Here is a 60,774-nt window from a genome sequence, read left to right as displayed (position 1 = left end):
ATGCTTTATCAATAATTTTTAAAATATTGATTATGTATTAAAGTAATACATAATGTGATGTATTGAGTTAAAGCATATTATTATTACTATTATTATTGTATTTTTAGGGCTGCACCTGTGACATATGGAAATTCCCAGGCTGGGGGTTGAATTGGAGCTGGAGCTGTAGCACCATAGCCACAGCAACGCCAGATCTAAGCTGTGTCTGTGACCTACACCATAGCTCACGGCAACACTGGATCCTTAACCCACTAATTGAGGCTAGGGATTGAACTCACGTCCTTATGGATACTAGTCAAGTTCGTTACCACTGAGGCACAATGGGAACTCCCTAAAGCATATTATTAAAATTACAATGACCATTTAAAAGAAGAAAAAAAAGTAGCAATATAGGAAATATTATCAGCTACCAAAATAAATATTCTATTTCAAAAAAAATTACAATGACCAGTTTCTTTAAAATTACATATGGGAATAAACCCAGGCACCTATGGTCAATTAATCTTCAACAAAGGAGGCAAGAATATACAATGGGAAAAAGACAGTCTTTTCATCAAGTGGTGCTGGGAAAACTGGACAGCTGCATGTAAATCAATGAAACTGGAACACACCCTCACACCACGCATGAAAATAAACTCAAAATGGCTTAAAGATGGAGTTCCCATCGTGGCCCTGTGTAAACGAATCTGAGTAGGAACCATGAGGTTGAGGGTTCAATTCCTGGCCTCACTCAGTGCGTTAAGGATCTGGCATTGCCATGAGCTGTGGTGTAGGCTGCAGACATGGCTCAGATCTGACATTGCTGTGGCTGTGGTGTAGGTCAGCAGTCATAGCTCTGACTGGACCCCTAGCCTGGGAACCTCCATATGCCACTGGTGGCAGCCCTAAAAAACAAAAAAACAAAAACAAAACAAAACAAAACAAAAAGGCTTAAAGACTTAAATGTAAGACAAGACACCATCAAACTCCTAGAAGAGAACATAGGCAAAACATTCTCTGACATCAACCTTACTAACGTTTTCTTAGGTCAATCTCCCAAGGCAATAGAAATAAAAGCAAAAATAAACCAATGAGACCTAATCAAACTGATAAGCTTTTGCACAGCAAAGGAAACCATAAAAAAATTAAAAAAAAAATAAAAAGACAACCTACAGAATGGGAGAAAATAGTTTCAAATGATGCAACTGGCTTAATCTCTAAAATACACAAATTATACAACTCAACAGCAAAAACACCGACAACCCAACTGAAAAATGGGCAAAAGACCTGAATAGACATTCCTCCAAAGAAGAGATACACATGGCCAACAAGCACATGAAAAAATGCTCGATATCCCTGATCGTTAGAGAAATGCAAATCAAAACTACCACAAGATACCACCTTACACCAGTCAGAATGGCCATCATTCATAAGTCCACACATAACAAATGCTGGAGGGGGTGTGGAGGAAAGGGAACCCTCCTGCACTGGTGGTGGGAATGTAAGCTGGTGCAACCACTATGGAGATCAGTGTGGAGATACCTAAGAATGTGTCTAAGAATGAATGTCTGACCCTGGTGTGTTCAGGTCATAGCTGGTGAAGGTTTTTTCATGATGATAAGCTGAGAGGGTACCAGGCTTTACTCTCTCGGGTGGTGGGGAGGGTGCGGGCCCATGTGAGGGCTGTTCCTTCACTGAGTCAATCATGACTTTTTGCTCTAGATCCAGCTATCCCCCCTGCCCACCTCTCTTAGTCAGCATGCCCGGAACAAAACACACAGTCTTCCTCCCCAACATGCTCCTGCCAGCAGAGAGCACCGAATTCCGTTTTGTGGTGTTGTCGTTTGTTTCTTTTTAGGGCTGCACCTGCAGCGTATGGAAATTCCCAGGCCAAGGGTCGAATCGGAGCTGCCTGTGTCGCTACCACAGCAGTGTAGGATCCGAGCCGCACCTGGGACCTACACCACGGGTCATGGCAACACCGGATCCGTAACCCACTGAGTGAGGCCATGCCTGGAACCCGTGTCCTCATGGATACTCGTCGGGTTCATGACCACCTAGCGTGATGGCAACTCTGAGCGCACCAGTCGGAAGCTGCGCTAAGTCCAGGATGCCTCTTTCTCCCCCTCAACCACCCCACCCCCACCCCCAATGCAATCCACCACTAGGTTCTGTTGACGATTTCAGGTCCTAAATAGCCCTCTGTTCTAGCCACTTTGTCCATCCCCACAATTCTGCCCTTTGTGCCTGGCCTATAATAGCCTCTTGACTGGTCTGTCCATGTCTGTACCAGACCCTCCTGCTTCTCTCCACATTGCCCTAGGATTGGAAATCTCAGGAGATTTTCAAAGCTCTCAAGCCTTTTCATGCTATTCTCTTCAAGCTGGAACTCTGCAGCAGCTCCCCACTGCTGTCCAAAGTCAAGATCCTTTAATGTGATCCGTATTTCTGCTCAATCCCCTCTCCAGCTCTTCTGCAGCCCGGTCTGTACCTCATTCTCAGACACCCCGCCGTGGGCACGACCATACCTGCCTTCCTCGTGCTTCCCGTTGTGGCTCAGCAGGCTAAGAATCTGGCTAGTAACTATGAGACTGCAGGTTCGATCCCTGGCCTCGCTCAGTGGGTTCAGGATCCAGCGTTGTCCTGAGCTGTGGTGTAGGTCGAAGATGTAGCTCAGACCTGGTGTTGCTGTGCTGTGGTGTAGGCCGACAGTTGTGCGCAGTTCGACCCCTAGCCTGGGAACCTCCATGCTGCTGCAGGTGCAGCCCTAAAAAGACCAAAAAAAAAAAAAAAAAGAAGAAGGGAGAGGGGTGGCAGGAGCTACTAGAGAAATGTAAGTACTTTTTCATCTCAAGAAACGAGGCTATCTGTCTGTACTTAACCCCCTCCTCCCTGACATGTCTACTTCCTGTGGTGACTTAGTCGGCTATTTTCAGTGACAGACAATCTAGCTTCTAGCCCTGGCTCTTTCCGATTTTGGCTTCGCCAGGGTTCGGGGAGAGGCAAAGCAGCAGATGCTCCACTAGCAGTGGCCTTGGTGCCAGCAACCCGCCTGAGATGCTGTTGGTGCCCTGGGTCTCTTTTCCTGTCTGCCCTTCCCAGCTCCCTTGGCTGCTGACTCTCTGCCATCTGACCATCTGCCTTGCTCTGCCCCCCACAACCACCATGCGCTTCTGCTTTGCTGATGCTTGCAGCGTCTTTGAGCACCCATCTGCCTCAGACCTAGAAATGTCTCGAGGCTTCCATGGCTCCTCTGACCTCTGTTCCCTAAATGCCCTAGGCAGGCTTTGCTCCCCTGCTCCTGGGATCCTCACTGCTGCTTTGGACCTGGTAGGATACTTAAATAACAACGAGGCTTACGGAGTTCCCGTCGTGACTCAGCGGTAACCAGCCTGACTAGGATCCATGAAGTTGCGGGTTTGATCCCTGGCCTCACTCAGTGGGTTAAGGATCTGGCGTTGCTGTGGCTGTGGTGTAGGCTGGCAGCTGTACCTTCGGTTTGACCCCTAGCCTGGGAACTTCCATATGCAGCAAGTGGGGTCCTAAAAAGCAAAAAAAGCAAAAGAAAAAAAATGAGGCTTAAATGATGAGACATCAACCCAGCCGTGCTAATTAGTGTAGCCGTACGAAGGAAGCATTACAGGGTAGGTGATAGCTTTTTTCCTAATCCTAACACTTATTTTATTATACTAAAATATCTACTTAAGTGTTTTTTCTCTAGATGAAGAGTACCTCGGAGGAAAGAACTGGGTTGATTTATCTTTATATCCAGGGTGCCCAGAATACAGAAGTTACTGGTAAATATTGTTGAACTGAAGTTGGGGACTGGGAGAGGAAAGCCACAGAGGATGCTCTTGGTGGCAGAAAGAAAGGAAGAAAAGGGGCATTTGTGGTTTTAGGTCCATTTCTTCCTCTGAAGTGTGGGGGGCGGAGAGGAGGCGGGGGCTGGGCAGAAGAGGAAGCTGCTCTTTCTTTGTTTGCTGCAAAGATCCCTGGGTCTTGCTGGGCATTTCACCCCCACCCCCACCCCCATTATCACCCGATCCTCTATCAAGCCTGCAGTCCCACTGGTGAGAGATTCTTCCATACTGACACGCAAATGCCACTGGGTGTGTATACACATACGCAGATGGACAGATATAGAGACAGACATAATTTGCTAGTGTCTGTCAAAAAGAAAAAAGAAACTGGTGGCCCAAGGACTTAAAGCGGGGGATGGAGCTGGAGGCTGACCTGAAAAGGCTGTCTGTATACCAAGCTGGGGCTTCCCAGGGGAGCAAGCGATGCAGTGCAAGGATGCAAGTGCCGGGCAGGGGTGTCTTCAAATAATAAAAGATTTGCACTGCAAAAAATCTTTTGCAGGAAGTTCCCTCTGCAGCACAGCGGGCTAAAAAGATCCTGCGGCATTGCTGGAGCTGTGGTGTAGGTTGCACCTGTAGCTTGGATTTGATTCCTGGCCAGGGAACTCTATATACCACAGGTGTGGCCAAAACAAAAACGAAAAACTTTTATATCTAGTCACTTGTGATGGAACGTGACGGAGGATAATGTGAGAAGAACAGTGTATGTATATATGCATGACTGGGTCACTTTGCTGGACAGCAGAAATTGACAGAACATTGTAAATCAACTATAGCAGGAAAAACAAAAATCTGAAAAAAAGAACTTTTGGAGTTCCCATTGTGGTCAATGGTAACGAATCCAGCTAGTATCCATGAGGACAACACAGGTTCGATTGCTGGCCTCGCTCAGTGGAGTAAGGATCCAGCGTTGCCTTGAGTTGTGGTGTAGGTCACAGACGCGGCTCAGATGTGGTGTTGCTGTGGCTGTGGTGTAGGCCGGCAGCTGTGGCTCCAATTTGACTCCTAGCCTGGTACCCTCCATATGCTGCAGGTGCGGCCCTAAAAAGCAAAAAATAAAATAAAATAAAATAAAATAAATAAAAGTAAATTAAAAAAAAAAAAGAAAGACAAACACCTAAAAATTATTAGGGCTTCTCCTATTTGTTGTGTGCATTTTAAAGGTATTGACCCCACAATTCCACCTGAGACATTCTGGCCAGAAGAATCTGTTTTTCTGGAATGCTCTGTGTGTTTCTACTTGTGTTTAGGATGGTTGGCTGAAAACTCTTAGCTTTGATATTCTGCAACCCGAATGCTCTTAGTTGTCAGTAAAACTAAGCCTGCCTACGCACTCTTCTATTCTTGATTTATAAATAGGTTCAGCTGCCTAACAATTAAATAGACTATATTTTGCACAGGCACATTCCTTAAGGAGACATTCAGAGGGCAGATGGCTTTTACTCTTACGATGCTATGCGCAAACCATCTTCCTCACTTCCCTAAGTGGGTACATTTTTCAAGGATTGGCCATGAGACTTTTGGTCTCACAGGAAATCTTAGCATCAAATTTCCAGCAGATCTTCACAGGGACTGGCCCGAGACCAGCTTATATGTCAGAGAAGGTCTGCCCTGCAAGCTTGATATGATACATGGCCACCCATGCTTGTGGCTGTGAGAAATACCAGTGGCAAAGACATGAAGACGCCAGAGAAAAGAAAGATCAGTGGTGTCAGAGAAGGCGAAGGAGATAAGGTCTTAGGTATAATTAAATATTTGATAAGGTTGGAGGAGGAGGCATGCATGTATGAAGGCCCATGAGAGGCCTGCCGGGCAACCTGTAAGGGGACATGTGGGGAAAATGGCCCTAGGGGAACCTGTCAGAACAGGAACTTGAATAATAGGGCTGGGCATCATACAGCACTTTCAGATATGGTATTTCATGTATTTATCTATATAACACAATAAGGATTAAATATCATTACCCTTTTATACACGGGGGACATGACACCGAGAGGACAGAGACGTGTAGCTCACTTGGAGCACTCCAGCTGGGTCTCTGCCCCCTGAACCTCACCTGCTCTGCTGGGTCCAGGGTTGCCTCACCTGACATCAGGGTGGGAAGGAATGAGCTCTGCCACTGAGACCCCTCTAATGTACCCAGTTTTAGTCTAGATCCTGCAGCTTACTGGGTATCTCTTAAGCTTCCAGCCTGTTTTCTCCTGGTAAATGCTACAGTGAGTCTGGTCAATCTCTCGAGCCCAGCCCAGACGCTGGTTGGCAGCAGAGTGCAGCCGATTTGGAGGGCCAGGGACTGGACACATTGCATAGAGTGTGCACCAAGGGACTGCCTTACATGGCAGAGAAGGCTGGCAACACAGTGAGAGGCAAGAAAGCGCCCGATTGTGATACATTGGAATTACAAGCCAAAAGGCCCTGTGAAGCCATAGTTTGTAGACAGTGAGTGTGGAAGAATTCAGGAGCCAATCTGGTAAGTTTCCATGCTCAGAAAAAGAATCAGAAAGAAAGAACCTAGGTCGGTCCCTTTCCAGTAGCCTGGGACACAAGAAGGCTGAGGAATCTGATCGGACCCAAGGGGGGCTCCACCGAGCGCAGTCTCGGAACCCCCGGAGGGCAGCCCCGCAGCAGCGCACCAGCTCCTAGAGCGGTGGGTCTGGGCGGGCGCTGCAGAACCGGCGAAGACTGTCGCCAGCCTCCAAGTCCGTTCTCCCCCGCCCCAAGTGCTCTGGCTGCCCTCGCCTCCGTCCCGCCCTCTCACCTCCCTGGCCTGGCCGGGCCCGCCCGGACTCTCCCTCCTGCGGTATTTAACTGATCCGTAGGCGGGGGCGCGGGTGATGCGAATTCTTAGAAACCTTTAGTAGCTGCCCAGGATTTGAAGTTAAGATCCCCCAAAGGACCCTTGAGGTTCATGCTGACACCCCACCCCTACTCCAGGTCACAGAAGGGCCTAGGGGGGCGTGAGAAGGGATAACACCCCACTCACCATCTCCGTCCACCTAGGAGCCCCGTTCCATCCCAGTCCTGCCAGTCCCGGGGCGAGGGGCTGGAGGCTGGGTGCAAAGGCGGAGGAGCGGCCGAAGGTGGCGGGGGCAGGTAGGCCGGGAGAGGAGGGGGCTGGGCTGGGGCGGAGGCGCCCCTGAGCTGCTTGGGCAGCTCTGGGGCGGCCACCCGACCTCCGCAGGGTAGCCCGGAGTAGGAACGGTGAGTCAGATCTCGGGCACCCGCGGGTCGGGCGGGAGGGGGGGCGGGGCAAGTCAGGAAATGACATCAGAGGCCTGTGTTTGGGGAGGGGTGGTTTGGGCCGGGCCGGGGCGGCGGGGGCGGCGGGGGCGGCGGTGCCGGCCGGGAGGGGGGCGGAGGCGGGGGCGGGAGGACCTTGATGAAGCCTCCGGCCCCGGGGCAGGATCGGGGCCCCTTCCTGGGGGAGTTTCCTGACTCGTCGGCCCTCCCCGCCTCTCCCCGCCCCCTCTCCGGGCCGCTCCTTGTATGGTCTCGGCGCCGCTCTCTCCCCGCCCTCTCCCTCCCTCCCTCTTCCCTGCGCCCCTCCCCGCCTGGCTGGAGGCAGCTCGGGACCGGGACGCAGAGTCCGAGGACCCGGCTGCGAGACGGCCACCCGAGACGCTGCGCGCACGCTCCGGCCCGCGGTGAGGCGCGGGGAGCCGCCCGGCGGCCGCTCCCGGGGTGGGGGCGCGGGGGCGCGGAGGGGAGCCGGGCCGGCGAGGGGGTCCTCAGCCGGGCTCGGCGCTGCGTAACCCGGCCCTCCGTCCCCAGCAGCCCGGCCTGGCCATGGCGGCCCCCCGCCCGCCTCGCGCGATCTCCGTCTCGGCTCCGGTTTTTTACGCCCCGCAGAAGAAGTTCGGCCCGGTGGTGGCCCCAAAGCCCAAAGTGAATCCTTTCCGGCCCGGGGACGGTGAGCCTCCCGCGGCGGCCGGGGCCCAACGCGCACAGATGGGCCGAGTGGGCGAGATCCCCCCACCGCCCCCAGAAGGTATGTGGCCGAGCTCGGGGGCTGGACCTCGGCGGGCGCCGGGCCGGGGGGAGTGGTTTCGGGAATTTGGGGATGTCTGGAGAGGTTGCAGCAGAGGGGGCTGGGCGCAGCCACCCAGTCCCGAGCAGATGTTCTTACCTCATCGTGGAGCTCATGGCTGGGAGCCAGGGCTCCTGGGACTGTTCCAAGTCCTCCGCCTGGGGGTGGGAGGCGGGAATGTGGGGCACGAATTTTCCCCTCTGGGTCCGTTTTCCGAAGTGTAATGGGAGATGCATCCACTTCTTGGCCGAGCCCCGGCCTTTCCTGACCCCGTGCTCCCGGGGCGTCCTGCGCCCCTTTTACTTCCCGCGCCCTCCAGGACCCCTGAGAGAAGTTCTTGGGTTGGGGGTTAGAGGTGGAGCAGGAGGGGAACTTGGCGAGGGGTAGAGGAGTCCGCGCTGACTGCCCTCTGTCTCCTTCCAACCTCAGACTTTCCTTTACCGCCGCCTCCCGTGCTGGGGGAGGCCGACGAGGCGGAGGGCGCCCTGGGAGGTGCTTTCCCTCCTCCTCCTCCCCCGATCGAGGAACCGTTTCCCCCTGCGCCTTTGGAGGAGGAGATCTTCCCTTCCCCGCCGCCCCCGCTGGTGGAGGAGGGAGGGCCTGAGGTCCCCATACAGCTCCCACCACAGGTATGGAGGCCTGGGAGGGGCAGCTGCAGTGGACACCCCAAGGGGAGGAGAGGAGGGGTCCTCCCCCCCCGCCCCCCCCCGGCTCTCCGCCTCTCTGTCCACACGAGGGTGGGGCTGCGGTGGAGAATTGGGCATGGGTGCTCTGACTCCTGACCCTCTAGCCCAGGGATAAAGTGAGCAGTATTGATCTGGAGATTGACTCTCTGTCCTCACTGCTGGATGACATGACCAAGAATGATCCCTTCAAAGCCCGGGTAAGGGAACGGAGAGGAGCAAGGGCAGGGCAGGGAGGAAGGGCGTAGGGATCGAATTATGGGGGGGCAGCACCTCCTCTAAGGTGCTTCTCTCCCCTCTGCCTCCCCTTGCAGGTGTCATCTGGATATGTACCCCCACCGGTCTCCACGCCATTCATTTCCAAGTCCAATACCAAGCCTGCACCTGGGGGCACAGCCCCCCTGCCTCCCTGGAAGTCTGCTTCCAGCTCCCAGCCTTTGTCCCAGGCCCAGCCTCAGAGCCAAACGCACTTCCATGTGCAGCCCCAGCCCCAGGCCAAGCCTCAGGTCCAGCTCCATGTCCAGCCCCAGGCCCAGCCCCAGCCTGTGCCTTCGGCTAACACCCAGCCTCGGGGTCCCCCAGCCCCATCTCCTGCCCCTAAGTTTTCTCCAGTGACTCCCAAGTTTACTCCTGTGGCTTCCAAGTTCAGCCCTGGAGCACCAGGTGGACCTGGGTCACAGCCCAGTCGAAAGTCAGGGCCCCCTGAAGCTCCTTCCACTGGCACAGGCTCTGCTCAGCCTCCCAGCTTCACTTATGCTCAGCAGAGGGAGAAGCCCCAAGTGCAAGAGAAGCAGCACCCAGTGCCCCCACCAGCTCCAAACCAAAACCAGGTGAGGGAGGGTGAGAGGACCAGACTGAGACCAGGGGGGGGGGGGGTGGGGGGGGCTGAATCGGGAGCCAGAGGATGAGGGGGAAGGTGGTCCTGGAGCGTGAGGTGGCGGGAGAGTGGTGGGATAAGCGTTTTCAGCCTCTGGGCTTGTTTGGTGGGACCCGCGCTTCTGGAGGAGAGCCTTGGCAGGGTCTGGGCTGGGTGGGGCCTGACGGGGAGAGGGGGGAGCAGCATAGAGTCTGACTTAGGAGGAGGGTTTGGTGGCCCTCCCCTCCTGCCTCAGAAAGTTAAAGGGGCGGGATGAGGTCATCCGCAGTCCACCTTCAGGTCTTCCCCATTCTTGGATGCTTGAGTTAATCGCTGCTCCTCTAAGCACTTTCAACCGCCCAGGGGCCCTTCTGCGCGATAAGAGCCATTGGTAAACACTGGCTGAGCCAGCCAACCTCTGCCCAGTGCCAGGCACTGTGCTCTGTGCTGGGAGGGAAGAGAGCGCGGAGAGGTTGAGCCTGAGGGGGTCAGTGGACCTGGAGTAGAATTCCCGGCTCCCAAGACCCCAGGCAAGTTGGGTGAACTTTGAGCCTCAGTTCACTATCTCGACTTAGAGTGAGACTGAGCAAGCTGGGCTCTGTACCTGGGACGCGAATGCTCAAAGCAGAAAAGTTACCATTCCTGCTTGCCCATTCCTGCCTTCAGTTCAGGAGACAGATCTTCTGGCTTTAAGGGACGCTGCCAGTCATCTAGCCATGGAGTTGACTGACAGCATGGATGTCCTTGTGAGTTCAGGCATGGGGTTGGAAGAGATGCCCAGAGCCAGGGAGGTTTGCGGAGTCCCATCTTGTAGAAACGCTGAACAGCAGCCAGACTGGGACCAGGCATCATGAGGCTGGCGTGCCTCAGCCTTGACGGTGAGACCTAAGAATCCAGAGAGGAGAGGGAAGGGCATTCGGGTGGGAATAACCCGAGCAAAACTCAAGGGCACAGATACCGCTGGCGCTGTCTGGAGGATAAGAAGTGGAAGGTGGTCGTGGGGAAAGTATAGACCTCAGAGAGCAAAAAAGTGAAAGAGCACACGCAGGGAGCCTGTGGGTCCTGCAGAGGTGGTGATGGCTTTTGAGTAGGTGTGTGGCTGGGTTGCGAGGCTCGGGACCGCTGTGCCTTTTGGAAGCTTTGGTGCGGACTAGATTTAGGAGGTCAGTGATGCGCGGGGGAGGGGCGGTTCACTCTGGGCGACAACCCCCCCGGGGCAGTGGTAACTTTAGTGGAAATGAAACCGAGGCTCAGATGGGAGAGCTCTTCCAAAGGAAGAGCCTCCAGGCTCAGTAACTGATAAGCAGTTGGAAGAGGAGGGGGAGGAGTTAAAAAAAAAAGAAATGCTCACTGTGCTGGGGAATGACAGTGTTGCTGACAAAATAGAGAAGTCCAGAAGGGGAAATGGTGTGGACGGGAAGAGGAGGGTCCAGCTGTCGGCATGTTGAGCAACAGGTTCCAGGAGGACCTTCTTTCAGCTGGAACTGTCATTCACTTAGAAGCGGGGGATGGGTGGCAGGAGAGGGCCTGGGCTTGAGGGGTGTGCATGCACTCTGTCGGATGTACCCTGAAACGCAGGCCCAGGGGATGCTGACACGGGAGGGCCTGGGAAGACCCCTGAGGGATGGATGCTCCTGTGGACCAGGAGGGAGGGGGAAGAATGGCAAGGAGGAGAGTCACAGGTCGGGGTGGGAGCTCAGAGAAGAGAGGGATGGCCACGGAGCTCTTTGGTGAGAGTCCAAGGAGGATGAGGACTGAAATACGGCTTGGGATTGGATGATTCGGAAGCCGTGTCCTGTTGTGGGGACGGAGTGAGCAGGGAGTGGGTGTTGCGAAAATGGAGTTGCCAGGGTAGGCTGCTCTCAGAGGTTGGCAGAGAGAAGGACTTGTGTGCGCGCGTGTGTGTGCGTGTGTGTAGGGTTGACATTAGGGGAGGAGGGTCGGGTATAGATGTGAACCAGGAGGAGGAAACCCATGGGAGAAGAATTGGGGTGCCTGAGATGGGGGGGTGCTGCTGGCGACTGCCCTGCCCCCAAGGCATTCCCAGAGAGCCAGGATGGTGTGGCCACAATCTCCCTTGGCCGCCTTCCAGCTCCTCTGTCGTGTAGGGGCTGAGGTCATCTGTGAGAGCCAGGGGGCGAAGCAGTCAGGGGCTTGGGGAGATGGAAAGGTTCGGAACAGCTGCTATGGGGAAGGCGACTGGGCATCCACAGGAGTCAAGTAACTAGACAGCCGAGCTGAGGCTGGAGGGTGCGGAGGGCGCTGCAGTGTTTTGTGAAGTCTGCAGTGTTCAGTCATCTCTCCACCTACTTTCTGCAGCTTGAAGGCAGAAACAGGAAGCGGGCGGTGTCTTTGACCCAGGGTGGCCATTGGACCAGATAAGCAATGCCGGCTGAAGGTGGCAACGGTGGCCATGAGAGCCTCGTAGAAAGCAATGGTCAAGAGGCCAGGAGTTTGGGGGAGGGGGCAAGCCAGAAGGGCTGGATGCAGAAGGCACGTGGAGAGGGTTGTGAGGCAGAGGAACTAAAACTTCTCTGAGCAGGTTCAGGAGAAAGGGGGAAGAGGTGATGGGTGGGGGTGGGGGTGGGGGGCGGTCAAGCCCAGAGTCTCAGAGGCAGAGACCCGTAAATCTCAGGTCCAAGGTGTCCCATGGTGGTGCCCGAGATGTAGGGACGTTTGGATCTGTTGGAGTTGGAGAGATCCAAGTGGCATGTTTGTTGCAGCTGGGACCTCCGTGCCGGTAGGGCAGTGAGGGAAACCAGTGGCCGGATTGAGTGTGTTGTGAGGGGGTATGGAGACCCAAGTCTGAATGGTTCCTATTTCCAAAGAGTGGAAGAGGCATTTAAGTGACACCAGAAAACAAGGACTGGCTGTGTGTATCCTCTTCTTCTGGCCCCACGATGCCAGGAAGGGAAGATTGGGAGAGGAAAAGGGGACACTTACATAGAAGAGGGGGCACACAGGGGACTTGCACAGCTAGTTAAGGGCTGGAGATAGCTAGAGCATCTGGATGTGTACTTCTCTGGGCGGATGCAGCTCTGGATGCAGACAGGGGTGTGAGGGTGGTGAAGCCAGGGCTGGCGGCCATCGGGGGAGGTGGCTGGGAAGCTTTGCGTTTCCAGGTCTTATGGGAGTACAGACATTGGCAGGTAGAGCAGTCAATGACAGGGGCCACCGTCCTGAGGGGACTTGGTCATGGAGACCAACCCCATCCTTCCCGTTGGACTGTCCCGTGGAAATGCTGCTACAGGTCAGACAGCCCCTGCCGCATCTCCTCCCAGGACTTCTCAGGGTTACTGGCACTGGCCCCTCACCTCAGCCCTACCCTCAGTCTCCAGCTGTCTCAGGAGCCCCTGAACAGGAGGGTGGGCTGACCTAGAAAGTTGCTCTTCTCTGAGGCATACCGGGACTGGGGTCGGAAAGTCCAGGAACCCCCTCTACGGAGGGACCCCTGGACCTCTGCCTGGGAGCTGGGGACTGGGCTTCTGCAAACAGCGCCGGGGCTAACCTGACTCCCGCCTGTGTTGTGTTGCATCCTCACGCTGACAGGGGCTGCTCGGCAGCCGGCGGGACGGGTAGGTGTGTGTGCGTGTGGGTGTACCCGCCATCGCGTGCCACCCTCTTTGTGGGGGCCATGTCCCAGCATGCTCTGTGGAATTGACGCGTGGCCTGGTGTGTTCGGTGCTTCAGTGACCTGAGCTGCTGTGTACGTGGCCTCCGTCCGCTCAGTCATTCTGGCCTGTCTGTGACTGCTGGCGGGGTGGGGGGGAGCAGGTGGAAGGATCAACCCTGACCCCTTCCCCTTATGTGTGTGGCGCTGGGGCTCGGGCACTGAGAATGAGGAGCTTTTGGGGTCCAACCAACCTGAGTGGGAAATGGGAGGGGAGTTAGTCCTTTTTGGAAGAAAATGGGGAAGCCAGCTGGAGTGGCTTCTTGCAGGGGGTGGCCCTGGAGAAGGTATGAAAAAGGTGTTGGGGTTTCAGGTGCGCTCCTCTGGGGCCCCAGGACCTCTGACTCTGAAGGAGGTGGAGGAGCTGGAGCAGCTGACCCAGCAGCTGATGCAGGACATGGAGCACCCTCAGAGGCAGAATGTGGCCGTGAATGGTGAGCCCGCCGCCCCCCAGTTGAGACCTCTCTGCTCCTGTGCTGAGTGAGGGGTGTTTATGGCTCTACTCCGAGCCAGCCATTCCCTCGCAAGCCCTTCCTCACTTCTCCCTTGTCCGGCCTCCCCAGAGTTCTGTGGCCGGTGTCGCCAGCCCCTGGCACGGGCGCAGCCGGCTGTTCGCGCTCTCGGGCAGCTGTTTCACATCACCTGCTTTACCTGCCACCAGTGTGAGCAGCAGCTGCAGGGACAGCAGTTCTACAGCCTGGAGGGGGCACCGTACTGTGAGGGCTGCTATACTGTGAGTCAGGGTTGGGGCCGGGGGCACCCAGGGGGCGGACGTGGAGCAGATGCGCCCTGGCAGCTGGCCCTGCGGTACCGGTTCCCTGCCAACCTCCTGCTGCTGCCTCCTCAGGACACCCTGGAGAAGTGCAACACCTGTGGGCAGCCCATCACGGACCGCATGCTAAGGGCCACCGGCAAAGCCTACCACCCGCAGTGCTTCACCTGTGTGGTCTGCGCCTGCCCCCTGGAGGGCACCTCGTTCATCGTGGACCAGGCCAACCGGCCCCACTGCGTCCCCGACTACCACAAGTGAGGACCCAACTATGGTTTGTCCGGGAGCCAGGCTGCCCCCTGACCCCAAGCTAACCCCGAACCCCTGGACTTACTTTCTGTCGCCACATCCCGTCAGAGACCAGTTCATCCGGACTTAGCTGTCCGGGGGCCTTAGGCCCGGGTCACAAGTCTTGCTGCTGGCTCGTCCCTCTCCCCCGGCCCTTGGCACTCCAGGATTCCTTTTGCGTGCAGTCCCGCGTTCAGCAGTGTGTGCTGGAGTGACTTCCTTTCACACACACTGCAGTCTAAAAGTGCCTTTGGAGATGGGCTGTTTGGAAGGGCTTTGCCCTTCGAAACAGTGTTTACAAGGTGGCTGCTTTCTCAGGCCCGTGGTGAAATCCTGTAAAGGGCGGGAGCGGGAAAGCTACAGACTCTTGACTCCCGCCTTTGAGTGTGTGAGGTGTACGTTTTTAGGGTTCCCCCTTGGGCAGCCAGGACATCGCCTCCATGTGGGCACCCCAGCAGTTGGGCAGAGGCACCCGCACGGCGAGGGGTAGGTGAGGGTCAGGGGTCCAGGTGTGGGACCCTCTGGCCGTGCTTTCTGCAGGAGTTGCAGTGTGGGTGGCAGAGGTCCTTGGAGTGGAGGGCTGGTTATGGTGGCCAGTCCTAGGCCCAGCTGTTGGGCTTCCTCTGCCAAGAGATGTGGGGCCAGCTGGGCAGAGCGCTGCTGGCTCATTCCCCTGTGCTCTCAGGGGCAGCGCCTGGTGCCCCCAGCCCCCTTCTGATGCCCGCCTGGCTCCCTGCCCTGCAGGCAGTACGCCCCCCGGTGCTCCGTCTGCGCAGAGCCCATCATGCCAGAGCCTGGCCGCGAGGAGACCGTGCGTGTGGTCGCGCTGGACAAGAACTTCCACATGAAGTGCTACAAGTGTGAGGTTGGCCATCCCTCTGGCCCAGGGATGGGAGCGGGTGGGATGCTGCTTACCGACCAGGTGGTGGCTGTGGCCAGCCTGGAGGACATGACTGCTACGGTTTTGAGGGTGCACAGTGGCAGCACCCATGCCCGCCTAGCCCAGGTGCTTCTGTCACTTGGGGCATGAGGTTTCTGTGGGGTCACTAAGTTTCAGATAAGCCAAGAAAGGGGTCTGACCAATGGGAGGGAAGGGTGTTGCTTTGTTGTGTTGGCAGGGTTGGGGTGGCTCGGTGAAGTTAAAGATCCAGAATAGGAGTTCCTGTCGTGGCTCAGGGGAAATGAATCCGACTAGGAACCATGAGGTTGCGGGTTCCATCCCTGGCCTCGCTCAGTGGGTTAAGGAGCCGGCGTTGCCGTGAGCTATGATGTAGGTCACAGACTCGGCTCGGATCCTGCGATGCTGTGGCGGTGGTGTAGGCTGGCGGCTACAGCTCCGATTCGACCCGAGACAGGTGGGGAGAGTCACACACCCTTTACTGGGGTGGGCGCCCTGGAAGCATCTCTACCCACTGCCCATCCTCACGTGGGAGCGTCCCTGGGGACGAAAGTGAAAGTAGATGATAGAGGTGGGGATAGTGGGGGTGCCTGCGGCTGGGGGGACACACGTGATGACACCAGCTGAGCCGTGAAGCATCCGGCCTTCCTAATTTAAAGGTGGGAGGTGGGGGTGTCCAGGGAGCCTTCCTGCCAGGGCCTCTTTTTGTCCTTCTCGCAGGACTGTGGGAAGCCGCTGTCCATTGAGGCGGATGACAACGGCTGCTTCCCCTTGGATGGCCACGTGCTCTGCCGGAAATGCCACACCACCAGAGCCCAGACCTGAGTGAGGACTGGCCCCGTTCTCCACTGCAGATCCATTCCCCATCAGCAGACCCCCCCCCCCACAATGAGACCATCCTGTCCAACCATCCACCCTCCTTCCCTACCACCCTGTTTTTTGATGTCCCCTTTCCATACCAGACCTCATCCCTGCATCCCTCCTGCCCTGATCCAGGGCCCCAACATGCTTCAGGGCTGCAGAGTCCCAGCCCTGGGGTCCAGTCCTCCCCGATCCTGCAGGGACCACCCACCACAGTCCAGGTACCCCCCCCACCCCCCGAGGGGGCCAGGCTGAGCGCTGCTGCTTTCACTGCTGCACCGATGCCCTCGGCTGGCCCTTGAGCAGCCTAGTACTCTGCTTGCTGAGGGCTCGGGGATGCCCTACCCTTCTGGGAGACTGGGCTGGGCTCACCAGCCTGGACGTTCCCACCTGCTCCCGTGCTGCCCGGTTGTGGCTACAGCTACAAATAAAAGACCTTGTTTTCCAGAATTCTGAGCCGTTGACTCTTTTGTGCAGTCCTCCAGGGTGAGATGGATGGGGGAAACAGAAGAATTAAAAATCTGGGGTAAAGGTGAAAACTTAGTTTCTGTTTATTTATAAAAATATATATGTATATGTACATATATATATTAACCCCCCCATTCCCAAAATTACTTTTTTTTTTTTTTTAAAACCTCTACCGCACCTCCCCCACCCCCCTTCTTTTTCTGGCCACACCTGCTGCACGTGGAGGTTCCCAGGCCTGGGTAGAATTGAAGCTGCAGGTGAGGCCTACACCACAGCCACAGCAACATGGGACCCAAGCCATGTCTGCAACCTACACCGCAGTTCACGGCAACACTGGATCCTTAACCCACTGAGCGAGCCCAGGGATTGAACCTTCATCCTCACAGAGATGATGTCGGGTCCTTAACCCGCTGAGCCACACCTGGAACTCCCCACCTCCCTTTTTAAAACAAAGAGATTCCTGAGAAGGCTCCAGAGGCGCTCCTGGGCGACGGGTGGGCAGGAGCAGCACCGAAGGCCTGCCGCTGGCAGGTCGAGGGAAGGGGCCTGATGCATGACCATCCTTGCTCCCTGAGGACAGGGTGGGTGAGGGCGGGCTCAGTCTTTGAACCCCTGAATACTGCAAAGAATGCGCTTCTGGTGTCCCGGCAGCGTGATTCCCATCTGCGTCAGGTCCCTGTGGGCCAGGAGAGGGGCTGGCTGGTGAGTCTGTGGGCTCCAACCCCTGCAGCCCTCCCCTGCCCAGGTCCCCGGGGCCTCACTCGGCCGTCAGCTCCAGCACACACTCCATGGTGTCCAGCCCGGCCGAGCGGAAGTGCAGGATGTAGCGTTTCATTCGGATGGACTCCAGCCACTCAGCCACGCTTCGGTAGGGGATCCCGTCCGAGCCACTCAAGCTGGGCAGGCGCAGGGTCACCCTGTGGGACACGGGCTGCCTCAGTCACACGGGGGATGCAGGGCTTTCCTGAAACTGGGGCTCAGCCTCTGCATCTGTGGCCGGCATTCAAGTTGGGTGTCTGAGCATGGAGATTATCTAGACTTTCTGGATTAGCCTGGGCCATTGTCTGTGAAGCCATTTCCTGGCCTGTGTCCTGGCAACAGCAACAGGCAGGCTGACAAGTCCTGCTACACTGACAGACAGGGGGCAAGTGACAGCCCGGGAGGGCCAAACAGGGAGGTGCCCCCAGCCCATCTGCACTGCCGGGGCCAGCTTTGGGCAGCGGAAGGGGGCCTGGTGAAGACACAAAGGATCAACCATCCCAACTGAGAGCAGCCAGGAGGAAGAGGAGAGCGGAGGCCCCAGAAGGCCAGTGTGGTCTTTGCCCTTTTTCGGGGTGGCCCCTGGAGTTCTGGGAGCAGCCCCCTGCTTGCCACCTCCAACCTCGGCTGTTATTCTTGCATTGACACCCCCAACACAATGAGTGTTCCTGGACTACAGCCCACCAGAGCCAAAAACCATTAGCAAAGTAAATCTGCTGGGGGAAAAATATCCAACATTCCAGAAAGATTAGCACATGCAGTCTCTAGTGTACAAGGGAGTTGTGCTCCAAAAGATAGTTTCAAAAGTTGGAACGTGGAGCGCATTTTCTCCCAGAAACAAGGTTATATATGGTGGTTTGATACAGAGGCCAGCGCGCCAGGGCTAGTTCCCCCGATAAAGCATCTGAAGCCCAGCCTGGCCCATCTCCCCCACCTGAGCCTCGACACCAGTTGCTCCTCCATATTCCAGCAATGTTTTGGGTAAAATGCAGTTCTAACCATGTCCCTCCCATGGACAGTTTTTAAAAATTGGTCAGTAGTTCTCCATGCTCAGGATAAAGTCCAAACTTCTCGGTACCCTGCACTATTTTTTTTTTTCTTTTTGGTCTTTTTAGGGCCGTAACAGCAGCACATGAAAGTTCCCAGGCTAGGGGTCAAATTGGAGCTACAGCTGCCAGCCTCCACCATGGCCGCAGCAATGCCAGATCTGAGCCACGTCTGTGATCTACACCACAGGTCATGGCAACGCCAGATCTTTAACCCCCTGACTGAGGCCAGGGATGGAACCACAACCTCATGGATCCTAGTTGGGTTTGTCACTGTTGAGCATCAATGGGAAACTCACCCTGCACTATTTGCAACTGGCATGCCCTCAGCTCCCCAACCCTTGCTGGCCATGTGACCTGGGAGCCTTCCCAGACCCTATAAGGTGGCCCCTCTCGGTCACTACAAGCTTCGAACTGTCCGGCTCCTGTCAGTTTCTCTGCCTTCCCCACCCCAGCCTAAGTGACCGAGCTCCGTGGAGCAGGTACCCGGTCATCAGCTGCTTGTGTGTACTTTGCATCTCGGGGTGTTTGCTCCCTGTCCTCCATCGAATCAGGGCTCTTCAGGGAGACACACCGCATCTCTGCCATCAGAGAGGGTGCAGATCGGAATCCTGCCTCTCATGCCAGACTGCCAGGAGCTCACAGGACTGGTGCTCGGTGGATGCAGCCGAATGCCCATTTCCATTCTCCCGCGTCTGCCCTCCCCAGCGGTGCCTACCTGGGATCAAAATTGGCAATGGTCCGCAGGGAGTGCGGGTTGGCATGCAAATGCTCTAGCTGTGCCTTCAGGCGATGGAAGGGGGGCCGCCGGGCTCGCTCATAGGCCCAGCAGTTCTTCATGAGTTCATACAGGGGCGCAGGGCAGTCCACGGGCGGGGGCAGCCGGTACCCATCCTCAATGCTCTTCATTACCTGCAGTGAGGAAGAGGAGAGGGACGCCCAAGGGTAGGAAACGAAACTGGCAGCCAGTAGGAACCTCTTTTCACACAACGTTATCGCCCTGGAGCTTCTAAACCCCCTGTCCAGGGTGGGGGGGTGGTGGTCAAGAGAACGGCGTGTGAGTTGAAGGGGAACAGAGTGGATGGGCATGCACACTAACTGGGTCAAGAAGGATCAGTACGACAACGTGCAGGAAAGGGCCATGGCGGATTTGCGGAGGGGACCAGAGGTACGAGACACCCCCAGGCTCACCTCCTGATTGCTCATCTCCCCGTAGGGCTTGTCCCCAAAGCTGAGCACCTCCCACATCACGATGCCAAAGCTCCACACATCGCTGGCGGTGGTGAAGATCCGGTGGGCAATGGCTTCGGGGGCTGTCCAGCGGATGGGGATCTTGCCTCCCTAGTAGGGCACGTAAGGCAGAAAGCTGGTGTGATTCAGGGCACGGAAGGGGAGAGCACGTTGTGCCCCTATGAGCATGCATCCGAATTCTGGACGTACTGCCTGTACACACAGCCTATAATCGTGTGTGTAAATGCATACGTGGTTAAGTGCAAGGCTCTGACCTGGGTTTCATAGGTGCCATCAAAGTTGTCCAACAGGCGGGTCAGGCCAAAGTCAGACACCTTGCAGCACAGGTTCTGATTCACCAAGATGTTCCTGGCGGCCAGGTCCCGGTGGACATAACTGTGGTCACTGAGGTAGTTCATGCCGGATGCTATGCCCTGCAGCATGGCCACCAGCTGCCCAGGGACTAGCTGGTCCTCTCGTTCCTGCAGCAGGGAGTGGTGGGAACTCAGAGGAGGGGCTGGGTCTCCTCTTGCTGGACCCGGAGCCAATGGCCAGGGCTCTGGGGCGTATCCTATCCCGTCCCAGCTGGTCCTCTGCCCTTCTCACCCTCAGGAAAGCATCCAGAGCTCCGTTCTCCATAAACTCCGTGATGATCATAATGGGCTTTCCTGAGACACAAGCACACATCACCACAGCGGCCTCCACCCCGACTCCACCCAGAACCAGACTTCCTGCCTCTGGCAGCGGACCCTCCCTCCACTTCCGGGGGCCTCACTGGCTCCTCCCCGACCCCCCCATCCCCCACCCCCTGACCCGCGGTCCTGGACACCACCCCTTCCTACGCTTTGTGACAACGCCTTCCAGGTGCAGAATGTGTGGGTGGTTGAACTGGCCCATGATTGTAGCCTCTCGAAGGAAGTTCCACCACTGGCCATCTGGAGAGGTGTCTTTCAAGGTCTTGATGGCCACAGTCTTGGAGTCCTGGCTGGGGTTTCTCAGGGACCCTCGATACACTTCCCCAAACTCTCCTGGGTGCAAAGAAAACAGGGTCACGCCCAGAGGCACAGGCGGGCTCCCCAGGGGGACAGGCGGTGGTATCTCCAGTCCTCCAGGTCCCTTTTCTTCTCTAGACCAGATGATCAGAAACACAGTATACCCTCCTGCCTGGGACAAGGGCTTGGTTGTCCTCCTCGGGGCCAAGGGACGGGAGTTTGGAACAGGCAGTGCTTCAGCACTGCTTCCCCTCTTAGCAGAGGTCTGGGCTAACAGTAGGTGCTCAGGAGGAGCTGGGTGAGTGGGGGTCCTGCAGTGGGACTGGGCTGCACGCACAAAGGGCAGGCTGGTCAGGGCCAGGGCACATGGGACCAGGGAGGCTGACCACTGCCGCCTCTCTTTCACGAGCTCCTCCGGTCACAGCCCAGTCAGCTTGGCCACACACTGCTGAGCTTTGTTCTCTGTTCAGATCCATTTTCCCTGGTGACCCAAGGGAGGAGGGCAGTCCAAGGACACTGGGGCCTGGGCTGGGTGGAATGTGGGACTAGAGAGGCTCTGCATCTCTCCCACGTTTGGGAAGCATCTGAGCATGGCCTGAGTCTGGGCACAGCAACCCCTCTATGGACAAGGACGATGTGTTTAACCCTCTTCATCAAACATCCCACAGGCACAGGAGCAGATGGTGCAGGAGGTGGGGCCTGCTCCAGGACCCCTGGTGAGGGGGTCATAACGGGATCACAGTGGTGCCAGGCCCTCAGGTAGGGCAGGAAGGAAACTCATCTGGGAGCTCTGGGCTGGAGGAGAGACCAGCCGGGCTCTACAAGGATGAGCTGGAAGGAAGCAGCCCGCTGGCAGCTCCAGCGCTGCTGCACGGAGGGGACCCCAGGGCTCACCCTCTCCTATGACGGTGTCCACAACCAGCCAGGCTGGATCCAGCTCCTGGGTGAAGTCCAGGGCTCCCTGGGCAGGGTCCTCATAGGCCTGGAGGTCCACGTAAGGCTTCAGCCACAGCTTATCCTCTGGGGAGAGAGCCGGGAGGGTTGAGCCCGGTTCCAGGGCTCAGGAGTGCGGGGGGGTGGGGGTGGGGGTGGGGGGTGGGGAGCAGCCCCCAGACTGCTCATGCCTCTGTTCCCCGCGGCGTCCTGCTCTGGCTGAAAGTGGGAGATGGTCTCTATTCTCAGCAACGAAGCCCCCACTGCCCAGCTGTTCCTCCTGCTGTCTGCACGCGGAGCCTGGATGTCCTGACCGCCCGAGGCCCAGAGCGGTCGGCCAGCGTCCAGACCCAGAGGCATGTTCATGGCCTCAAGTTACTCAAGCTTCTTGTGACTCATTGACCCTAATTCCTTGTCCTCCCTCCTCATCCCGGCTCCCCATACCCCTCCCGTCACTCACACCTCATCCAAGTTCCCGGATAAGCCTTGCTTCTGCCCTGTTACTTGATGGACCCCAGACAACCCCCCTTCGTGGGACACCTAACTGGCAGGAAGCCCACACGACTGGGAGGACTTCGGGGAGCCTGTGGGCTCTCGCCTTCCTGCCCAGCCTCAGCCCACAGACCTGGCCAGGCAGGACTGGGGAAGGCGGTGTTACCAATAGCTAACAGGTAATTGCACAGAGCCTCTGGGGGCCCATCGGTACAAAGTTAATTAACCAAAGTTAATTAAGTAGCAAAACACAAGCACCCTAGAGGCAAGAGAGCCCACTTGCACCCTCAGAGTTGTCCTGGCAAATGTGGGTCCCTGGGTCCCATCCCAGTGGCACCTCCCAACACGCGCACACACACACGTGGGCACACAGGTGCTCCTGGCTCACCCCTGTCCCCATCAGTGACACGATCACGCTGCCTCTGCTGCCTCTGGTGTTGTCGTTGCTGCTGAGATTTCCTGTGGGGGTTGGGGATCAGCTTCCTCAGGGTCCCAGGACCACCTTGGGGCCCCAGTGGGCTCCAGCTGAGTCTTCCCCAGAAACAACTGGGCGTGGGGGTGCAGGGTGGTGGGAATGGGCACATAGGAGCTTGGGTGGGAGGGGGTGGGAGGGCTGCATTCAGGAGTTTCTTCCCCAGGTAAAGGAACCCGGGGGTGGTGGATGGGGTAGGGGTGGGGCAGGAGCAGCACCTGGAACGGAAGACAAGAACCCCGAGCAGCAGAGCTACGCCCAACAGCAGCCCAAAGACGATGGCCACAATCTCTCCTCCGGTCAGGACCCTGGAAACTGTAGGCACACCCGGTGAGGACGCCTGGGGGTGCTCAGAGCCCGCGACGACGACAGAGACTAAAAGGGAGCAGGGGCTGGGGAGGTCCCCCAGTGGCTTTGGGTGTGCATCCCCCAACCAGGTCGGGTGTGGGTGAGAGAGCCCGTGGAAAGGGCCCCACCCAAGGACGGCCGGCATGGCTGCCTGCCTATGGACACTAAACTAAAGGGTTAGGAGATGTGACAGGATGCCGGCCGGCTGTATTCAGCATCAGAATGTGTGTCTGAAGAGGAGGCGTGGTGTCAGCCTGGATGGGCAGGGCCCATCTGGGAGCTTCTGCGTGCCTGTGGTGGGGGAGTTGGGGGCACGTGCTCTTGTGTACAGAGGAAGAAGGAAGGTCACCGACTGAGATAGGACCTGGGAAGTCTCAGGGGACAACAGGTGCATGCGTATCTGGGACTAAACACAGGACCACCCACCTACCTGGTGGGCTGGTCCGAAACTCATGGTCAGGGGAGAAGGGGCCAGGGCCCAGAGGGGTCAACATCCGGACTCTGACGATGTACGTGGTGTCTGGCTGCAGTTCGGTCAGCAGGACCCTGGGTTCTAGAACCATCTGGTACCGTTCTTCGTTCTGTGAATGGAGACTCATGTTATCCAGGCCGTGCCAAAGCAGATCTGGCGGAGGGGACGGGCAGTCCTAGGAAGATGCCCGAGGGGTAGGTTGGGCGACATTCAGGACAGGGCTCTTTGCAGGGTTTTGCCCTGAGAAAGTCACACAATTCACCGCAGGCTTTACCCTGTCCTGCACCTCAAGCTATAGACGGTCAGCCGCGCCCTCACCTGGTTCAGCACGTGCAGCTCGTAGCTGAGGTTCCCCCCAGGGCTGCGAGGCCAGGACCCTGCCCAGGTCAGCTCCAGCTGCCGCGGCGCCTTCTTCACCAGCCTCAGGGACAGGCCTGACAGGGACTCTGCGTCCAAAGGGTCCCGGTTGGATTTGCAAAGAGAGAGGACATCACCTAAGCAGCTTCTCGCTTCCTGCCCATCAACTGACCCCTGTGGTTCCATGCCCTCTGGTTCCCCTCCAGGTCCTTCTGTGCCCCCGGTCCCCAGGCCCCTCACCTGCATGCCCCATGCTGATGCTCATGGAGACGCTGGTGTGCATGGAGGCGGTCAGCCCTGACACTCCATTCTGGGCTTCGACGTTAAAGGTGTAGTTGGCGTAGGGTTCGAGGCCGTCCACACACACCGCAGGCGTGGTGAGCCCACTGGGCCCCGGGGAGAAGCGCACGCTTCCCCCACAGGGCTGGCAGGGCCCCTCGTCCAGCGCTGCTCCCTGACACTGGGAACACCTCACGTTGTATCTGACATCCTGGCGCCCCCCCATGTCTGCTGGGGGTTCCCAGTGCAGGGAGAGCTGGGTCCCCGAAACAGAGAAGCTCAGGTTTCGGGGGACCGAGGGGGGTCCTGTGGGAGAACGCGGGCCATCAGTAGGAGCCAGCTTTGCTCTTATTCAAGCTGCTGGCCCCCAGTCTCCTCCCAACACCCGGATTCTCAAAGCCCTCCCAAGGCCTAGACAGGAGATTCGATTGCTAGTGAGGAAATGCTTAGTCACATCTCCGCATTCTTTCATGTCGGGATGCGGGTTCAGTGGCCAGCACCCTGGATGGCCTCCAACATCTGATAAGCTCTGGAAAATTCTGAGCCCACCAAGGGCTTAGCCAATGTGCACCTCCTCACAGACAGTCAGCTCTGGCCCTGGACTCACGTGTGCAGGCTGCCTGGGGGCCCTCCCCGGGGGCTCGGTAGTGCCCCCCCTCGCAGGTACAGACAGTGGCTCCTTCAGACGCGGCTGTGCTGTGCTGGGGGCACTTGAGACAGTGGGGTGTGTCCACATCAGGCCGGTAGGAGCCACTTGGGCAGGCTGGAGATAGAAGGCCACAGAACCAAGGTTGTTCAGTGTTTTACGGGCAGAATCACAACCTCACTCCGCAAATCCCTTGCGCTGGAAACACCCCTGCAGGTGTCTCGTCAGGGCCCTTGGACGCTCAGTATAAAAATCGCTGAGACAGGAGTTCCCGTTGTGGCGTGTCGGAAACGAATCCCACTAGTATCCATGAGGATGTGGGTTGGATCCCTGGATTTGATTAGTGGGTCGGAGATCTGGCGTTGCCTTGAGCTGTGGTGTAGGTTGCAGATGTGGCCCAGATCCCGCATTGCTCTGGCTGTGGTGTAGGCTGGCAGCTGTAGCTCTAACTGGACCCCAAGCCTGGGAATTTCCATATGCCACGGGTGTGACCCTAAAAAGCAAAAAAAAAAAAAAAATCCCTGAGATGGAGCAGGAGTCCCCCGACCCGTCACCCAGGAGACCCTCCCCCACATGGGCCCTGTAGTTTCTCACCTCCCCAAGTCTCCTTACCAAGGCATCCCTCAGCGCCGCCGCTGCCTTCCTCATAGCCAGGCTCACAGTGGCACCGCCCCACGGGCACCAACCACTCGCCATCCGGGCTGCAGTGCATGCGGGGCGCACTGGAGGGGCCAGGGATGACCTGGGCATGGGGCAAGCAGGTCCCCGCCACTTCCACCAACCCGCCGGGTCCGGGGAGAGTGTCTGGGAATCGGGCCAAGCCATGCACAGCCTCTGGACAACGCTGGTAGAACACCCGGACAGACACCAGGGCCACACAGGCACCGGGGTTATGGAAGGCAAGGTAGAGGCCTCGGCGGGTCAGGTGGCCCAAGGAGCAGCGCTCCACGTTCAGCTTCACGGCCCCAGATGCGAGGTCTCGAACGGTGAAGCTCTGGTCTGCAGCCACCGTGGTGACCTGGGGGAGACGAGGCAGGGGCAAAGCTGGGCCTCATTCCCACATAACAGAAGCGCCGGCTCGCTTAACGCCGCACAGGTTTGCACAGCCACAAACTGAGGGCCGATTACGTGGGAAAAACTGAGCCCAGCATTTTTATGTGCACACTGCGGAGTCCATACAATAATCCTACAAGGGCTGGGGGGATGGATCACTTTCCCCCTCTGGCAGATGAAGAGACTCAGGCTAAGGGAGGTCGGAGACCTCATCCAAGAGCACACGGTGACCCCACGGCGGGGCCAGGTTTGAAACCCAGGCTGGAGGATGTAACGGCCCAGAGGACTGCCGCTATTTGAAGGTGTTCCCTGCCTTGATGGCTATGAGGTGGTCGGTTATAAAGTGCGTCACCGTGAATTTATTATGAATAACAAACTTTACAACATCTTCTCTTTGGAAAAAAAAAATAAGTCTTCATGCTATTAATTGACTACATTTCTTTTCCTGCATATCCAGATACGCCATTGTATGATTCTTGAAAATATGATTCTTGAAAATGCCTATAAAATACTATTTATATAAGTGGCCAGAAATATTTTGATCCTAGTTTAATAAAAATTAATGTTTGAAATTGTTTATTAAATAACATAACTAAGCAATTTACTCAAAGAGCAATTTCCCAAATGCTATTAAAATGTCAATTTCAGGAGTTCCTGTTGTGGCACAGTGGTTAACGAATCCGACTACGAACCACGAGGTTGTGAGTTCGATCCCTGGCCTTGCTCAGTGGGTTAAGGATCCGGCGTTGCCCTGAGCTGTGGTGCAGGTCGCAGACGCGGCTCGGATCCCACGTTCTGTGGCTGTGGTGTAGGCGGGTGCACACTGCGGAGCTCTGATTAGACCCCTAGCCTGGGAACCTCTATATGCCGCAGGAGCAGTCCAGGAAATAGCAAAAAGACAAAAAACTTTAAAAAATTAAATGTCAATTTCAAATTATGATAGGAAGCAGTGTGTTACATTATTTATTTTTCTATTTTAATAAAATTTTTAGCCATTAAAAAAAAAAGAAAAAAATATAAGCGCACGTCCTATGATCATATGCTCCTTACTCTCCTGCGTTCTGGCCTGTTTTCCTGAGTGGGGAGGGGAGTAAAGACAAGCCTGCCGAGAACTCTGCCTACACAGCTCTGCGTGCACTCCTGGGTGTGTGTTGCACATGGATGTAGTGAGTACTGATGGCAAGAGCCCAAATCCTTCCTCCCTGTCCCCACCAGGCCATGCTGTTAACACAGTGGATGCCTGCAAAGGCCTCTAAAAGAGATGAGGCTGGCACGCATACGATTGATAATAAAATAGTATCACTACTTTTTTTTCTTTTTTGGCCACGCATGGCACGTGGAAGGTCCCAGGCTGGAGATGGAACCCAAGCCACAGCAGTGGTAGTGCCGGATCCTTAACCTGTTGAGCTGCCAGGGAACTCCTAGCATCACTATTTTAGGACAAGGAAACCAGAGCTCAGAGAGGTTCAGTGAGGCGCCCCAAGTCGGGAGACAGCTGAAAAGGTGCTCAAAGCCAGCTCTTCTGATGTCTAGTCCCACATTCTTGGCATCTTTCCAAACCTACACTCTTTTCCTGTGTCTGTCCCCTTCTCTCTTTCTTAGCAGAGCAGGGTCATGAAAGGAGCGGGGGGGGGGCGGGGGGGGGGGACAGCACGCAAGAATCAGCCTCAGGACTGAAACGGCCCTGAGGGGTAGGAGTACCTTCTGGAACAAGGGCCGCCGGAGCTGAACGCCCACGTCCTGGTCACTCTCCATGTACAGGAGGTTGAAGGTCTCCTTGCAGCCCAGAGGCCCGGCTTCCCCGGGGAAACTCTTGCAGTCCCGCACGGTGAACTGCAGCTCCACGTGGACACGCGAGGCTTCTTCCCCCCGGTAGATCCAATTGGAGCGAAGCCAGTGGTCAGTGTCTCTGCCCTCTTGCACTGGGCAGTCCTGGTACATGTAGAGGGGTTTCCCATTCAGTATCTGCTGCACCTCACTCCACTGCAAGAGGAAAATCAGAGTCAGGCTCCGAGTCGTCATCACCTGCTCCCCAGAGGCTCACTTTCTAGAATGGAGGATGAGGAAGCCCAGCTTCACACTCCCGACCCTGCCTTCTTCCTACCCCTCGGCCCTAGGATAGCCGGTTAAATGTTCAGGGTCAGGGATTTATTTGGAATATCAACTGGGCAAGACAACACCCTCGTGACAACCCCGGCCAGCCCTGGTCCCTTGAGATAAGCCCACTCCAACAGCAAGGGTATGAGCCGTGTTTTACCTATTTCATCAGCAGGGAGTTCCCATCGTGGCTCAGTGGTAACAAACCTAACTAGTGTCCATGAGGATGGGGGGTGTTGCTCAGTGGGTTAAGGATCTGGCATTGCCATGAGCTCTGGTGTAGGTCACAGACGCAGCTCGGATCCTGCGTTGCTATGGCTGTGGCACAGGCCGGCAGCTGCAGCTCCGATTCAACCCCTAGCCTGGGAACTTCCATGTGCTGCAAGTGTGGCCCTAAAAAAGCTAAAAATATAAGTGCATAAGTAAATAAATAGATAGACAGAGAAATAGATAGACAGAGAAATAGATAGACAGAAAGACAGGTACCCCAAAAGCGGATTTTTGTAGCAAAAGCTCATTCACAAAAACTTTCTGCCTATTTGTTCAGAGGAGACTACATTTAATACTAAGGCCCCTAACTTCCGGAGGGCCACAAGCAGCATAGAACTCTTCTATATGAAGGACTCTTACTCTCTCTAACATGCCTTCCCGTTACAACCACTATCAAAATCAGCAATGGAAAGATGGGTTGGACTCCTAGACATTATCCACTCCCATCTCCTCTTAACTTCTTTTACATTAGAAGAATTTCTTTGTCTTTTTCTCTTTTCAGGCTGCATCTGCAACATGTGGAAGCTCCCAGGCTAGGGGTCGAATCGGAGCCACAGCTGCCAGCCTACGCCACAGTCACAGCAACTCCAGATCCGAGCTGCATCTGTGACTTATACCATAGCTCATGGCAATGCCGGATCTTTTAACCCACTGAGCGAGGCCAGGGATCGAACCCATGTCCTCATGGATACTAGTCAGGTTTGTTACTGCTGAGCCACAACAGGAACTCCACATTAGAGGGATTTTTTGAACTTAATAACAGCCGGCACTACTATAATGTTTACCAGTCACTGTTTGAAGCACTTTCAATGAGGAAACTGAGTCACACTGAGGTCAAAGGACTTACTTGCCCAAGGCAGCAGCTATTGAGAGGAGGAGCTGGGAGGTGTACCCAGGCACTCTAGGTTCCAGAGTCTATGTTCTTAATCATTAGGCTTCTATGTGCTTATTACAGAAAGCCAAAGAATAAAAATTTACATACAATAAAAAGTGGAAGTCCTCCTTTCTGTCCACCCATTCTTTTTTTTTTTTTTTTTTCTGTCTGCACCCATAGCATCTGGAAGTTCCTGGTCCAGGGACTGAATTGGAGCCACAGATGTGACCTATGCTGCAGCTGCAGCCATACCAGATCCTTTAACCCACTGTGCCAGGCCTGGGATTGAACCAGCTGTGCCACATTGTCAGGCCAGATCATTAACCCACTGCATCACAGAAAGAACTCCTGTCCACCCGTTCTTAACAACTTGGAGTAAGACTTTCCAGATCATTTTTGGTGGCTCTAGAGTAGTATTTGAGTGTTTCTTCACAGGCATGTGTCTGAACACAATTTTTTTTTTGAATGTACAAATGCTACTCTATAACCTACTTTTTGTTTTCAATAAAAAATTTTTGAAAGATATCCACAAGCATGTATAGATCTACCTAATTCTTTTTAAGAATCCTTAAAATAGTATCCCATTGTACGGAGGTACCACAATGCATTTAATCATTCATCTCAGCATTGGACATTTGGGTAACATCCAGTTTTTTAAAAATTTTTTAAGAGTACGGATTTTTATAAGATCTCTGTAGAACTGCTCTATTAAGGGGTAAATATATGATAAATTTTATAAGAAGATACTGCCAAATTGTCCTCCAAAAAGGCTTTATCAATTTCCACTTCCACGAAGCACAAGGCTCATTTTTTCAAAACCTCATCAACACTGGATATTACCAATCTTTTGACTTTGGGTCAATCTTGTGGACCAAACAGCTTCTTGCCATTTTAATTTACATTTCTTTGAGGAGGAGGGGGTGTGTATTTCTTTTTCTTGTTGTTGTTGTTCACAGGCTATTTGTATTTTTATGCAGTTATGTATTTATAACCTTTGCCTGATAGTCTGCTTTTGATTGCTCATTTTTTTAAATATCATAGACAGTAATCATTTCATTGAGATGTATGTTTCAAATATTTTTTCCATCAGGCCACTTCATTTTGCCTATAATGTCTTTGATGCTGGCACTCTAAAAAATTTTACACAATAACATTTATCTGCCTTTTTGTGTTGTGTATTTTGCTTGGGAAGCTCTCCCATCCCAAACTTATAAAGACCTTCAATATTTCTCTTAACATTCTTGTAGGCATGGTTTTTAGGTTTAGATTTTAACCTTCCTAAAATTAATTTTTTTGTGTATAGTGTGAAGATGTAACTTTACCTTCTTCCTTTTTTTTTTTTGTCTTTTTGCTATTTCTTGGGCCGCTCCCGCGGCATATGGAGGTTCCCAGGCTAGGGGTTGAATCGGAGCTGTAGCCACCCGCCTATGCCAGAGCCACAGCAACGCGGGATCCGAGCCGCGTCTGCAACCCACACCACAGCTCACGGCAACGCCGGATCGTTAACCCACTGAGCAAGGGCAGGGACCGAACCCGCAACCTCATGGTTCCTAGTCGGATTCGTTAACCACTGCGCCACGACAGGATCTCCCCTTCTTCCTTTTTAAATTTTTAAAATTACAGACACCTAATCGTCAATTTATTGACCAGTCTGTATTTTCCACATTGATTTGCAATTCCAATGGTATCACATACTAAAATCTCAAATATGTGGTTCTCTTTGGGGACTTTCCATTCTGTTCCATTGGTGCGAGTAGTATTCTGTAACACTAAGGGTTTTAATTCTAATTGATGTGTAGTATGTTCTGATGTCTGATAGAACAAGTCTCCTATTTCATTATTCTTCTTTTTCAAAAAAGTTCGTAGCCATTTGTAAGTATATTCTCTGTGAGATAAATTTAAGAAGCTCTCAAATTCCATAAAATATTCCATTGACATCTTGGTTACAACTCCTTTTTTTTTGTCTTTTTTTGTTCTTTTTTTAGGGTCGCACCCACGGCATATGGAGGTTCCCAGGCTAGGGTCTAATTGGAGCTATAGCCACCAGCCTACACCACAGCCACAGCAATGCCACATCTGAGCTGCATCTGTGACCTACACCACAGCTCACGGCAACACCAGATCCTTAACCCACTGAGCAAGGCCAGGGATGGAACCCGCGTCCTCATGGGTACTAGCTGGATTTGTTAACCACTGAGCCACGATGGGAACTCCAACTCCCTTATTTGGTAAAGGAGAGACTGAAGCCCATAGAAAGTTCATTTTTGCAAGGGCTTTCATCACTACTCTCAACCTGGGGAAAAGGCAAGAAAAAGCACCATCAACTAAAGTTTGGGGTGGTACGGGCCAGAGGCAGAAGTATATGCTGCTGTGTTTTTGATTTATGTTAGGAAGTTCAAAGCTAGGACAAGGGGTATCCAAGCTGCAGCGATGGAAGGGACCCAGAGCCTGTGCTTAGGAGGAAGCAGGGATGGGGAAAGCTTGGGGTGATGGGCAGGTGCAAAGGTGGTGGGTGGTTAATGTGCAGCTCATTAGCGAGGCTGCCATGGCTGCAGCTGGGGCAGGAGCAGCAGATGTTCCCAGCTGTAACTTGCTCCTCCCAGTTCCAGCAGTGACAGATGGGGGAGAACCAGCTGCCCAGGATCTGCAACAAGGATCCTTTCACTTATCACTCTGGTTGTTGGCTGCTACATAGGTACATTCTGGGGAGCCTGCATCTGGATGTGTATGTGTTTTGAAAAGATGGAGAGGGGAAGAGGGGGGCAAGGCAGACAGTGGAAATGTGACTGCTGCTGCCTTCTTGCCTTCTTGAATTGTTTAGCCTGCAAAGGGGGACTCGCATCCGCTCCAGCCCAACCAGGGAAGAATTATTTGGGTGGGGGAAGCAGGGGTAGCCCGTGGGAGCCAGCAGATGGACCTGCAGCTCTCATTGTAGAGTGATTAGCTGGTTTATGAGATGAGGCGCCTATTAGAGCTGGCCTAATCCAGTATTTTCCAAGCAGCCTCTCCTGTAGGATACATTATGGTTTAGTCTATTAATTCTAATTACAGGCCACTCTGTGGGAGAGCTGAGAGTGGAGCCAGGACCCTAAGACTCAGAAGGAAAGCAGGCTAAGTAGCCTCAATTCCAGAAATAGAGGTTGGATTCCTACTGGAGGAGGAAAGGGAAAAGGGAACATTGGCGAACAGGGTCTAGGACCAGAATGAAGAGGTCTTGAGACCGAGTCCCAGAGGGTGTGGCACCTGGGGAGCCTCCTGTGGTGCCAGGGCCGGCTCTGCTGAGTGCAGCAAGGTGCGCTCTAGGACTCACAAGATCCCACCTCTCTGCTCCCTTGGTCTTCAGAAATATTCCAGGAGGAAAGGGGCTTGGAATGCACGGTGTGGCACAGAGCGGCAGAGGATGGGGGAGGTGCCAAGGGCTCTGGGACCTCCTTGGGGCAGCTTTCAACTTTGGGGGAGGGGGGCCGTCAAAGACACTTTGAAGAATGTGATGAAAACTCCGGCTCTCCTCTCCAGAAAAAAAATGTCCCCATCCACGACTTTGAATACCCTTTGATGGGGTCCCCGACCCCCTAAAACCTGTGCAACTCCATTGGGCTGGAGAGACCGCAGACTTTTCTGTGTTTGGGTCTCAGCCTTCAACCACCCCAGGGATGGTCCATTCTCTTCCCAGGGGGAGTAGGCTCATCTTCCTCCAGGTCCTCAGAGTATTCAGCCCTCCCTTGCTGGGGCAGGGAGGGGAGGAGCCAGCCTTTGAAATGTTCCCCTTGGGAACCTTCAAGCCTGACCGCCCCCCCCCCCCAACCCCAACCAGGTCCCATTCAGAAGGCTCTGACTCACCTCCCCTCCCCCTCCCAGAGGAGACACTTCCAGTTTTTCCTGCTCTTTTCTCTGTTTCTCCACCCACCTCACCGCCCCATTTCCCACTGGCCTTCAGCCTTGAGCCACCCTAAGTCTTACCCTCCTCTGACACTTACCCCATCCTCTGGGGGATCCAGCAGCCAGCCCAGCTCTCCCTGCGCTGTGCTAGTGTCCATCAGAGTGACTGAAGGAGAGAAAAGGGGCTGGTCACCTCCGACGGAGGAGGCAACACATACGCAAACCACATTCCTCCTTCAGGCCCCCAGCCCCAAGGCATCAACACCCCGCTCTTAACAGCCGAGTTCCAGAGGTTCAGGGGAGGAAAACGACCCAGGAAGGAGTGAAGAGCTCCAGGGATTAGTCTGTCCAATCCCTGAGGGAAGAGGGAGAGTAGGGCAAGGGTTGGACGGCTGGACCTTTGACCAAAGTCAATGGCAGGAAGCCTTAGGAAGAGCAGCCCCAGAGAGGACCGTCAGCCTCTCAGGCAGCCCGGGGGGAACCTATCAGTGGCAGAAAAGGAACGCTGATGGGCCAGAGAGGAGTTCAGCCTCTGGGGGGTCGTGAGTGGGCAGGAGGTGGACAAAAGACTTTGGAGGGAGTTCCTGGGTGGGCAGGCTCCCTGCCGCTGCCAAAGGGCCTGCCCCGCCTGTGATTAGGGGTGTGGAGTAGAGGCACAGCAAGGGGTCTGGGAAGTCCAGGTGTTAGGGGCAGAGAGCGTGTGCGAGGGTCCACGTGAAAGGATGGACCTCTGCACCCGGGAACCCCTGCACCCCTAGTCCTAGCCCATCCCCCAGCGTCAGGTCCCTCTGTTCTCCTGCCTGGCTTGGCACAAGGCGACTCCCACCTCCGACTCCAGAGGGTTCGGATCTGTGCTTTAGGTGCCCGAGGCTGGGGCTGCCTGGGAATAAAGGATCCCGCCCCCCCCCCCCCCCGCCCCGATTGCTGGCGTGGAGAGAGGCCCCTCTGGACACTGCTTCCTCCCAGCTGCCAGAAGCTCACTCCCCACCCCCAGGAGCAAACCGCTGGCCACCAGGGGCGGAGATCACTGACCCGGGAAAGCAGCTGTTTGGGGTTAAAGACCCAAGACCGGCCAGGCCAGTCGATGGCCCGGCGGCCGGGCAAAACAAGAGCGCTGGAGAGGGGCGCGAGGAGAGGGCCTCCTTAGGAATGCCGGCTCCCGCAGGAGGGGGCGGGGCGGGGCGGGGCGGGGGTCGGTACCTTCCTTGGCGCGCGCCCCCGGGGGCAGCAGGGCGCAGAGCAGCAGCAGCAGCCTGAGCCCCGGGGCCCAACGCCGCTCCATGGCGCCGGGCCGGGACCTGGGACCTCGGCCCGGACCGCGGGGGCAAGTCGCTAGGACTGGGCGAGCGGAGCAGGGCGGGCGGGGGCGGAGGGGCGGGGCCAGCGCCGGGGGCGGAGTCCGGGCCTCACCTGGATCACCTTCTTAAAGGGACAGTAGGGGAGGAAGGAAACTTGTAAAGTAGGCAATAAACTTCAAAAACCGGAGGTGTCTTGACTGGAATGAGACCGCGGGCGCCGCCTAGTGGGTGGGATTAGGAATTGACTAACCCAGTGCTAATTCTGACCCTAAACCCAACCCTGCCTTGATGGAGCCTTTGGCCTAATTCTACCTTGGACTTGGACTACACCCTTGTATTTCTCCCTCTCCCTTTCTTCGGGGCCTAGCAAGGTAATAGACACGGGGGAGGGCAGGGTAAGAGACACATCTTGATGTTCCGGCCCGGGAGGCCTAGATGACCATACTGCAAGGGCGGGTGCAGCTTTTAGAGACGCACCTGGAAGGTGGGAAGAGGAAGCAAGCCAGCCAGGGGCACATGAGGTGGATAGACTGTCATCCGGGTTTTCAGTGGCAGAGATTGGGCAAGGCATGAGCAAGACCCTGAAGGCAGGGAGCCTCAAGTTGCCTCTGGGAGTGGTGAATGGACCAGTTTGACTGCTGGGGCACAGGATTGTCTTGGGAACCAGGCAGAAAAGCAGGTGTGGGCCGGGACAGGGAAGGTCTTGGTAAACACGTTAAGGAGCGAGAACCTTACCGCGCACTTGACAGAGCAAAGGAGGGGTGGGTGAGGCCTTCTGTGCGCAAGTGGTAGAGGGTCTAGTGGTGTCACCCCACGGCCCTCTCACCTGTTGGAGACTGCCTTCCAGCATGTGCAATAGATGTTTCTTCAGTTTCTACTCTGCACGCAGGAAGCTCTGAAAGCTTCAGAGAAAAGTCAGACGGTCTTTGCCCTAAACGAACTCTTGTCTGAGGTGCGTAGGGGGCAAGGGCTTTATGGCAGGAGCGGACCCCAGCAGAGGCACAACACAGGGGTGACCGTGGCTCGAAGGAGAGTGATCCTCTACTGAGGAACGGCAGCCAGCTCCATTCCTGGGGCCTCTCCTTCCTACACCCCTCTCTGGCTCCATTTCCTTTGGGTGAATCATTCGTAGTTTTTCTATCATTTAAATTGTTGCATGTTTTAGTCCCCCTGGAGGAAGGGAGGTGGTACATTATAGGTGCTTATTTTATTTTCAAAAATTAATACTTCTCAGAGTTCCCGTCATGGCACAGCAGAAACGAATCTGACTAGGAACCATGAGGTTGCGGGTTCCGTCTCTGGCCTCACTCAGTGGGTTAAGAAGCCAGCGTTGCCATGAGCTGTGGTGTAGGTTGCAGACACAGCTCGGATCTGGTGTTGCTGTGGCTCTGGCGTAGGCCGGCAGCTGCAGCTCTCATTAGACCTCTAGCCTCCGTATATCTTGGGTGCAGACCTAAAAAGACAAGAAAGACAAATAATAATAATAACAATACTTCTCAGGGTTTTAAAAATATATATACAGATAATTATAAGAAGAAAATTGTTAAGTTCCTGGCCCAGTCTAGCCTCATTGATACAAATAAATGTAATCCAAGTCACTGGTGGGAAAATTCACATAGAGCAGAAAAGAAACAAAACAGAAAAGTAGAATCTTCTCTCCTCCCACCCACTCCCAATTCCTGTCCCCAAAGTTACCCACCAAAGAGTTCCCATTGTGGCTCAGCGGTAACGAATCCGACTAGCATCCATGAGGACACAGGTTCGATCCCTGGCCTCGCTCAGTGGGTTAAGGATCCGGTGTTGCTGTGAGCTGTGGTGTGGGTCACAGACAAGGCTCAGATCTGGCGTGGCTGTGGCTGTGGCGTAGGCCGGCGGCTACAGCTCCCATCTGACCCCTAGCTTGGGAACTTCCATATGCCGTGGGTGCGGCCCCAAAAAGACAGAAGAAAAAAATTTACCCACCATGAATTGTGATTCACCTGGGATGTCCTCCCCTATGGACACACCATCATATGTCTCCCCCAACCCCGGCCCAGACGCAAGCTGTTAGAAGGTATATACGGAGGGGCCATAGGCTACCCAGGCCCTGCCCCAGAGGCCTCTTTCTGACATAAAGGACTTTGGGAAGGAGGAGGAGGATCCCGCAGGCTCCCTCGGGTCAGAGCTTTGTGATTTCAGCGGGGAGGAATGGGCAAAGAGCGCACAGCCAACAGAGGGGGGAAATGGAGCAAGCTTTGGACAATTGTGCTAGGAAATAAGCCAGACGGTGGTGAGGTAATGCATGTGCTCGGTGCTGTGGTTCGTAAAAGTTACAAGACCCTGGGGACTCAAGGGGGTGCGGTGGGGGCTGCTCCGTGCAAGGAGAGGTGGAGTCTGGAGGAGCCTGGCTTTTGTTTCTTCTTCTCCGTCCAGGGTCTGGCAGTGCCGCTGAGGGGGGAACGAAAGCCCACTTCTGTCTGCATTCAGGATGACCCCAATGTGACTAGCCCTTGTTCCCCTTTGTTGTGGGAGGAGGCGTGCCTTCAGTGTTGGACTCTGTCCTTAACTAGCAGGGCAGCTTTTTTGAGTTATTTGCATGCTCTGGACCTTCGTTTTCTTAGGCCTTTGTTTTCCTGGACCAGGAGAGATGATGGGATCTTCAGAAGGCTTAGGCCAGCTCCTTTGGCCTGTCGAGGGTCTCTGTGGCCTTAGCCGCAAAATGGGACTGATCATGCCCCCTCATCGGTGGGTGTGAGGATCCGTCAAGCGAGGAGAACGTGCTCGGCTAACAGTAAGGGCCCGAGCAAACGTTAACATGCCGGGAGAATGATGGAGGCAGGCCTTCCCAGGGTTCTCGCACGGGCCTCCCGGGTTACTCCCAGAGTGGAGCAACCGCTATGACTAAGACATTCATTTTCTTTTTCTTTTAAAAGCAACTTTATTAAAGGGGTAATTTGCATAAAATAAATCACGCCCATGCCAAGTGTACAGTTCAGTGGGTTCTGACAAATGCCTACAACCACTGGCTCCGTCAAGTCACAGGACACCTTCATCGCCCGAAAACACACATGCCCTTGGCAGTCGGTCCCACCTCTGGTCCCAGGTTTTCTGTTCTGCCCAAATCAGAATTTCATGTAGTCTTTCTTTTTCTTTCTTTCTTTTTTTTTTTTTTTCTTTTTTGGCGGCCCTGAGGCATATGGAGTTCCCAGGCCAGGGATCAGACTGGGGTCACAGTTGAAACTTACACCACATCTGCGGCAATGCTGGCTCTTTTAACCCACTGTGACGGGACTTGCGATGGAGCCTGCATCCCGGCGCTGCAGAGATGCTGCTGAGCCTGTTGCACCACAGCAGGAAGTCCTCATGTAGTCTCTTGAATATGGGGTTCCCCCTTCAGTGCGACACCCGCCACCCCTCCCCCGGGTCCATGTGTATTGTGGGCATCAGCGGTTTGCTCCTCCTGTATTGGTGCCCTAAGAGGTCACTTCACAATACAAAATACAGGGAGTTCCCTTCGTGGCTCAGCAGTTAACGAATCTCACCAGCATCCACGAGGATGCCGGTTCAATCTCTGGCCTCACTCAATGGATTAAGGATCAGGCGTTGCCATGAGCTGTGGTGTAGGTTGCAGATGCGGCTCGGATCTGGCGTGGCTGTGGCTCTGGCGTAGGTCGGTGGCTGCAGCTCCGATTCGACCCCTAGCCTGGGAACCTCCGTAGGCCATGGGGGTGACCATAAAAACAAAAATAAAATAAAATAAAAAATGCAACCCCAAGGATCGTTCCCTTCTCTATTCTCCCAGGATCTGTGAGCCTTGTAGCTGATGGGACCTCCCAGAGGGACATCTGTCCCCTCTCTCAGGTGGAGGGAACCCAAGTTGGCCCTATTCTCACTCTGCAGTCAGAAAGGGAAGCCTGCAGGTCCCTAGAGCCTCAGACTTCTGGGCTGTGGCTTCTCCACTCTAGCCCCCACCTTCCCTCTACACTGTTGGGGTTGTCCCCCTCACCCCACCCCACTGGGGTCCTCACTGACCTGGCATAAGGTGAGATCCACCCAGCCTAGGTCAAGACCTTGCACCTCCATGAGGCTCTGGATAAAAGGCACCTTAACCAGGAGGGTAACCCAGTCCCCTGCCAGCGACCCCTACGAGACCCGCCATACAAACTAGTTTATCAGATTAGTATCAGGTCCCGAGCAAGGTTCTGCGTGGATGGGTCCAGAACAGCTTTGTTTCGGCCGCATCGGGCTGGCCTGCACTTGCAGACTGTGTGGGCAGTGGGAAGGGAAGGAACAGCCCTCCCTGGGCGGCATTCGGGTAGATGCTGCACCTCTTTGATCATAAGGCTAGTTTGGGCCTTTCCTTTCCTGTGCTGTTACCCATCTGCGCTCTGCTCCTGCTTCGCCGTCAGGCAGCAGAGGCAGAATAATCATCATTACCATTTATCACAAGCACCTGCGGTAGTGCAGTTGCTTCTCACCCCAACCCTTTGAGGAAGTATCATTAATCCCATGGACAGGTGGAGGAACCTGAGGCACTGGGAGGTGAAGTTCCTTGTTCAAAGTCACTCAGTTGCAGAACCAGGATTTGAACCCCGGTCTGTGTGACTCTGGAGCCTGTGCCCCACCCCCCGGGATTTCCAGCATCGAAGAAGGTAGGCAACACCCACATTTTTTCCCTCACCCCACCCCTTAAGACACCATGGATTAACGTCTTAAAATGAAATCATCTGATGCGTGTTCTTTGGTGTCTGGGCCCCTTGATTGACTCTTGTGTTTGTGAGATTTATTCACGCAGTTGCGTGCTGGCTCATTCCCGTTGCTGTGTGGTTGTATAAAGAACACTTATTTCTGAAGGCCTCTTGACTTGTGGTTAAAGTGCTACCCTTGAATTGCTTCACTGGGCAACTCCCAAGTTGATCCAGCTGGTCTGGCTGTCTCTGAAACAGGCTTTATCTGCCCAAAAGCTACTTCTGTTCAGGGAGGAGACTTTCTGCTAGCCCCGTGGCTCCTGAATTGGTTAAATACACCAGAAAAATACTATTGGGCCAGTACCCCCTCCACGTCTCCACCCCCGTCCCCCCCACCCCACCCCGCCATTCCTCCCCTCTCCCTTATTTTGCCAAGAGGAAAGCACCTGATGTTATTTAAGTAGCTGCAGCTCTTCATGTCAGAAATAGGACTGTTTTGAGATAAAGGCACTTTGGAATGTTCTTTGAGATGTCAGGAGCAAAGCTGTCTATTAGGAAGTTCTAACATTGGAGTTCTCATGGTGGTGTGGCGGAAACGAATCTGACGAGTATCCATGAGGATGCGGGTTTGCTCCCTGGCCCCGCTCAGTGGGTTAAGGATCCGGTGTTGCTGTGGCTGTGGTGCAGGCCGGCAGCTGTAGCTCTGATTCTGCCCCTAGCCTGGGAACCTCCATATGCTGCTGGTGCAGCCCTCAAAAAAAGACAAAAAAAATATACCATTCTAATGCCTAAACAATATCAGAGCATATTGCAAGTCTTCCTGTGCTTAAAAAAAAAAAAAAAAATCCTGTCTCTCTTTGCAACCTTAAAATCCTCCCAAGCATTCTGTTTGTTTGAGAGGCAAGAAGGGAGTGGGGAAGCTGTGAGCCTCCGTTGCATTGCAGCATGGGCCACAGAGAAGAGGAAATGTGAGCTGAAGAATGGCTGGTGGCAGAAGGAAATCAGGTCGTTTCTGGTGCTGATGGGAAAGACAAAGGTGGCGAAGTGGGAATCCTCTTGGGGTCGGGCATTGCGTCCAAGCGTGTATTTAGGTACGAGCGTGACGACACCTTCTTCGATCCCATTCTCAACTGACCTCATTCCAAAGGAAAAATAAAACCGATTCACAATTGTCCTGTTCTTTTCTTTGGTTTCTGCAGGGGCGACATGAAAGCATGGCAGGCTAGGTCACATGAAGCACCCCGGACCCCAAATTCCTCACACTAATATTTGCGAGCGTCTCATGAGAAATCTTGATGTTACTACTTTAACGTGTTGGTGTGAACTGCCTAAGAAGATAGGGTTGCTGACCTGAGAAATTAACTTTTTTTTTTTTTTGCATTTTTGGCCGCCCAGGTGGCATATAGAGTTCCCAGGCCAGGGATCTCAGCCACAGTGGCAACCCAAGCCACAGCAGCAGCAATGCTGGATCCTTAACCCACTGTGTGGGGCCAGGGATTGAACCCCCACCCCAGCAATCCAGAGACGCCACCGATCCGGTGGGAACTCCTGACCTGAGTAATTAATATGCTCACTGCATGATTGTTTGGGCAGGTAGGAGGGAGGGAGAGAAGGGAGAGAACAAATGAGTCTCAGTGAACTGGGGCACGTCAGAAATTTAATAAGAACAAGTCGAGACAAGCGTTAAACCAGAAGCCCTGGGAGAGGAAGAGCGATAACTTGGTCCTTGTCAAAAACCATTTCCAAGTTAGACTGCAGGAGGGGAAGAGGTAAACTAGCTATGTTTCACAGTCAAGTTTAGTTTAGAGAAGGTGGAAATAAACCGTCAACTTTGGCAGGGGGAGTTTATTTGTAAAGCTTCCAATTTTATCGCTCGTCTAGGCTGAGCGTTCTGGGAACCAAGCTCTGAAGAAGGCTGGGATGCAGTTTAGCATAACCCACACGTACAGTTTTTGTTTATCGGTCTGTGGTCTGCAGGCAATACTTATTGTTGTCTTATGAAAGAAATATTTGCGAAGCATGGGCCCTACTAATTGGGCGTGCATTTGATTCCTTTGAAATGTTGCTTTGAAGACATTTTTAATAAAGGGATTCTAGTAAGGCATTCTATAACATCTCCTAACGAGTTCTAGTTAGGAAGTTACCGTTCTAAATTTATATACACAGAGACATACATGTTGGAACACACAGATGCCAACCACTTCTGCCAGGAAGTACACTTCAAATACATCTTGGGTTTGGAAGGTACCAGGTCGTGGGTCACAAAATATGAACGCTGGGAGTTCCTGTTGTGGCGCAGCGGAAACGAATCTGACTAGTATCTAGGGGGATGTGGGTTTATTCCATCCAAGGCCTCGATCAGTGGTCTGAGATCCAGCATTGCCATGAGCTGTGGTGTAGGTCACAGATGTGGTTCGAATCCTGAGTTGCTGTGGCTGTGGCATGGGTCGGCAGCTGAAGCTCTGATTCATCCCCTAGCCTGGGAACTTCCATGTACCGCAGGTGCGGCCCTAAAAAAGCAAAAAAGCAAAACAACACAAAAAGGCAAAACCAAAGAAACAAACAAAAAAACCCACACCAAAATATGAGTGCCACCTGGTGAGGAAAGTATGTAACTGCACTTGTATCTTCAAATTCCAGGTGTGCTGTTAATACTGTCTACAACATCTTAGACTGTCCCGGGAATATTCATCAGCATGATCTGAAAGGGACAGTGGCTTTTCTTTCTTTTTTAAAATTATTTTTATTTTTTCCATTATAGTTGGTTTATAGTGTTTGGCTAACTTTCTACTGTACAGCAAAGTGACCCAGTCACACATACACACATACATTCTTTTTCTCACATTATCCTCCGTCCTGCTCCATCACAAGTGACTAGATCTAGTCCCCAGTGCTATACAGCAGGATCTCATTGCTTATCCATTCCAAACGCAATAGTTTGCATCTACTAATCCCAAACTCCCAGTCCACTCCACTCTTTCCTCCTCCCCGTTGGCAACCACAAGTCCCTCTCCAAGTCCATGAGTGTCCTTTTTTGTGGAAAGGTTTATTTGTGCCATATATTGGATTCCAGATATGTGATATCATATGGTATTTGACTTACTTCACTTAGTATGAGAATCTCTAGTTCCATCCAAAATAAGGCTTCGAATGGCATTATTTTGCTCTTTTTTATGGCTGAGTGGTATTCCATTGTGTGTGTGTGTGTGTGTGTGTGTGTGTGTGTGTGTGTGTGTGTGTATCACATCTTAATCCATTCCTCTGTCAGTGGACATTTACGTTGGTTCCAGGTCTTGGCTGTTGTGAATAGAGCTGCAATGAATGTGCAGTGCATGTGTTTTTTTCCAGGAAAGTTTTGTCCAGATATACGCCCAAGAGGGGGATTGCTGGGTCATATTGTCGTTCTATATTTAGTTTTCTGAGGTACCTCCATACCGTTTTCCATAGTGGTTGTACGTTTTTCTTAAATTTGAAATACTATGATAATGATAGGTAGGCTTCAGGCTAGAAAGTAGCTTTCTTAAGCTAAGAAGAAGCCTGTGTCATCCCAGTAATGGCGGCTTCAGAGGGGAGGGAAGGTTAAGATCCAGGCGGGAAAGAAGAGGAGGGAGGGGCTTGTAGTGGTGAAATGAGGGGTTTGTCTTTCTTTCAGGCTTCACTTCTGGACACCCATGAAAAAGCAAGCAGACACCAAGTCACCTAGGAGGTGCTGGCTAGGAAGAAAGAACAACCATTATTATTATTATTATTATTATTGTTGTTGTTGTTGTTGTTGTTGTTGTTGTCTTTTTTTTTGTCTTTTAGAGCTGCACTGGCGGCATATGGAGGTTTCCAGGCTAGGAGACCAGGTTGCGGTGTAGCCACCGGCTTACACCACAGCCACAGCAACGTGGGATCCGAGCTGCATCTGTGACCTACACCACAGCTCATGGCAATGCCAGATCCTTAAGCCACTGAGAGAGGCCAGGGATCGAATCCGCATCCTCATGGATGCTAGTTGGGTTCATTAACCACTGAGCCACGGCGGGAACTCCAGAACAGCCATTATTTGCAAGTGTCTGTTGTTACAAGCTAGAGAGAAAGACTTCATTTCTGGTTAAGCCTTCTTACACCAAGCTGCCCATTGTCTGGACAGAGCACAAGACTAAGAAAAAGTGGCAGCACTGTTTCTTTTCCTTTTCTTTCTTCTTTCCATCCCTCCGTCCTTCCCTTCTTTCTTGGAAATTGCTATTTATTAGACCAAAGTTAAAACCTATATTCATTATCCTGGGTGTTTAATTGACTTCAAATTTTTCTGTTTTTTGTTTTTGTTTTGTTTTTGTTTTCTTTTTAGGGTTGCATCTGTGGGCATATGGAATTTACCAGGGCCAGGGGCTGAATTAGAGCTGCAGCTGCTTGCCTACGCCACAGCAGTCCCAGCCACAGCAACAAGGGATCTGAGCAGCTTGTGGCAACATCGGATCCTTAAGCCACTGAGTGGGGCCAGGGTTCGAACCCGCAACCTCATGGTTCCTAGTTGGATTCGTTTCCGCTGCTCCACGATGGGAACTCTGAGAGTTTTCTGAGGACTTCAAGCCTGGGAGACAGACTCTCAGAAGCTCTGAGGGACTGACTGCTCTGAAAAGTACGGGAGGAGCCAGGATGCACAGGGTTTTTGCAGCAAACCCAGGTAGTCGGCACATCAAAGGATTACCATTAATGAAAGAAAACCAGATGTCTCAATTTAAAGAATTTTGTTTTTTTCTTGGTATGGGAAATTTCAGGAGCCTGAGATCCCTGAAGTCCTGGCTTTGAGGCACACAACGACGGTCTCGGCCTGTATCCAGTGCTCATCCACCCTGAGTTCCCTCAGGGCTGCATCGAGCTGTAGGGGCTTGAAGGCTGTAGCATCCTTGTTTACTGATAAGGCAGGTGATACTTCTCACTCACAGTGCGCTGGGTTGGGCTCAGGAAGGCAGGTCGGGGTCCAACTGGGTGAACAGTTGAGAGTTTGAACTCCTCTCTCCGTAAGCCAGAGGGAATGCGAGGTCAGAGAGGGGGGAGCTCCAGTGGCCCCTGAAGGTAAGACTACAGGGGGCGGCTAGCGCCTAAAGCCCTTGGAATCCCTTGTGAAGAGAGCAATAGAGGTGGCTTTAGTTATGCAAATGTGGCATCTTAAGGAAAGTTCCTTGGTCGCCGGAGGAGGAGAGGGCCTTGGTTGCCAGGAGAACCCTTCAGATAGCTGGGAGAAGGGTGGGGCTGGAGGTTGGATCCACCACTCATGGCCAACAATGGAATCCATCATGACTACGTAATGAAGCCTCCGTAAACAGCCCAAAGGGCGGAGTCTGGAGAGCTTCAGAATTGATGAACTCCTGGAGAGTGGTCCCTGGAGAGTGGTCCCTGGAGAGGGTCCGTGGAAGCTCCAGGCCTGGTCCCCCTGCATTGCCCTCTGCACGGCTTCCCCCTGGCCGTGCCTGAATTATATCCTTTAGAGTAAACCAATACTCCAGTAGGTAAATGGTTTCCCTGTGTTCTATGAGTGTTCCCGCTAGTTAATCCAACCTGAGGAGGGGCCCTGGGAGCCCCTAGTCTATAGACCTGCTATTGGTATTTGATGGGTGGGCTGACTTGTTAGGACAGAGCCTTTAACTTGATTTTCTGTTTGGTTTTGTGGGTTTTTTTTTTTTTTTTTGTCTTTTTTAGGGCCACACCCATGGTATATGGAAATTCCCAGACTAGGGTTTCAAATCAGAGCTGTAGCTGCTGGCCTACACCACAGCTACAGGAACTCAGGATCTGAGCCGCATCTGCGACCTACACCACAACTCACAGCAACACCGGATCCTTAACCCACTGAGAAAGGTCAGGGATTGAACTCGAGTCCTCATGAATGCTAGTCGGGTTTGTGACCGCTGAGCCACAACGGGAACTCTGGAGCCCTTAACCTGTGGAATCTGATGCTGTCTCTGGGGTAGACAGTGTCAGAATTGAGTTGGCTTGTAGGACACTCAGCCAGTGCTGTGTAATTGCTTGGTGGGGTGCGGAAAAAACACACAGGAATTGGGTGCAGAACTGTGCTTGGAATCGGAATAGTTGATTGGGGTTTTGTTTGGCTGGGTGGGGTGTGCTTACTGGGGAAACTGAGTAGTGGGGTCGCAGTGGCGAGGGGGAGGCAGGGAACCAGGGAGGCCATGGAAGAGGGTCGTTTGGGAGAGAACAAGAGAGCCAGCAGAGGTGCCTTCTGTTACCCACACTTTTGAGTCGGGCCCTCTCTGTCTCAGAAGCAAAGGAAACCTTTCTACTCTGATCAAAGGATGACGTAGCACAGGCTCTTGCTCCAGAGCTCATGCGCTCCCCCTACTGGCCGTGGGCGGGACTGCTTTTCAGGGATCTGGGGTGGAGGAGGGCAGAGGGGGCAGGGGTCTCCCCCACAGGGAGGCAGCTGCGCCGCTCAAGGCTCCAGGTGGCAGTGCCCGTGCGCAGCCTCTGCATAGGGACAGCCGCTGCTGCTGCTGCCATCTGGAGTAGCAGTGTCACGCTTGGGGCTTCTGCAAGTGGCCCACAGCCGAGGTGGCCATTTGGTACCAGGAATTCAGGTCTGAGGTCCCCAGTGCCAGGCCTCAGCACACAGTCCCCTGTCAGCAAGTGCAACTAGATTAAGCATAAAGTGGGGGTGTGTGTGTTAGACTTTCTTTTATTATCCAGATTCTATTGTTATTTCCACAGGGAATTTTTTTTTTTTTCTTTTTGCCACTCCCATGGCACATGGAGGTTCCAGGCTAGGGGTTTAATCGGAACTGTAGCCACCGGCCTATGCCAGAGCCACAGCAACGCGGGATCCAAGCCGCGTCTGCGACCTACACCACAGCTCAGGGAAACACCGGATCCTTAACCCACTGAGCAAGGGAAGGGACCGAACCCACAACCTCATGGTTCCTAGTCGGATTCGTTAACCACTGAACCACAACAGAAACTCCCTTCCTGGGGAATTGTTAAGGGGCTTTGCCAGGTGACACTTCTGGAGCAGAACTTTGGTTAAAAATGGCCCAGATACTTCAAGGGGACATTTGTGAGGCTGTGCAGTGAGGAGGGGGGTGGGGGTGGAGGTTCAGTCACTACAAAGCCCTTATGTGGGGCTTTGGACTCAGACCCTGGTTTTCCTGGGAGCGCGGTGCCCTGAGGACATTTACCCATGCTCTGCTGCTCGGCACCGGTAGGAGAATGAAATGCATGGAAATTCCAATTACGCGCTGAGAGTTTCTCGAATGCACTCAGTTCCTGCTTCGGCTCTGGTCTGAGAGGGCAGTTTTGCTTTCTGTCTCCCAACGGTCCCACCGGATGGAAAGGAAAGGTCCCTCTTTCCTGCTCCTTTGCCCTCTAGCTCGCCCACCCTCTGGGGCGGGGTCTTCGGGCTCCCTGTGGGCCTGGCCTGTGCTCAAAGCGGGGCTTTGTCCAGAGGCACCAAAGTTCCCTCAGGCCTTTACTTGTCCTTTATTTCCCAGTGAGGATTTGTTTCCATGCCCTCTTCCTTCGTCACCTCCCCAGCTTTCAGGACATCCCTCGCTGGCCTTTTGCAACTCTCAGAACTAAAAAAAAAAATTCTAGTTCTCTTTATTGCAGAGTCTTGAGAAAGCATCTAATTGTCATTGGCCTGTGGGGATAGCAGGGAGAGGTGTAATTTTTTTTTTTTTTTTAAGGCCAGTGGCATATGGAGGTTCCCAGGCTAGGGGTCAAACTGGAGCTGCAGCTGCTGGCTACATCACAGCCACAGCAATGCCAGATCCAAGCCCCATCTGTGACCTACACCACAGCTCTAGGCAATGCCCGATCCTTAACCCACTGAGTGGGGCCAGGGATTGAACCTGTGTCCTCAGTGGATGCTAGTCAGGTTCGTTACCGCTGAGCCACAACAGGAGCTTGCTAATTTTTGTATAGAAATATGCTCGAGGAGTTCCCACTGTGGCTCAGCAGGTTAATAACCTGACTAGTATCCATGAGGATGTGGGTTTGGTCCCTGGCCTCACTCGGTGGGTTAAGGCTCTGGCATTGCCGCAAGCTTTGGTGTAGGTCGCAGATGTGGCTCAGATCTGGCGTGGCTGTGGCTGTGGTGTAGACCGGCAGCTGCAGCTCCCACTCGACCCCGAGCCTGGGGACCTCCACATGCCATAGGTGTAGCTGTAAAAAGAAAGAAGAAAGCAAAAGAAATGTGATTGTTTCTTAAGGAGTCGAGGGTTTGACACCAACCACAAGGGACATTCCCATGCAGCGGAAGTAATGGAATGTCGTGATTTCATTGGGGAAATCCTAACTTCCTTCTGCCTCTGATCTTTCATCCTTTATTGTGAGACCCCAGGCAGATCTTCTGAGCTCTCTCGGCTTCAAGTGGGAATGACAGATCTTACCTGAAGTCAGAGGCAGGACCACGTGCACTCCGAAGGCCTCTCACTGCTAAGATCTACAATCTATGAATACTCTTTCCTCAGACGTCCCAGAAACAAAGTCACAATCCAGCATAATTTCAGAATTCTCAAGCCCCGCAGAAGTGTGCTGAGAAGAAACGCTAAAGAAATGAGATTGCGTGTAAGTCAGAACACAGGTCTCTAAAATGTGCACCATGGAGTTGCCGTCGTGGCTCAGTGGTTAATGAACCCGACTATTATCCATGAGGACGTGAGTTCAAATCCCTGGCCTTGCTCAGTGGATTAAGGATGCGGTGTTGCCCAGAGCTGTGGCATAGGCCGTCAGCTGTAGCTTCAACTCGACCCTTAGCCTGGGAACCTCCACATGCCGTGCAGGTGTGGCCCTAAAAAGACGAAAGACAAAGGACAAAAAAAATAAAATAAAATGTGCATCACTGCGTAGGGAAGTTAGACGTTAGCTTCATCTCTGCTTCTCTCCAGGTGGCCTTGGAGCAGAATATTGATGGCTCTTCGGGAGTCTTAGATAAACCAGAACTGTGCTAAGCACTTCGCATATCTTCCCATTTAGTTTTTTTTTTTTTTTTCTTTTTAGGTTTGAATCTGGGGCACATGGAGGTTCCAGGCTAGGGGTCCAATCGGAGCTATAACTGGGGGCCTACACCACAGCCACAGCAATGCAGGATCCAAGACGTGTCTGTGACCTACACCACAGCTCATGGCAACACCAGATCCTTAACCCACTGAGCAAGGCCAGGGATTGAACCTGCATCCTCATGGATACTAGTTGGGTTTGTTACTGCTGAGCCACAATGGGAAATCCCACCATTTAGTCTTTTTTTTTTTTTTTTTGTCTTTTTAGGGCCACACTTGCGGCATATGGAGGTTCCCAGGGCTAGGGGTCAAATCAGAGCTATTGCTGCCAGCCTATACCAGAGCCACAGCAGCACCAGATCCAAGCTGTGTCTGTGACCACAGCTCACGGCAACACCGGATCGTCAACCCACTGAGCAAGGTCAGGGATGGAATCTGCAACCTCATGGTTCCTAGTCGGATTCGTTTCCGCTGTGCCACGATGCGAACTCCACCATTTAGTCTTTAGAAGAAACTTGTGTGCTATGCTCATTTATAGACGAGGAAGCCAGAGTCCAGGAAATTGACTAGCTCAAGCTAAGTAAAGGTGACCTTCAAACCCAGGTGGCCTGATAGCAGGACTCATACTGTAAATCACATTTAATGCTTGGCTATCTATATAGACACCAGGAATCTTGTTTACGGGAAGAGTTTGTTGATGATGACTGTGTTCTAGGGACTCTGGGGTTTGACATCGCGTAAAAAATAAAGGAACAGTAAAGAATGCTACCTAACAGGATACGCGGAAGGCAGGGACCCACATCAGGTTTGGAGAGAGTACGGATGTGGGAGCTCTCTGGTCTTGCCCCGAGGGAAGCCTTCTCAGGGGTTCTGGTCCTGAGCCACCTGTCTACAGCCTCCGTCTAAAGTCTTGTGATCACCTCTCTAAGGTTGAAGGAAAAAGCCTGTTCCTTGGAGACAGGACTGTTCCTGGGAGCCGCCAGGGGCGGTGGTGACATGAGGACACGTGAGGCAGAGCAGCAGGGCGGAGAGACAGCACCAGCGGGCAGCCTGACGGCTGTGGCAGCAGCACCCTGCACAGCTGTCTGGGGGCGTGGAGGCCCCAGGAAGTCGGTGTGGAGATCCACAGAGCCGGCTGGCAGGGCGCGCAGAGCCTAGTGCCATGGCGATGTGTCCCCTGTCCTGCAGGCTGCTGAGACTTGGGGAAGTGGCTGCTACCAGGCACGCAGGGGGATCCGGTATGCATCTTCCGCCACGCTGGGCTGTCTGCCTGTGCTCTTCTCCTGCCGTAGCCGCCTTTCCAAAAGGTGAGGTTCAGGGTTTCTGTTGTGTTTGACAACGGCCAGTAAGCCCAGCGAAATCGAGAGAGGGGCCCTGTGCGCTGACCATAGCCACAGACTGTTAGGACTTCGTCACAGGGAACTGTGGGATGAGGGGCCCACTTCTTTCTCAGAGTGCATCGAACCCACCCTTGCCCTTGTGGTGATGGCAGAAGGCCCAGGGGTTCACTGTGACCCTTCTTTGATGTTCCTATCCCCTTCCTGAGGGACTCAGGTTCGATCCCTGGCCTCACTCAGTGGCTTAAGCATCCGGCGTTACATGAGCTGTGGTGCAGGTCGCAGGGACTGGGGTCTGCCTCACTGAGCCTTGGTCTAGAACAGGGCTAGGGAGCCGGTTTGGCTCAGACCTCCCCCGATGCCTGCATGCAATTGGCCTTACCCTCCTGTGTGTAATGCCCCAAAGCTGGGGGAAGGTTTGAGGCCTCCTTTATGGCTGACGGTGATAATGCCACACTGTTTTCTGGAGTGGCAAACGCCCAGGGATTGAAATGCCCATTTCTTACTGGTGCCATGCTCAGTGGAGGGTGCTACCTGGGCTGGGAGTGGGGGGAACCCAGGTCAAGGTGCTTTCTTTTCCAGTCTCCCATGCAGGATGCAGGATGCAGGGATCCAGACATGGCAGACTGGCACGGAGGACCTGCAGGTGGGGCTCTGAGAGCCTTCAGATTGCCTGGCATGGGTAAAATCCTTCCACCAGGAGAGGCTGGCTCCTGGGGAGGTGGCCTCGCTGTGCCGGGGCTGCTCCTGCAGAAGAAAAGGAGAGGGAGACTTAATCCTAGGTTGGATGTTGAGAAAATGATGGAAATAAAACCAAGTCCGTGTCTTCTGCACCTAAATTATATGCCTTTAGAACAAACCCGCTTTATAAGATAATTTGAACTTGTAGAACCTTAAGATGCATATTTTTGTAACTTGTTCGGAATGTCATGATAGGTTCTACTGTTTTCTTGCTTGGGCATATTGATTCATTGCCACCCGATGAAAAATAAGAAATATTATGGGGAAGAGGAGAACACTGAAGATGAGGAAAATACTTATTCATCCAAACAGCAGTCTTGGTTCAGAAACCTGAGATTCAGTCATTGAAAAGTGGCAAGTAGATAAGAGTTGGTTTCTTTTGGCCCCACTGGGCAATGGGAAGCATTGTCAAGTGATGTGGCTTTCCGAATGATCTCTCATCCCCAGCAAAGGCAGAGTTGTAGCAGCTTCATGATATTTTCTGAGGAAAAGAACAGGAGTTCCCATCGTAGCACAGCAGAAACGAATCTGACTAGGAACCATGAGGTTGCAGGTTCGATCCCTGGCCTTGGTCAGTGGGTTAAGGATCTGGTGTTGCCGTGAGCTGTGGTGGAGGTTGCAGACACAGCTCAGATCTGGAGTTGCTGTGGCGGTGGTGTAGGCTGGCAGCCACAGCTCCGATTAGACCCCTAGCCTGGGAACCTCCATGTGCCAAGGGTGCGGCCCTAAAAAGATTTAAAAAAAAAAAAAAAGGCATAGACAGAGTATGTAATAATAATAAAGAGCAAAGTCAGGAGCACATATGGAATCCTTAAATAAAATTAAGTGAGAAAATGATGTATGCAAATGGACTTAGCTTAGCGCCAGCCACAAACCAGGTTTTCAATGAGTGTTGGTTCAATTTGAGATGGTATTTCTTTCCTTGGACTCCCTACTTTAATACTTCATGATTAAAAAAAAAAAAAATCTCTCCTCTTGCTTTTATTACCGTGGTCTGATGAAGAATGATTAATCTGTCAGCCTTTCTGCCTGGGACCTGCTCATTCCCTACTGGATCCACACTTACTTACCCAGTATCCCAGCCATCCGGCTGCAGTTCTTTCCCACCTCACCCATTTGGAAGCTGTACCATAGCAGCCAGTGGAAATCTCTATCCTTTATTTCTGCTCATGCGGACACAAGGATGGAAATTTTCTGTGGGGCTTGTCAGGAGGAAGTGGAAAACTGGGAATGCTTTTTTTTTTTTTCCCCACTTCCAGTTTTACTGAGATATTAGTGGCCTACACCACCGTAATAGTTTTTTTTTTTTTTTGGTCTTTTTTTGCTATTTCTTGGGCCGCTCCCGCGGCATATGGAGGTTCCCAGGCTAGGGGTTGAATCGGAGCTGCAGCCACCAGCCTACGCCAGAGCCACAGCAATGCTGGATCCGAGCCTCGTCTGCAACCCACACCACAGCTCACGGCAACGCCGGATCCTTAACCCACTGAGCGAGGCCAGGGATCGAACCCGCAACCCCATGGTTCCTAGTCGGGTTCGTTAACCACTGCGCCACGACGGGAACTCCCACCACCGTAATAGTTTAAGGTATACAGCATAGTGATTTGACATATGATTCAACATCGGGAAGTGGTTATTATTACCTTAAGTTTAGGGAACAGCCATCATCTCATATAGATACAAAGTTAAAGAAACAGAAACATTTTTTTCCTTGTGATGAGAACGCAGGAATTACTCAACTTTCCGAGAGAACATACTGCAACATTAATTACGGTCCTTATTTTGTTCTTTGCATTCCCTAGCCCTTGTCTATCTCATAACTGGAATTTTGTGCTTTTTGGCCACCTTCATACAATTCCCATTCCCTTCTCTTGACACCCTCTCCCCCAAACCCCAGCCCGCCACCCCACCTTTGGTAACTGCAAGTCTGATTTCTTCTTCTAGGAGTCTGTTTTTGAAGTATAATTCACTTACAACACTACATTTGTTCTGATACACGACAACATGATTCAATATTTCTGCATATTTCGAAATGATCCCGATGATAAATCTAGTTACCATGTGTCACCACACAAAGATATTATATAACGATTGCCTATATGCGCTCCTCTATGCATTTCACACATGTGATTCATTTGTTGTGTAACTGGAGGTTTCTACCCTTTTAATTTCCCTCACCTATTTGTCTCCTCCCCCATCCCCTTCCCTTCTGGCAACCACCTGTTTGTTCTCTGTATCTATGACTTTGTTTCTGTTTTGTTATGTTTGTTCATTTTTTTGGTGTGTGTTTTAGATTCCAAGCGCAAGTGAAATCATCCAATATTTGTCTTTCCCTGAGTTACTTCACTGAGCATAATACCCTCTAGGTCCATCCATGTTGTTGTAAATGGCAAGATTTCATTCTTTTTTAGGGTTGAATAATTTTCCATTGCGTGTGTATATGTCTATTTGATCATCTTTATCTATTCATCTGTTGATGGGCATTTTGGTTGCTTCCATATCTTGGCTATGATTTTTTAAATCATCTCTATTGAATATAAGAGGAAATATATGAGCTTCCACATCATTGTGGGAACGTAGTGGAAGCTACAGTCTTTGCTTGTTTATTACCCTCCAGTTCCCACTAATAGTGGTATACAGGTCAGCACGTTTTAGCCTCATCCTAAGAAGTGTTTCACAATCTGCTGCCACCAGCACTCCCCTCACCCACTTTGCCTCTAGGAAGTTGTATAATGATGAATGGTGGGTGGGGGTTACGCGAGGACCTGAGGAGGGGCAACATAGAAGGGGTTGGAGAGGAGAAAAAATTAGGAGAAACATGGAAAAGTGGAAATCTTAGATTGATTCTTTTTAAGCAAGATGATGAAACCATTTTAGAAACATTACTCATGTTGACTCCTGCCCTTTCTTTCTCCAAATGATTATGAAAAACATATACTTGGAAGATTTTAGTACAATTATGAGTAATATTAGATCATTATAATTCCTGTTTATGGAGGACAGCCGTCCAATACTTAATTGCAAGAGGAAAATGAATCCGTGCTTCTAGGAGGCTGTGCCATTTATAAAAAACAAAGAAGAATAACTTGGCTTTTAGCTTATAGTCCTCTACTTGTTGCCTTTTCTCATTTTTTCCTAGAGTTTCATTCAAGTTGGGAGTTCCCACTGTGGCACTGTGGATTAAGAATCCAACTGCAGGGGCTTGGGTCACTCAGAGGCATAGGTTCAATTCCTGGCTTGGGAACTTCCACATGCCATGCGTGTGGCCGCCACCACCACCACCAACAATAAAATTTGTCAAAGTCATATATGCATCCAATTTAAAGAGCCGAGGAGTTCCCATCATGGCGCAGTGGTTAACGAATCTGACTAGGAACCATGAGGTTGCGGGTTCGATCCCTGGCCTCGCTAAGTTGGTTAGGGATCCGGCGTTGCCGTGAGCTGTGGTGTAGGTTGCAGGCTTGGCTCAGATCCCGCGTTGCTGTGGCTCTAGTGTAGGCCGGCGGCTACAGCTCTGATTCGACCCCTAACCTGGGAACCTCCATATGCCGTGGGAGCAGCCCAAGAAATGGCAAAAAGGACAAAAAATAAATAAATAAATGAAGAACCAGATTTTTCTGCCACTTTGTTTTGAAAAACAGTGGTTCTTGCTCCCATCATCTTCCATTCCCCCTTTCTCAAGGCAATTACCTTCATTTTTTTTTACGTGCGTGTACGTGTGCGTGTGTGTGTGTGTGTGTGTGTTTCTGTCTTTGTCTCTAAATTTCATGCTTGCATTACTGCTTTTGATTTTTCAGTCTTAGACAGTCATTCCACTATGGAACAGGAAGACTTAGTTCCTCCTCCCTCCATTTCCATGGCCGACCCTTTTCATCCTACTTTTCAATATAGTTTAATTGTAATGTTGGCTAGATCAATATTCAGTGTTTGAAATCTTATGACCGTGTCATAATAAGAAATATACATGGAAAATCCCACTGTGGCTCAGCGGGTTCCAAGCCTGACTAGGATCCATGAGGATGCAGCTTCGATCCCTGACCCTGCTCAGTGGGTTAAGAATCTGGTGTTGCCGTGAGCTGTGGTGTAGGTCGCAGATGCAGCTTAGACCCCCTAGGCTGGGAACTTCCATATGCCCCAGGTCCCTGCCTTCAGGTCCTGACAGAACTCCTAGGACCCCTGTCATTTCCTGAGTGGTAGGGTGCTTTTGTGCTAATATAGGATTTTTTTTTTTTTGTCTTTTTGACATTTCTTGCGCCGCTCCCTCGGCATATGGAGGTTCCCAGGCTAGGGGGCCAATCGGAGCTGTAGCCACTGGCCTATGCCAGAGCCACAGCTACGCAGGATCCGAGCCACGTCTGCGACCTACACCACAGCTCATGGCAACACCAGATTCTTAACCCACTGAGCAGGGTCAGGGATCGAAGCTGCATCCTCATGGTTCCCGGTCAGATTCATTAACCACTGCCCCACCACGGGAACTCCTAATATAGGATCTTTGATCCCAAGTCCTGACTGGAGCTGCTAAGACCCTAGAAATCTCCGGAGTGTTAGGAGATTTTATATGCTAATGAGATGAGTGCGGGGCCCCTAGCTTCAGAATAGGGGCCAGTCAACCAAAAGACTTAGACTTGGTTAGAAGCCTGGAATTTTCAGCTCTACCTCCAACCTAGAGGGAAGCTGGAGAAAGAGTCAATCACCAGCGGCCAATGACCTAACCAGTCATACCTATGTAATAGAGCCCCCGTGAAAGCCCTCCACAGGGGATTTCAGAGAGCTTCGGGTTGGTGAAACACATCCACATGCTGGAAAGGTGGAGAACTCCAGCTTCACAGGGACAGAAGCTCCTGCTCGCAGAACTAACTCTTCTGCACAGAAGCTTGTTAAAAAGAAATAGACCCCAAGTGGAATAATTTCCTTTAAGGCTCCATCTCAGCAAATCGAGACTTAATACCTAACCTAATGACAGTCACAACCTCTCCAAGAAATGTCACCTTTAACCACGTCTTCCTTTACCATGGCATACTTTCTAGCTTTGGAGGAGTGGCTCCCAGAGGAAATATATAGAAAGCAGGCTTTTTTTGAGACTTGGCTTGGCTTGTCTGAAACGCCTTCATTTTACCTGTGTCCTTGAGTATCCAGATAGAGAATTCTAGGTTAGAGATGATTGTTGTATTGCCTTCTAGCTTCTGAAATTACTTTCAAAAGGTCTAAAACCACTCCATTCCTAATATTTTGAATTTGGTACCCTCCCTCTCTCTTTTTCCTCTTAAAAAGCTTGTAGAATTTACTCATCCTGCTCAGTAGTATGAAATTTTATGATGATGTGCCAGATACTTGCTGGATCCTTTTAATATGAAAACCCATATCCTTTCATTCTGGGAATTTTTCTTCACTCATTTTGTTGATGATTTTCTGGCTTTTGTTTATCGTATCTCTTTTTCAGAACTACTATTGCTTCGGTATTGGATATTGTGGATTTGTGTTCTCTTGTATTTCAGTTACTTTTTTTTTTTTGCTGCATTTTCTGAGATCATAAATTTTATCTTCTAACTCTTCAACTGAGTTTAAATTTTAGGTATGTTTTTAATTCCCATGAGGGTTCCTTTTGAAAATTTTGAGTGTTCCTTTTTAAGGAACATTCTGTTATTTTTTTTGGTTTTGTCATTGTCTCTTAATTCTGTGAATGTTGATATTTGAGGAGAAAGATTTCTTTGCCTTGCTTTGCTTTATTTCTTTGTTTGGGTTTTATCTTCCATGAGCTGCTGCAATGGCAATGCCAGATCCTTAACCTGCTGCACCACAAGGAAACTCCTTATCTTCCATCTTTTTTCAGATGTCTCAAACTCCTGTTGTCTGCTCTGTTGAGTTAAGGACAGAAAGGCTGACTGGGGTAGTTCCCATCATGGCTCAGTGCTAATGAACTCGACTAGTATCCATGAGGCCGTGGATTTGATCCCTGACCTCCCTCAGTGGGTTAAGGATCCAGCATTGCCTGTGGTGTAGGTCACAGACATGGCTTGGATCTGGCATAGCTGTGGCTGTGGGGTAGGCCAGCAGCTACATCGCAGATTCATCCCCTAGCCTGGGAACTTCCATATGCCATGGGTGTGGCCCAAAATAGAAAAAAAGAAAGACTGACTGCAAACCGAACTCATGAATGGGACTTGTTGACCATAGGCTTCGTCGTAGAGTGATTGACTAGGCCAATTATTTGAAGACTCTCTGATCCTAGTGCTTCTAGTTCACCCTCTTGGAATATTCGGATTCTTGGAAAAGACTATACTTACCTCCTGCCTGGAGGGTGAAGGCCGGGGTTCCATTGTTCTCTATGTGCCAAGTGAAGAAAAAGCAATTGGCCACCTAATTTCCCTGTTTTCTTTTCTTTTTTTTTTGTCTTTTTGCCTTTTCTAGGGCTGCTCCCACGGCATATGGAGGTTCCCAGGCTAGGGGTCCAATCAGAGCTGTAGCTGCTGGCCTACACCACAGCCACAACAACTCCAGATCCAGCCGCATCTGTGACCTACACCACAGCTCTCGGCAACGCCAGATCCCTAACCCACTGAGCAAGGCCAGGGATCGAACCCGAAACCTTATGGTTCCTAGTCGGATTCATTAATCACTGAGCCACGACGGGAACTCCTAATTTCTCTGTTTTCCATGTACCTTTGCCTCAAATGTATTGGCCTACCAGCTCAGAGATCCTGTTTCATCCTCTCCAGAAAATACACCTCCAGTCTTTTCCCGGGGCAGGGAGGCAGTTGTCTCCAATGCAAACAGGGAGACATGATTTGGGGATCTAAAACTTAAACTGATTTTTGACCAATTTTTACCGTTTTTTCCTCTGATGGTACCTGGGACTGCAAATCCTAAGTAAAAGTCAGGTTATTTTTTTACTTTTCCTTCTGTCTGCCTTCAGTATTCTCAGGTCTCCTCTCTCTTTTTTTTTTTTTTGGTTTTTTTTTAGAACTGCACCTGCAACATATGGGAGTTCCCAGGCTAGGGGTCGAGTTGGCGCTATAGCTGCCAGCCACAACCACAGCCACAGCCACGCAGGATCCAAGACCTACATCACAGCTCACAGGAATGCCAGGTCCTCAACCCACTGAGGGAGGCCAGGAATCGAACCTGCATCCTCCTGGATACCAGTTGGGCTCTTTATTGCTGAGCCCCAACGGGACCATCCAAGTCTGCTCTGCTTTTTTAACCACTCTTCCATCTACATACGTGCCAGCTTCCCAAATATTTGTTTTTTTCATTGTAAATGCTGTCATTGTGAATCGGTGTCTTCAACACGAAAAACAAACAAACAAACAAACTTAGGAGTTTGGGGAGGGAGCAAAAGAAGATGCATCAACTTAATCTGTGTTTTTCCTTTGGTGATGTTTAATGTAGGACAGCAGTTTCAAATTTGTTTTTTGCTGTGGCGTTTCTGTCTTTAACTTAGATCTTATGCGAAAGCTCAGTCTAGAAAGTAGATATAAACAGAGCTGCTTTGTTTGATGAGAAGATGTGGTTCTACTGTCTCCATTATCCTTTGAACCGTGAAGAGTTCACGGAAGGCATGGCTTGTGAACCACAGAGTTAGAAGCCAGTGAATGTGATTTCTCTCCCCCACAGACATTTGAGTGGAGTTTATGGAAGGAGATTTGCTTTGTTCCTTAAGAGGTGAATTGTATTGCTTCCAATTTGCTCCAATGGCACAAGACAGAAAGAACTAGTCTAAAAAAATTTGATTAGAAACAAAATTGGACTCTGGATCTCCTTGCAGCCTAAACTTCTCATTAAAAAAAAAAATGAGTTTAGAATGCTATTTTTAGTTGAAAGGAAACTACAGTTACCCGAATATTAAACAATGTTGAATGTGCTTACATACTTTCATAATTGAGGGTATTGCAAATTCCCAAATTATTTTCAAAGAGCTAAAATGCTGCTTTATACTGGATTGCTGTCAGATCCAACGTTTTATCCAAAGTTATTGACCCAAACAGGATAGCGAGAGGAAGTCTGTAGGGCCCGAAAATTATTTGGAGCTTATTCTGTATGAACATCATTAGAATTATACAGTTTGGCCATTAAAAGCCTGGCTCTTTCCTTCCTTCTCTACCTTTCCCTGACACAGACCATCAGTTACCTGCTGAAGCCATGGTCACTCCAAGGTCGGTGGGAAATGGACACCAACATATACAAACCTTGTCAAATCCAATGTGTCTTTTCACATGTCTCTGTGGTAGCCCAGTGCATTTTTGAATATAATTAGAAAAAAAATAAAGCAAAAAGCAAATCCATGAACAGAAGCCAAAAACCTCCTTTATGAGCGCAGAGCAGCAAAATGAAGGACGTGCACATGGGTCTTTTCAGAACTATCCACTTGGAATCCAACATCCTGCTGTTACTTATTGGACGGTAGCATCGTTTCTCAGAGGACTCAGGTATCATCTTTAAAAATATCGCCAGAGTTCCCATCGTGGCTCAGTGGTTAACGAATCCGACCAGGAACCATGAGGTTTCGGGTTCGATCCCTGGCCTCGATCAGTGGGTTAAGGATCTGGCGTTGCCGTGAGCTGTGGTGTAGGTTGCAGACGTGGCTCGGATCCCGCGTTGCTGTGGCTGTGGCGTAAGCCGGCAGCTATAGCTCCGATTAGACCCATAGCCTGGGAACCTCCATACGCTGTGGGAGCGGCCCTAGAAAAGGCAAAAAGACAAAAAAAATAAAAATATTGCCAATTGTGCTATAGAAAAGTATTCATGGAGTTCCCATCATGGCTCAGCAGAAACAAATCTGACTAGGATCCATGAGGACACAGGTTCAATCCCTGGTCTTGCTCAGTGGTTTAAGGATCCAGTGTTGCCATGAGCTGTGGTGTAGGTTGCAGACTAGCTGTGGCATAGGCCGGCAGCTACAGCTCTGATTCAACCCCTAGGCTGGGAACCTCCGCGTGCCGCAGGTGTGGCCCTGAAAAGACAAAAAAAAAAAAAAAAAAGGAAAAGTATTCATAAGTTTCATTTGCAGACATGAGACTCCTTTAGGAAGAAGAAACATGACCCAAACTCTTGGAGAGACACCCGGTATTTTGACTGCTTTTGCGTGTCGCGTGTTGGAAAGTCTTTCAAAAACAACACTAAGTTGTCTCAGTGCTCTGCTTGTGGCTTCTTTTAGAGAAAAACAATAAATGGGACAGGGGACCTCTCCAGGACGTGGCTGACGGGGCACTGAGAGGTGGATGAAAAGGTGCATGAGGAAGGGCGCGCTTTCAACCTTCTTATGGAAGAGGATTGAAAGAGGAGGGAACACTCACTCTGCAGAGCTGTTAACTGCAGGAAAGGAAAAGTCTTGGGAAAGACTCTTTCTGGCAAAGCAGATGCTCTGCTGACTGCACAAGTCACATGAAGATTGCCTGTGAATGCACAGGGGACACTCAGTTACATGTGACCGCAACAGGGCGTGTGTGCCATGGCCTCAACTTGCTTCTTGATGACATCATGAAGCTGGCCTTTCCCCAAAGTATTCTGAGAACAGCCAAAATGTTGTGAAACATGCAGAAACCACTAATTACCATTGCCTTTGAGAAACTAGAGAAAACAGGCAAGAACCTTAATCAAGTCACTGAAGCTCGGTTGCAAAACCATTGAGCAGATTGGATTATCAGCTCTTGGATCATCGTTGGAGAAAAATGAGTCAGCTCTTCAAGCAAATGCCATAGCCTCTTTTTCCTGAGGTCTGCACTGTAAATAGTTAACCTTGGTTCTGTTTCTTTTACATCTATCACACACAGACCTCTGACTTGTGGAATCTGGAGTGAGACCACGCGCAGGAGGAAGCTAGGCTATCATCTGTGAGTGGTCCCTGCGGAAGACCCTGACTCCAGGATCTTCCCAGCTTCTCCACCTGCACCTCTACCTTCCTCTGGCTTCTCCTTTTCCCCCACTTTGCTTGTCTTTTTTCACGTTCACAGGATTCTCTTACAACCCACTTTAGTTGAGTTTTCCTTCATGGGTACCTGAGCCTCCATTGGCTGACATGGACCAGTGTCCCTTCGTGAGGTCAGTGGTGGAGGCGAACAGTAGTTAATGTGTGTAAAATCACTCTTAAGTGGCAAAGGGATGCTCTAAACAGGCTGGTTGTTCTAGGACATCGTTCATTCTACAAACAGCAGTCCCGCCCTGGTGGCTTGTTCTCAACTTTATTCTTAGCTCTTCTTGTCCTACCAACTCTTGCTTCGCCTGGCTCCTATTTTGCTATCCACTCAAGATCTGAGCTCCTCATTTCCCTTCTCCTCCTTATGACTTATCTACTCTCTCTCATTTCCTCTGAGGAAATGATTAAGTTTGGTTTTCTAAACAAGGTGAAGCTAAGGTGTTAATGGCTAACAGATTTGATGATAACACATCAGGTAACCTCGACGGTTTAAGCAGAGATTCCTTGGATTCCAATATGGAGCCTGCCAGTGAAATTTTAGGCAACATAATCGGTCCCAGGACAGGAAAGGGAGCCTTTTCTTCATGCTTCCAGGACTCTCTGCATATAGATGACTTCTTATTCCACCCATTTGAGAGGTGGGTCTTAATATAATCATTGGATACAGAATAAAATATTAACCATGAAGGGTCAGGGAAGGTTTGTGGTTATGGGAGGAAAACAGGGGTAAGGACATATTTGAAGGAACAGTTGGAAAGAAATAGCACGGAGAGAAATTAAGTGCAAGATATGAGTATTTTTGATCCCCCCCCCCCCCCGGAATCTCTACTCTGTTAACCATTTCCCTACATCTCGCTCTGATAAAGAACAGGCAAATACAGGCTATGCAAACAGGCAGGGTGTCATTGACCTGGGAGTGGTTTGCATGCCAAGGGAAATCACAGGGAGCCTCTTTTCAAATCCTGGAGGACCTGCTTGGGGGGGTGGGGGGGTGTTGGCTGGAAGCTCTGCTTTAGCAGGAATCCAAGATAAGAGCCTCTGAGTCTGTCGTCTCCACGGAGTGGCCTGGTCAGCGAGGCTGTGTTTCCCCAGCACTGCGAGCAGAGCCTCCCTGGAGAAGATGCTCCCCTTACCCATGCTAATCTTCATGGTCGTCTTTGTCCTGCAGTCATTGGCTGCAATGGCTACTGAATGACTTCAGAGTTACTGTGCTGAGCTGGGAGTGGGGGCGAGGCTGGACGTTGCCCGTGGGTGCCATGATTGTGGC

The 60,774-nt window shown here is 52.2% G+C and overlaps 2 protein-coding genes across 3 annotated transcripts; one reads left to right on the top strand and one right to left on the bottom strand.

Moving 5' to 3' along the window:
* The first annotated feature begins 7,385 nt into the window (after positions 1 to 7,385).
* ZYX (zyxin) lies at positions 7,386 to 16,341 on the top strand. Of its 2 annotated transcripts, none has more exons than XM_047763030.1 (10): positions 7,386 to 7,483; positions 7,611 to 7,827; positions 8,296 to 8,495; positions 8,657 to 8,749; positions 8,864 to 9,379; positions 13,389 to 13,509; positions 13,639 to 13,808; positions 13,923 to 14,101; positions 14,877 to 14,997; positions 15,751 to 16,341. In XM_047763030.1, the coding sequence occupies exons 2-10, from the start codon at positions 7,626 to 7,628 to the stop codon at positions 15,853 to 15,855; spliced, it is 1,707 nt and encodes a 568-aa protein (XP_047618986.1). In that variant the 5' UTR covers positions 7,386 to 7,483; positions 7,611 to 7,625; the 3' UTR covers positions 15,856 to 16,341. The 2 variants fall into 2 exon arrangements, with proteins under 2 accessions (XP_047618986.1, XP_047618987.1); XM_047763031.1 differs by having other exon boundaries at positions 7,389 to 7,483; positions 7,614 to 7,827.
* A 404-nt stretch (positions 16,342 to 16,745) lies between these two features.
* EPHA1 (EPH receptor A1) lies at positions 16,746 to 33,900 on the bottom strand. The gene is made up of 18 exons (XM_047763539.1): positions 33,759 to 33,900; positions 32,657 to 32,724; positions 27,140 to 27,421; positions 24,998 to 25,403; positions 24,347 to 24,502; positions 23,701 to 24,045; positions 23,422 to 23,549; positions 23,062 to 23,212; positions 22,502 to 22,598; positions 22,200 to 22,270; positions 21,281 to 21,406; positions 20,237 to 20,422; positions 20,001 to 20,062; positions 19,670 to 19,876; positions 19,356 to 19,505; positions 18,883 to 19,076; positions 17,121 to 17,276; positions 16,746 to 17,035 (listed from the first exon to the last, which is right to left on the bottom strand). The coding sequence occupies exons 1-18, from the start codon at positions 33,838 to 33,840 to the stop codon at positions 16,957 to 16,959; spliced, it is 2,946 nt and encodes a 981-aa protein (XP_047619495.1). The 5' UTR covers positions 33,841 to 33,900; the 3' UTR covers positions 16,746 to 16,956.
* Positions 33,901 to 60,774: the final 26,874 nt, after the last annotated feature.

This window comes from Phacochoerus africanus, chromosome 16, assembly GCF_016906955.1.
Source record: "Phacochoerus africanus isolate WHEZ1 chromosome 16, ROS_Pafr_v1, whole genome shotgun sequence".
Taxonomy (NCBI): domain Eukaryota; kingdom Metazoa; phylum Chordata; class Mammalia; order Artiodactyla; family Suidae; genus Phacochoerus; species Phacochoerus africanus.
Note: the sequence above shows the minus strand (reverse complement) of the source record. Positions and strands in the feature narration are given on the sequence as shown.

Excerpts from the sequence above, each read along its gene's own strand:
- ZYX (XM_047763030.1), top strand. The coding sequence starts at position 7,626 with ATGGCGGCCCCCCGCCCGCCTCGCGCGATCTCCGTCTCGGCTCCGGTT. Across the intron at positions 8,750-8,863 it reads ATGATCCCTTCAAAGCCCGG|GTGTCATCTGGATATGTACC; the intron begins GTAAGGGAACGG and ends CTCCCCTTGCAG. Across the intron at positions 13,510-13,638 it reads GCAGAATGTGGCCGTGAATG|AGTTCTGTGGCCGGTGTCGC; the intron begins GTGAGCCCGCCG and ends CGGCCTCCCCAG.
- EPHA1 (XM_047763539.1), bottom strand. The coding sequence starts at position 33,840 with ATGGAGCGGCGTTGGGCCCCGGGGCTCAGGCTGCTGCTGCTGCTCTGC. Across the intron at positions 32,725-33,758 it reads GGGGGCGCGCGCCAAGGAAG|TCACTCTGATGGACACTAGC; the intron begins GTACCGACCCCC and ends TCTCTCCTTCAG. Across the intron at positions 22,599-23,061 it reads GTTTCGGACCAGCCCACCAG|TTTCCAGGGTCCTGACCGGA; the intron begins GTAGGTGGGTGG and ends GTGTGCCTACAG.